The sequence below is a fragment of the Hyaena hyaena genome, unplaced genomic scaffold (assembly GCF_003009895.1).
Source record: "Hyaena hyaena isolate Hyena2069 unplaced genomic scaffold, ASM300989v1 scaffold_2354, whole genome shotgun sequence".
In the NCBI taxonomy this organism is placed as follows: Eukaryota; Metazoa; Chordata; class Mammalia; order Carnivora; family Hyaenidae; genus Hyaena; species Hyaena hyaena.
This window is the reverse complement of record NW_024082964.1, coordinates 2,261-58,828: the sequence shown is the minus strand read 5'-3', so window position 1 is coordinate 58,828 and position 56,568 is coordinate 2,261. Positions and strand designations below refer to the sequence as shown.

Below are 56,568 nucleotides of genomic sequence, written 5' to 3'. Positions count from 1 at the left end.
AGCCCGGCGTCAAGCTCTGTTCTGACAGCCAGCTCAGAGCCTGGAGCCTGCTTCAGATTCTGTGTCTCCCTCTCTCTCTGACCCTCTACTGCTCAGGCTGTCTCTCTCTCTCAGAAATAAATAAAACATTAAAAAAATCTTTTTTTAATGTTTGGATAGAGCTCAAAATAGACCAAATGTTCTAGGCCAAGCTTGTACATTATTTGCAGAGTAACCTGTAATAAGATATTTAACATGTCCAGTCTTCAGTTTCTTTCTTATGGAGTAAAATAATTATATTAATATATTGTATAATGTAAAAAATATTCTAAAAATCTATAATTTGATTTCTGAAAGATGTCTCAGCTATCTATTCCCTCTTTAACAAAATGGTAGAACTAAATAATACTTAAGATTTTGGTATTCTTAAAATATAATTATATGAATATTTTGAAGTTTGTATCCAATGATTAAGTCATATATTACTAGTTCTCCTCCTAATTTGAAAATAATGCAAATGATTCCAGTTTTTAACCTGATAAATCATTATTAACAAGGATTGGTCACAAGATCATATTTGTTATTCAATTTTATGCCAATGCCAAGCATAGAAATTTAGACTTTATCTTTTTATGATGATAAAATCAGAGTTAGTAATTTGACCTTCTCTGAGATTCCTCAGTGATAAGATGTTGAAGGAGGATAAAACAAACAAAATAAGAACAGGTGGTCAATAAAAAAAGAATGACAAAAAAGATAGAACTTGTATGTTAGGTAATAGTGAAACCTGGACCAAAATGATTACAGTGAAATGCATTTAAAGTGTTCTTTCACCAAGCTAGTATAAACATTGTGATAATATTAACGTCCTAATAGATTTATAATGAATCTGGGGCGCCTGGGTGGCTTAGTCGGTTAAGCGTCCGACTTTCGCTCAGGTCATGATCTCGCGGCTCGTGGGTTCGAGCCCCGCATCGGGCTCTGTGCTGACTGCCAGCTCAGAGCCTGGAGCCTGTTTCAGTTTGTTACACCCTCTCTCTCTGACCCTCCCCTGCTCATGCTCTCTCTCTCTCTCTCCTAGAAATAAATAAAAACATTAAAAAAAATAAAGATTTATAATGAATCTTTTTTTTTTCAAAAATTTTTAAGTTTATTTATTTTGAGAGAGAGAGAGAGAGAGACTGTGGGAGCAGGGTAGGGGCAGAGAGAGGGAGAGAGAGAATCCCAAGCAGACTGCACACTGCCAGCACAAAGCCCAACATGGGGCTTGAACTCATGATACCATTAGATCATGACCTGACCCAAAGCCAAGAGTCAAATGCCTAACTGACTGAGCCACCCAGGTACCTCTATAATGAATCTTTTGATATAAAATAACTATATAAATGCACAGCATGGCCAAAACATAGAGAATTTAATTATTTTTTTTAACATTACACATCTGATTGCTATTCTGATTAGTTCTATAAAAGTTTAATTATTATTTTCATTTTATTAGGTCAATACTAACATTATTTAATTTTTTCATGTTTTCTTTTTTTACAGATTATGAAATCCAACCAACTTATTTTGGCTTCTATAACAATTCTGGAAACATGGGGGATAAGAAAAAGAATAGTACAGTGAGTAAGACTTTGACAGTAACCTGTGATGGTTAAGCATCTTACTCTTGATTTCTGTTCAAGTCATGAACTCAGGGTTCGTGAGATAGAGCCCCATTTGGGCTCTGTGCTGAGAGTGTGGAACCTTCTTTGGATTCTCTCTCTCTCTCTCTCTCTCTCTCTCTCTCCCCCTCCCTCCCTCTCTCTCTCTCTCTCAAAGAAAATAAATGAATATTTGAAAATAAAATAAAATATATAATAAACAAAACTGGAACATATAGTATAGAAGCAGGCAGCATAGCAAAATTTTACCAAATTGAAAAGCAAGAAAAGCTGCAGAAGTTAAATTTCTTCTAGGTCTTGAAAAGTAAGTTTTATCCAGATTTTATGCATTGATAAAGTAAAGGTAACTTATAGAAATCAAATTTAAAAGTGTTGGATACCATTAGTGTTGTGAATTCACTACTACAGAAAGGCTCACTGAACTAGACTACAACCTGAAATGTGGTCTGGGACTATCAAACCTGATATACATATATTTTTATTGCTAAAACATGTCTTTTTCTTGTTCTTCTAAAGCACTTTAATTGACTTTTTTTGTGAATTACTGTTTATACATATCTGTTTTTGTGTTTACAAGTAAGGAATCTGGGTTAAAGGTGCTTTGGGAAATAGCTTCTGTTGCCAATAAGTAAGATGTCTTCAAGCAACACTAAGGGAGCCATTCTTCCAAAATTTATGTTCTAAATGTGAAAGGAGATTGCTGTTTGTCAAAAGTTAATATACCCACAGATTCCTCTAAAATATATAAAATATTAATATTACATATAAAATTTACAGTTTAAAGATAAAATTCAGGAAACAAAGTGCAATAGCCACTCATTTCCATATGCAGGTCATTATACATGCTTTATACTTAGACAATGAAACAGATGCTAAACCAGATTTCCTCTCACACAAACACACAATAATATTGATTCATTTAGCAACATTTTGTTAAATATTCCAGACAGAGTACTAGGTTTGCAGTTTATTGTTGAAAACATAATGGACAGGACTCTAATTTTCTCTTGCTTAGAATGTTGGCTGAGATGGATATGTGGCAAAGCAAAATCAAGTCAAGTCCATAAGTTAATAAACTCCTACACAGTTAGTTTGGATCTATGCTCACTAGGTGCCTGGGTGGCTCAGTTGGTAGAGCACGGGACCCTTAATTTTGGCTCAGGTCATGATCCCAGGGTTGTGGGATTGAGACCCCACATCGGGCTCTACAATCCTATTTAAGAGTCTCTCTCCTCTCTCTCTCTCTCTTTCTCCCCCTCTGCCATGTTCAACCACTCACGTGCCCTCTCTCTCTCAAAATTAAAAAAAAACGAAAAGAAAAGAAAGAAAAGAAAAGAAAAGAAAAGAAAAGAAAAGAAAAGAAAAGAAAAGAAAAGAAAAAACATTATAAAACACTGGATTGGTAAAGAGATAGTGATTGCCTAATTTCAAGAAAATATCTTTTGGGGCACTTGGATGGCTCAGTTGGTTAAGCATCTGACTTCAGGTCATGATCTCATGGGTTTGTGGATTTGAGCCCCATGTTGGGCTCTGTGATGACAGCCTGGAGCCTGCTTTGGATTCTGTGTCTCCCTCTCTCTCTGAAAAATAAACATTAAAAAATGTTTTAAAAAGTATGTTTTTAATCTTTCATCAGTATATAATGTTGAGTATTACCTTTTCAGATTTAAGGTTCTTTACCCTTAACACTTCCTGAGTTCCTTTCTTGGAATTCTTTAGAATTCCATTAATTTTGATTAAGGTGATCATTTGAAAATGAAACCTGCATTGATTTCGCATCATATATACAATAAAAAAAAAAAAGTATGAGGTATGTTAGTACTGATATTTGAGCTCCCTCTCCAAAACTATAGCATCCTGCCCCTATCCACATCCCATTTTACTGGAATTTTCCTTGATTATTTCTGGAGTAGAGAAATGGAAACAAAGGCTGATGCAGATAGATTATTTTTCAGGAAAGAGAAGGATAGAGAGGAACATAAGTAGTGTATGCACAGAATCTCTAAAGAAATCACAAATATCTTTCCTACTCCTCTTTGTTTCATAGGAGACAGAGCAGAGGGGGAAGTGGAGAGCCAGTATCCCCCTCAAAAAAAAAGAAAGAAATTCGGAGTGGAAAAGAAGCTTCCATCCTGCAGCAATAGCATACATTGTACCCATAGGTAACTTGGCTATTCTGATCTCTTAATATTTTGCTCCTTCTGCTACACTGCATTCCTGACTTTTTCCTTTCCTTTCCTTTCCTTCCCTTTCCTTCTCTCTTCCCTTCCTTTCACCTCTCTTCCCTTCTGTCCCCTTCCATTCCCTCCCCTTCCCTTTTTTTCTTTTCTTTTCTTTCTTGTCTTTTTATTTGAACTCCTAACTACAACAATCTAAGCATGTTCACATTTCAAAGAAGTTTATTCCTACCACTGAAATGTCTTTCTTAGGATTCCACGTCATTTGTGATTTTGTTTCTTTTAGGTCTCTTTTCAAATATCTTATCTGAGAATCCTTCCCAAACCACACTTTCTAAGGCAGATTATACCATCGTCACCATGTTTTAGTTAGTTCATGGCTATTATGAATACCTAGCATTTTGTTCTGAATTTAGGTTCTACTTTTCATCATTTGCTATACCTCAGCTGGAACTTAATTTCCTTAAGGACTTTGTTCAATGTTCTGTTTTCTTAGTGTCTAGTATAGTGTTTATTAAACTGTGGGTATCAGTATTTGTTAAATGAATAAAAGGAGTAAGTGATATTATTATGTCTAATGGGGGAATCAAAATGCTAGATGTAGTCTCCTTTGAAGCTCACATAGGTTTAAAATAACTGCAAATTGAAACATTTCTGAAAAGCTAAGTTTTGTATTGAGATTTCAGTTCTTTTTATTGTATCAAGAAAGTGAGTTAACCATCATGAGTCACCTAGAGATGGATAGTTTTTATTTACAAGTTGCTTATAATATTAAAAAGTTTGATCATATATAATAATTAAGTCATATTGGTAAGGTTTAAGTTTTGAAGTCAGATAGATTTGGGATAAAATCTTTGCTCAATCACACCTTCCAAGACCTTAGACAAATGGACCAATTTCTTTAATTCTCAGTTTTCAAACTCGTGAAATTAACCCTACCACACAGTCCTCAAAAGTATATACAAATATATCTATTGCTGCACCTACAATTAATAACCATTTGCTAGGGCCTCCCCACCAAATATTGTGAAATAAAAAAGGTAATATTGAGTCACAATTAATTTCTTATATATATTAAATTATTTATAATATGTGAAATGTGACATATGGCATAAAGTAAATAAAACAGGTATTACAAAATAACAATACAGAAAAAATATGCAAGCAGTCTAAAATATAAAGTTTATGTGTAATTATAAAGAAATATATCAATCAAAACTGTTGATTGATATAAAAGTGTTGTCATCCCCGAAGATGTAGAGTAGCTATAAATTCAAATGCCTTTAGGAGTTGGGCAGGTCACACATGTGAGTAAAGCTGGATATAGGATGACCATGGCAAACAGGAGACTCATACATTACCTAAAGCAGAGAACTAAGGCTCAACTCTGGTTAATTGTTGCTAGGAGCATAGCTACATCTGTATTACAGATTCACAGTTGTCGCTTTTTTGTTTTATTTTCAAAAGAATTCAAATATCCAGATATTTTTGTGAAATTTTTTATTTCTAAATATTGGCAACTCTGAAAACCAATCAACATCATCTCCTAATGGTTATTCTGTTTATTGAGATCTATAGTAGATCTTACACTTGCATGTGTAGGGACTAGAATGGAGTGCATGAAGGCTACTAGACTTTAAACTTATGAATGGTTTTGTTGAATTTATCAGACTGGTATTATTTGTTGGATCATATCTCTGTTGTTTCCAGCACCTGTTGGTGAGGGGCCATTATCTTAATCATTTTTATATTATAGTACCTGGCATAATGCAAGTCTATAGAATCATTCTTGCTAATGTGGTAACACTGAATAAATCTAGATTGAAAGCCTGAGCTTCTATATGATTGACTTGAAGTGATTAGGTATAACTACAACTCTCAGAAAGATTAGTGAAGACTTTGGCTAATACAACCAAGAGACAGAGCTCTTAATATAGGTGACAGGAGATGGACTTATTTAAAAGAGAATGTAGCATGCCATTTGTATTTTATAATGCTAGTAGATTTGCAAATAAGACAGTACTTTGTTGAAGATTCCTCCAACAATCCAAGATATTTAGCATCCTCAGTTCTGCCCACTAAATGCTTTTAGAATATCCTTATCATGGTAAGAATCCACAGTACATTCCACTTCCCCTGTTGAGAACAAGTGGAGAAAGACGGAGTAAATGAGAAGTCAATTACTAGCAGAAATCAATATGGAAACAACAACAATAACAACAAAAACTCCTTTCTCTTTGATATATGCCTTTTCAGCTGAGCTGTAGACCTAGGCTTTCTGAATTCTATTCACATTAAGTGGGGGTTTCCAGGGCAAAGACCTGGTGAAGCCCTCCATTGAGATGAAAACAATTCAAGATGTAGTATTTTAAATAAAGCAAAGTTAAAAATAAAATAAAATAAAATAAAAGCCTGAGCTGAATTGCTAAAAATGCCAGAGCAACCAAGATCACAGAGTCATGAGAAAAATAAGCTTGGAACAAAAGTAGGTAAGGAATAAATAATTTAGCAAATTGCCTAAGGATATCCACCTCCTGCCCTTATCTCTTTAAGTCATTTATGTTTAACAGAGTTAAAAAGCTAGAGGTAGAATGGCAGAGCCAAAGAAATTATTCCATTTCTGTGCCAGCCACACACCTAATTTCTGATCTCAAACCACTTGGATGTCTTAAGACATCACAAAATAAACTTTTAAAACCTGACTCCTAAAACTCTTTTTTTTTTTTTTCCATCAGGGAAGGAGCAGAGAGAGAGGGAGAGAGAATCTCACACAGGTTCTGCCTTCAGCTAAGGCAGGGCTCCATCACAACCCTGAGATCATGGCCTGAGCTGGAATCAAGAGTTGGTCACTCAAACATTCAAAGCCACCTAGGCACCCTTGTTCTTTCTCAAATCCTAAGTTGCTAATTCAAGTTGCTGATCTTAATTTCTGCCTATATTATTCACTCTGGTCTTTCTAGTATGTACCACAGCACCTGCCATATAGTAAAGAAAAAAATAAATACCGCCTGCATAAATGAGTGGATGACAAGATAGTCAAATCAATGTTTAAATCAGAAAGATGAATTCCTTTTTGGTTTCTCCCTTCCCCTCAGCCTGATTGTCCTCTGATGACACGCATTCCATGAGTAAACACCTAGGAGGAAGGGCATGTTACTTTTATATATTTTTTTTATTTGATGTATTTCAACACACTGATAATACAGTTTCCTTTCCTTTTGCTTTCTTCTTTTTCTTTTTTTCTCTTTCTCTTTCTCTTTTATTCTCTTCTTTTCCATCCTTTTCCTTGACTATGGTAAATATGATACAAATTTTGGAGAATAGAGGAATGCTAAGACAACAACCTTCTGTCTTCAAGTTGTTTATAAAAACTGTTAGCAAAGAGTGCCTGGATGGCTCAGTCAGTTAAACATCGGACTCTTGATTTTAGGCCTCTTTTCCCTGACAGCATGGAGCCTGCTTGGGATTCTCTCTCCTTCTTTCTCTGCCCCTCCACAATCTCTCAAAATAAATAAATAAACTTAAAAAACTAAAAACTATTAACAAAATCATATCAATCTTTCCAGTGGCTAATCTCATAAAAGTTGGTTTTTTTTAAGTTTTAATGGGCCATTACTTTCTTTTTCCTAGACAGCTATCTGAGTCTATTATAATACAAACAAGGGAGACTTTATGAGGACAGTGATAAGAAGGTCTTTAGGTAATGTTGTGAGATGGGTGAGAATTGGAGGGAATAGGCTGGAGGTACTAGGAAAATGGGCTCAAAGAAACTGTTGAGAGAAGCACTCTCAAAATGTTTTGGAATATTGTTGGATCAGACTTCACACATTGCTTGCATACAGAATTCCAGTCTATATGCTATCTAGACATCTGAAGCACTACCATGGAGCCCTGCTGATATTATATGCATCTAAATAGATCACAAAGGCAAAGACTTGAACCACTGCTATTGTGAGTCTTGGCAAAATGACTGGGATCAGTGTGTTCCAAAAAGAACACAAGAAGATGGGGGATTTGTAGAGAGCTGTTGTGAGGCCTTCTCCAACTCAACTCCGTTTCTCCCTTTGGAGCCTATCTCAGACAGTATTCTTGGCTTCCCCAAGTTCTGCTGTGGTAAGGGGTTTCTGGACTTATCTCATATTAGAGTTACAGAACACAGAATCATTTAGCTGCAGTCTAGAATTGGCTCCATAGCAACAGGGTATCCCACAATTTATGAAGTAGTCATTCAGCCCTTGTTGTTTTAGTATTGTCTTTTATAGTGCTTAGGACAGGGGTCCTAAGGAGCTAGAAACTTTTGCTTATTCTTCTCTTTGCTGTCTATACACATAATATATATATATATGTATATATATATATATATTTTTTTTTTTTTAATCTAAAATTGTCACCTTTATCTTTACCACCTGAGTTGGTCAGGCTTTGCCTTTCATGAATGAGCTTTATGCTATCTGATGATCATGCAAGGAGATAACTTTGAATCATCTGCACTAAGAATTCTTACCAGCAAATTATTCTGGATGCTCTACAGTCTGTCTGTGCCATGATTTCTTATTACATCCACTTTAGGAAAACCAGTAAAGCCTTTCCTCCACAGCAGCCCAAAGTAAACTATGAGACGTGGACATACAAAGCACCAGTGGAGAGGAGCAGCAATGCTTGCTGTTGAGCATGCTCTCAATTTAAAAGCATAAGGGGGCACCTGGGTGGCTCAGTTGGTTAAGCGTCTGACTTTGGCTCAGGTCATGATCTCACGGTTCATGGGTTCGAGCCCCACATTGGGCTCTGTGCTGACAGCTAGCTCAGAGCCTGAAGCCTGCTTCATATTCTGTGTCTCCCTCTCTCTCTGACCCTCCCCTGCTCACGCTGTCTCTCTCTCTCTCAGAAATAAATAAAACATTAAAAAAATTTTCTTTTTAAATAAAAGCATAAGTTAAGTTAGTGAAACATGTACCTAGTTTTATCAGTAAAATCTGTGTCTAAATGTGCCTTGATTTATTCTTATATCTACATACCCACCATCAATGAAGTGGACAACTTAGTACAAAGGTTCATTAACAAGCAGATACAAAAACAGGAATAGGCAGAAAATAATTCTGATGGCAGATAAGAACACTTTTTCATAGATTACGTCACTGGTTTTTATTCTCTCAATCTTGGAATTGGAGAAGACAGAGAACTGAGAGGACCATCAGGGCCCAGAATTCTAGGGCTAATATTGGGCCATCAGGAAGAAATATAAGAAAGTGCATCCATGGATTCTTGAGTACTATTTATCCTATATTTATATCTGAAAGTACATGGCAGTGATGAATCAATGAGACATGACTGAATGAGTAGCAAACGGGAGATAAATTTGCACAAGAAACAATGAATACAGATCTATAGTATTTAATACTATTTTGGGAAAATATAAATAAAAATTCTTCACCTATCAATCTGAAAATCCTTTAAAACACAAAGTTATCTTCAGAGGTGCCTGGCTGGCTCAGTCAGTTAAGCATCCAACTCTTTCTTGATTTTGGCCCAGGTCATGATCTCACAGTTTGTGAGTTTGAGCCTCTTGTCTGGTTCTGCACTGGCAGAGCCTAACTTGCTTAGGATTTTCTGTCCCTCCCCTGCTTGTTCTCTCTCTCTCTCTCAAAAATAAATAAATAAGTATTTAAATAAAAACCCACAAAGTCATCTTCAGTATACATTCCTTTCACTGAAAATAGAATGTTGATCTCAGAGGTGTATGTGGAATCTGTTAACTTTTCCAGCTTGCAGCCCTAAATGAAATGAGAAAGAAATGTTAATGCTTTAAAAAGTTTCAATTTACAAAACAGGATAATGAAATTTAAATAAAACAATTCAATTAAAAATGCTACATTTAGGTAGATCTCTGTGGGAAAGTAAAAAATATATATTAAATAATGCTTACAGGACAATTTTAAAATTTCTGTCAAATAACTCTCTTGTCTATTTTTAAGTGAATGACGGAGAGTATCAAATTATTGACATTTTTATTCTATTGGCTATATTTTTTAAAGTGGTTGAATTTGAATATACCAACAGTTTAAGTTTTAATTGCCATTATTTATAATACATAAAAAATTACTACATTATCAATACTTAAATTTCTGGCAAAATACCTAAACTGCAATTGTTTTTTAAAAGTTTTTTACTGTTTATTCATTTTTGTAAAAGAGAGACAGAGCATGAGCAGGGAAGGTGAAAAGAGAGAGGTAGACACAGAATCTGAAGCAGGCTCCAGGCTCTGAGCTGTCAGCATAGAACCCAACTTGGAGCTGCAGTACTTGAAGAGATCATGACCTGAGTGGAAGTTGGACATTTAACTATCTAAGCCACCAAGGCACCCACTGAAGTGTAATTTCTAAATAAGCAAAGCGGTATACTGACTTTCAAAAACCTCTTTAAAAGTTTTGGGGGAAAAATGATATTGAAAACAATTACTCCATTGTAGACTTAGCTAGCTTTACGTGAAGGACTAGGCAGTATCATTTCTGCAGTGTAGATTCCTGATTAGGGTCTTTATCATGTTAATTAGCCACTCCAGGAATGGGAATTACTGATTTAGGCACCATAGGAGTTAAACAGTAAACTGTTTTGTAATGTAACGTTAGCTTACACACACTGGCAACCCACCTTTTCAATATCAAAGTAAGTTCAAAGCATAGTACAGCCATTATTACAGTCTTCCACATTAGTCAAAATGATCATTTTGAAAAAAATAGATATAACTTTATCAATTTGTTGATCAAAACCAATGACTTTTCCTGGTCCTGAGAATGAAATGCAAATTCCTTAACAGAGTTTTTAAGGCATTCCAAGATTATTTCTTTTCATTACCTTTGCAATGTCATTTCAAGACCCTCTAGTGTACTACAAAACAAAACAAAACAAAACAAATAAACAAACAAAAAAAAACCCAGTTAACTTTCAATTCCTAAAGCACCCAAACCCTTATCCATTTTAGACCGTTGTGTTTGCTGTTCCCATTTTTCTATACATGGTTGACTTTTCTCATCCTCTGATTCACACATATTTCGTTTTTTAAAAAATATATGTTTTTTTCTCTTTGACCTGTCTACCTTGACTACTCTAAGGAGCCTTGCCATCTCTGATCCTATAAATCTTTACCTCAGCATTTTCCATTTTTAATCAGAGCACTTATAATACTTTTTAATGACATTAATTTTTGTTGATTTAAGTGCTTTTTACTTCTCTTTCCATCATGAGTACCATTTAACTAAATTTTATTAAGGGGACAGATTATGACTATTTCATTCAACAGTATATACCCACTATATAACATCATATCTAGCATACAATAAGTTCTTGAATGTGTCTATAAAGTAAACAAATCTGTGATATTTCATACTTTCCTGTGTCATCAGAAAATAATATATCTTCGCAGTTGGGTTGTAAAATCAACCTCTGCTTAGGAAAAGGTTCATCTTGAACTCATTGGGCATTTTATTAAAATAATATCCTGGTAGAATTTTTTCTCGACTCTCCTAAAGGATTAATTTCAAATAAAACCCCATTCAGATGTAACTAAGTTGGCGATGTGGACATATAACTTTTAATCACATATATCTAATCCTGTCTTGCCTTCTTAAGATCATTTTGCTTTAATTTAGCATCTATTCTTTCTGTTAATAAAGTGAATGTATTTCCAAAATGCTCATGATGTAACAAAACCTGTCACATGTAATTTTCCTCTATTATTTCATTAAATCTTTATGACAGTTCACTGGAAGAGGTATTATCATCCATGTTTTATTGAGGAGAACATAAAGAGACCATAGAAGAAAAATAACTTGCTAAAGAATGAAGAAGTGGATACTTGCAGAACCAGGATTTAAAAGCATATTGTATGCTAAATGGCTACTACTGAAACCTTGATAGAAATTTATTATACATTTAGTTTTATTTTCAACATTACAGACAATTTATATGTCACTTCAAAACACATAAGCATACTAAAATAAAGACTTGTCAACACTACAGAATTTTTAAAAACAGCCTCAACATATAGATACATTTTATTGCCAGAACATCATCCTTGTAAGAAAAGTGTGATTTTTTTTACAGTATAAAACTTTATATATTTTTAATAGCAGAAAAATATTATTAAAGTTACCACAAGAAAAATGAGAACTAAAGAAGATACAGAGCTGAAAAATAACTGAGAACAAGAGAATAAACATAAAGAGCAGAGAGAAAAAAATACCTCTTTTTGCAAAAATCTCTGAAAGTGTATGCTATCTGGAAAAAAAAAAGAAAAGGAATGTGCATGCCAAACTTCATTTTTCATTTTGCTTTGTTTCTCAGTTCAAGGTTAGGAATGTGAAATACAACAGACTACAAATTACAAACTATACAGCCTACATAACAAGCACAAAATGTTGCCTTAGTTCCTTCTTTTCTTTTTACTATTGTATCCTGCCTCTAAAACACGTATGTCTGATAACCGAATTATGGAAATGATTTGAAATCATTCTTACGACCTCATTTATAGAGCTTTTGATGCTTGCTGAATATGAGAGAGAGTAGAAAATATATTTAAACCAATTACGGTTTTCTCCATAATCGTGATTCTCTAGACTCCTCAATTTTATATACAAATCTATATAATTATAGGAAATGAAATGGAGTTGCATGATTTAACTTTAATATAAAATAAGAATCCTCTTCCTAACTTAACTAGTAGATAAAAGAGACAGCAGGTTTTGAAATTCATGTGAACAAATCTCATCAGCAGAAGGTAAAAGACATGACTATCTCAACGTGAAAGGTGAGAATATAAAAATATAACTGTTTTTAGTTAAATAAAATTATGCACATTTATGCTTTTGATTTTTTTTTTTTTGCAGCAGTCTACATTCTAATACACATAAAAATAATGTTGCTTGGGGAGCCTAAGTGGCTCAGTCGGTTGAGTGTCTGACTTTGACTCAGGTCATGATCTCACACTTCGTGGGTTCAAGCCTCGCATCGGGCTATGTGCTGACAGCTAGCCCAGAGCCTGGTGCCTGTTTCAGATTCTGTGTCTCTCTCTGTCTCTGACCCTTCCCTGCTCACAGTGTCTCTCTCTCTCTCTCTCAGAAATAAATTTTTTAAAAATCATTAAAAAATAAAAATAAATAATGTCACTAGTAAGGTAGAAAATTCATTAAAAAATTGTAGTGACAGCAGCAACTATCACAAAGAGCATACTTACCCATGTCATGGAGGCCCAAATCTAGATAACAGTTGTGCACACTGTCCATCTACAGGCTCAAGAACATACAAGTTATTTGTTAATTATTTGTTTTAGTCCATAGACTAAAAGACTTTAATGACCTTAATAAGCGTTTGCAGAGCCAGAAGACAACCTAAGAATAGTTACATTAATAGTTAATCTTCATTCCTTCTTTCCTAAATGTATCAACAGGTGAAATGTTCAGACTCAAATGATATTAGTCTTTATATCTCTTCTACTCTATACAGAAAAACCTAGTTATTTAACACATTATCAAATGCCATTATCACATTATAACTACAGCACAGAAAATTTTAAAGATTTGCATTTAATTTTCATAGGCTAGCAAATGAAACAGTAGTCTCTGTCTTGTGAAAAGAAAACATGTTTTAGATTATATACCTCATTATAATACGGAGGTTATATTCACATACATGAATTACATGTATCTCCAGTTCTTATTCTCCTTTTCTGCTCCCACTTAGAGCAAATTCCCATAGAATTCTTTTCATACTTGCTCCCTTCCTCTCCACCTTCTTTCTTGAATTTTAATAATGTTTAGCATGAAGATTATCACTGAAAAGTTACTAAGTCAGAGTCCAATGCATTAGCTAGGTTTTCTTTTCCATTTTCTTATATCAGTTGAGTAACATTACCACACGCATCATTTTCTCCTCCTTCTCCATTAAGTGGAACTTTAGGAGCCTTATACTCCCCAATTAACCTCCATTAACACTCCTCTTGTTCTCATACATCTACCAGCAAGAAGTCAATAAGAGGATCTAGGACAAAGCGTTGCAAGATACTCTTATTTCCTAATACCACAAAATTTATCAAAAGGAGTTGGGTCAATGTGGCTGAGAATTAGGGAGCCCCAAGTTCCCTCATCCCTCAAAACAACAGTATTGAGGCCAGAAGACTTGAAATTCCAGGAATCTGGGCTACAGAGTGAGAGAAACATCTCCAGGGGAACATGGGGACAGTGTGGCAAGCCATAGGTGCATGATTGCAAACTGGGAAAGATAAAAAATGGGTAGCATAGGCCCAGAGGGGAGGGATCCCTTTCTTTCTTTTTTTTAAAAATTTTAATGTTTTTTAATTTATTTTTGAAAGACAGAGATAGCACGAGCCATTGAGGGCCAAAGAGACACAGAATCCGAAGACAGTCTCCATGCTCAGAGACAGACACGGGCCTCAAACCCATGAACCATGAGATCATGACCTGAACGTAAGTAGGATGCTCAACCTACTGAGCCACCCAAGTGCCCCGGGAGGGATCCCTTTTTGTGGAGAGATAAACTGAAGAGAAAGAGAAGCTACAGGATTATATTTTGACAAGAGAAAAACCTATTTGGACCACAGACAGAGGAATGGAAAAAAAACTGAGAGAAGGCCAATTTCTAACTTGCAAATAGCCTTAGTTAGGAGTGATGATCCAGGATTGGGACACATTCTCTGGACTGGGGCCACCCTCTTCACACACCTTGCGGGGAGAGGGAACCACTCCCAGGCTCAGTAGCTGGCTCAGAGGCACCTTGGGAGAGGAGTCCCCTCCCTTGGGTGCTGAGTGCTATGGGAAGAAGGTATACAGCCATTTGAAGGGCAAAAGACCCTGCAGGTGCCTGCCAGCCATAGGCCCTGTGTTGGCTGGGAGGAGTGGTGCTACCCCAGAAACAGAGCTCGCTGAGCAGGATTCTTTAAGAACTGCTGGGAGCAGCGTGGCCTCTCTGGATGACAGTCACAGCAAGAAAATGGCAGTGTTTGCACAGCTCCTGCCATGAGAAGGGAAAACTGGTATCTCCTTCTGCTACTACTGGCTCATGTTGGAAATGAGGCTGCTGGCATTGACCAGGCCTCACAGTATTCCATATCAGACCAATATTTCCTGCACAGATTGCTCATAAGGAAAAGCATATCCCTGCCTTTTCCAAAGAGATTTCAGATAAAAACATTGTGGATAATTGTTAAAAGGCTCTTCCTAAGGGTCTTGCAGATCCAAGACTTAACACATAAAAGGGGCCCGAGTCTAGCCCTGAGACAAAGAGCCTAATTTACAGTTAAGGGCAGATATCCACCCTCACCCATTTGTTTCTGCTTGGAGCATTTTCTGGTCTTGTATATGCTGATTGCTCCCTGTGAAGGAACCTATTGAGGAACTACTTTTGTCATTATGGGAGCAAAGGTGTTTCCTGGAAGACCTGTTTTTCTTGATACTTCCACCTTAAAAGAAGTAACTTCACCCTTCTTATGCTAAAAACTTTGTCTAAAGATACCTTCTTCCCCATAGGATAAGCATCTCAATCACTATTGATAAAGGTTATGCAGGAGTCTTCTAGATTTCCAGGAAATTCTTACATATCAAAGAAGTTTGTTATCAGAAATCATTGTCTAAGGCAAATGCCAGTTCTGTGCCATCCCCCAAACACTTAATGATAAAATAAAGTTGAGCCCCAGTCAGAGCAGAGATGCCTACCTGGTGACCAGAAAGAATCTCGGGGGCTCTCTCACTCTCTCTCTTGCCGACACCATCCATCCTTCAAGGACCCCTGGACCTGCCATAGTCAGCCTCTGACACAAGCCCAGTGCTTGGGAGACATGGGAGACTGTGGAGCAGGACAAACTGCCCTGCTCGTATCTACAGGGCACTGTGAGGACTGCCTGTTCAGAGTGGTTTGGGACACCCAGTCTAGGGAGGAGAGACTGGAGCATCACCATTTTTCTTCCCATCACCAATAAGGTAGGACTTCAGGGAACAAGGTGGGGCTTCACAGTGGAGGTGGGACAAGCTTACACCAAATCCTGCCCACACCCTGAGTATCTACTGAAGTGAGATTGACACTGGCTGAACGAGACAGCCCCTCCTCCAGACCAGCACAGCCATGGGTTCCAAGGCACCATCATATATTGGTCCAGCAGTTTTGCATTTTCTGATTTGATTCTTGGTCAATTCTTACTATATATATATATATAGTGTGTGTGTGTGTGTGTGTGTGTGTGTGTCTGTGTGTGTGCATATAAATATATATTCCCTCTTATTTCTCCCCTCCTCTATTCTGGTTGGTTTGTTTTAGCAGACATTTATAATCTATTCTTTTTATACCTCTTCTATATCACCTCCTTTATTTTCTTCTCTCTTTCTCTGGATTAAGCCATATAGTTTCTCTAATTCTCTGCCTGGTCAATTTTTTGTTTGTTTTCTTTTTTCCCACCCCTGTCACTTCTCTGTATGGGATAAAGCTTCTTCCTCCACCACCCCTATTTTAATTTTTTTTCAGGAGTTATTTCACAAATAAATCAAAGCACACCTGATGGAAAGTCTGAACTATCATTAAGAGTAGGGAGTTAAAGCAACCAGAGTCACAACAACAGAGAGCATGCAACACACTAGAAAAACACTTCCTGAAGGACCAGGCATTAGACAGTGTATAATCCCTTTTTTGATATAGTAGTGATCACATGTTCAGGACACATGACAAGCTATTAAAACACATAAAGGATAGAAAACTAGCAAAAATGATGAAATGGAAGAATTCCCCTCAAAAGAAACTTCAGGAAGAAATGAGAGCCAGATAATTGCTCAAAACAAATATAAACAATATATCTAATCATGAATTTAGAATTATTGCCAGAAGTGTAGTATCTGGGCTTGAAAAAAGCATAGAAGACAACAGAGGATCTATTGCTGCAGATCAGGGAACTAACAAATAGTCACAACATGGGGTCCCTGGGTGGCTCAGTCGGTTAAGTGTCCAACTTCAGCTCAGGTCATGATCTCATAGTTTGTGGGTTCGAGGCCCAAGTCGGGCTCTGTGCTGATAGCCAGCTCAGAGCCTGGAGCCTGTTTCGGATTCTGTGTCTCCCTCTCTCTCTGACCCTCCCCTATTCATGCTCTCTCACTCTCTCTCTCTCTCTCTCTGAAATAAATTTAAAGAAATAATAAAAAAAGAAATAGTCACAACAAATTAAGAAATTCTGTAAATGAAATGCAAAATAAACTAGATGTGGTGACAGCAAGGATGCATGAGGCAGGGAGGAAAACTAAGTGAAATAGAAGATAAAATTATAGAAAATGATGAAGCCAAGAAACAGAGAGATAAAAAAAAATACTAGATCATGAGGGGAGAATTAGAGAGCTGTGATTCAATGAAATGTAGTATCTCTATCATAGGCATTCCAGAATAAAAGAGAGAGAAAGGGGCAGAAGGTTTATTTGAACAAATTATAGCTGAGAACTTCCTTAATCTGGGGAAAGAAGTATACATGCAAATCCAAGAGACACAGAGAGATCTGTTTCAAAATAAACAAGAATAGGTCATCACCATGGCATATCATAATGAAACTGGCAAAATACAAAGATAAAGAGAGACTACTGAAAGCAGCTAGGGACAAGCAGGCCTTAACCTACAATGGAAGACATATAGGGTAGTAGCAGACCTGTCCACTGAAACTTGGCAGGCCAGAAGGGAGTGGCACGAAATATTCAATGTGATGAATAGGAAAAATATGCAGCCAAGAATCGTTTATCCAGCAAGACTGTCATTCAGAATAGGAGGAGATATATTGGCATTTCCAGGCAAACAAAAACTGAAGCCGTTCATCACTATTAAAGGAGTCCTTCAAGAGATCCTAAGGGAGACTCTGTGAGTGGAATGTTGCAAAGACTACAAAGAACCAGAGACATCACCATTAGCATAAAACCTACAGATAACACAATGACACTAAATCCATGTCTTTCAATAATCAGTCTGACTGTAATAAGACAAATTACCCCAATCAAAAGCCATAGAGTATCAGAATGGATAAAAATCCAAGATCCATCTATTTGCTGTCTACAAGAGACTCATTTTAGACCTAAGGATACCTTCATATTCAAAGTGAGGGGAAGGAGAACCATCTATCATGATACAGGAAGTCAAAAAGATGGAGTAGCCATACTTATATCAGACAAACTAGATTTTATTTTTTTTATTTTTTTTATATTTTTATTTATTTCTAGGAGAGAGAGAGACAGCGTGAGCAGGGGAGGGTCAGAGAGAGAGGGAGATACAGACTCTGAAATAGGCTCCAGGCTCTGATCTGGCAGTCAGCACAGAGCCTGACGTGGGGCTTGAACCCACGAACCGCAAGATCATGACCTAAGCGAATGTCGGACGCTTAACCGACTAAGCCACCCAGGCACCCCATGACAAACTAGATTTTAAACTAAAGACTTTAACAAGAAATGAAGGTGGCATCATATCATAATTAAGGGGTCTATCCATCAAGGACTAACAATTGTAAAGTTTTATGTCCCCAACTTGAGAGAACCCAAATATATAAATCAATTAATCACAAACATAAGCAATCTTACTGATAATAATACAGTAATTGTAGGAGACTTTAATATTCCATCTACAATAATGGACAGATCATCTAGGCATAAAATCATAAACAATGGTCTTGAATGATACACTGGACCAGATGGACCTCATAGGTATATTCAGAACCTTTCATCCAAAAGCAGTAAAATATACATTCTTTTCTAGTACATATAGATCATTCTCTAAAATAGATCACATATTGGGTCACAAAACAATCCTCAATAAATATAAAAGAATTGAAATCATACCGTGCATATTTTCAGATGATAATACTATGAAACTTGAAATCAATCACAGAAAGCATTTTGAAGTCTCCTGATGCAGGGAGGTTAAAGAACATACTACTAAAAAATGAATGGGGTCGGGGGGATGCCTGGGTGGCTCAGTCCGTTAAGTGTCGGACTTTGGCTCAGGTCATGATCACATGGTTCATGGGTTTGAGCCCCGCGTCGGGCTCTGTGCTCATGGCTAGCTCAGAGCCTGGAACCTGCTTCAGATTCTGTATCTCCCTCTCTCTCTGATTCTCCCCTGCTCGCACTCACTCTCTCACTATCTCAGAAGTGAATAAATATTTTTAAAAAATGAATGAATGGGTCAACCAGGCAATTAAAGAAGAAATTAAAAATCGTATAGAATTTGGGCAACCTGGGTGGCTTAATCAGTTAACTGTCCAACTTTGGCTTAGGTCATAATCTCACAGTTTTTGAGTTCAGACCCCGTGTTGGGCTCTGTGCTGACAGCTCAGAACCTGTAGCCTGCTTCAGATTCTATGTCTCCCTCTCTTTCTGCCCCTCCCTTGCTCACACTCTTTCTCTCTCTCTCTTTCAAAAATAAATAAATATTTAAAAATGTATAGAAGCAAATGAAAATGAAAACATGACAGTCCATATCCTTTGGGATGCAGCAAAGGCAGTCTTAAGAGAAAAATGCATTACAATCCAAGCCTAAATGAAGAAACAAGAAAAATTCCAAATATAGAACCTAACTTCACACCTAAAGGAACCAGAAGCAGGGCAACAAAGAAATCCCAAAGCCAGGAGAAGAAGAGAAATAATAAATGTTAGAGCAGAGATAAACAATATAGAATTCAAAAAACAGTAGACTAGCTCAATGAATGTAAGAGCTGGGTTTTTGAAAGAACAAACACGATTGATAAACCCCTACCCAAACAGATAAAATAACGAATCAAAGAAGAGAGATCATAACCAACACTACAGAAATACAAAGTGTTATTGGAAAATTCTATAAAAAATTATATGCCAACAAGCTGGACAAAATGGATGAAATGGATAGACTCCTAGACGCCCACACACTACCAAAACAGGAAGAAACAGGAACAAATAGAAAAATTGAACAGACCCAAAAATAGTGAAGAAATTGAATCAGTTATTAAAAATCTCCCAACAAATAAGAGTCCTGGCCTAGATAGCTTCCCAGGGGTATTCTACCAGACATTTAAAGCAGAATTAATACCTATCCTTCTCAAGCTGTTGAGAGAGAGACAGAGAGAGAGAGAGAGAGAGAGAGAGAAATGGAAGGAAAGCTTCTAGGCTCTTCCTATGAAGCCAGAGATACTTACCAAACAAGACAGAGATTCCACTACAAAGGAGAATTACAGGCCAATATCCCTGATGAACATGGATACACAAATTCCCAACAAGATTCTAGCCAATCAAATTCAACAGTATATTAAAAGAATTAGTCACCATGATCAGGCGTGATGGATTCCTAAGCTGCAGGGCTGATTTGGTATTCACAAATGAATCAATGTGATACATCACACTAATAGAAAGGATAAGAACCATATGATCCTTTCAATAGATGCAGAAAAAAGCATTTGACAGAATACAGCATCCTTTCTTAATAAAAACCCTGAAGAAAGTTGGGAGAGATGGAACATACTTTAACATCATAAAAGGCATATATGAAAGGCCCATAGCTAATATCATCCTTAATGGGGAAAACTGAGAGCATTTCCCCCCGAGATTAGGATGTCCACTCTCACCACTTTTGTATAACATAGTGTTGAAAGTCCTAGCCTCAGCAATCAGACAACAAAATGAAATAAAAGGCATAAAAATTTGCAATGAAGAAGTCAAACTTTTACTTTAGCAGATAACATGATACTCTTCATGGAATACCTGAAAGACCCCAAAAAGCACTAGAACTGATTCAAGGATTCAACAAAGTTGTAGGATACAAAATCAATGTACAAAATTCAAGTACATTTCTATACACCAATAATGAAGCAATAGAAAGAGAAATCAAGAAATTGATCCCATTTACATTGTACCAAGAACTATAAAATACTTAGTAACAAACCTATCAAAAGATATTAAAAAATATATCTATATGCTGAAAACTATAGAAAAAATAAATTGAAGATACAAGGTACAGAAAAACATTTCATGCTGATGGCTTGGAAGTACAAATATTGTTAAAATGTCAATGTTACCCAGGGCAAGCTACACATTCAGTGTAATTCCAATCAAAATTATACTGGCATTCTTCTCAGAGCTAGAATAATCGAAAAATTTGTATGTAACTGCAAAAGACCCTGAAAAGCCAAAGTAATATTGAAAAAGAAAACCAAAGCTTAAGGCATCACAATCCCAGACTTCAGCTGCTACAACAAAGCTGTAATCAAGACAGTAAGGTATTGGCACAAAAACAGGCATATAGACCAATGGAATAGAACAAAACCCTGAATTGGACACACACATATTTGGCCAACTTATCTTTGAAAGCAGGAAAGAATATCCAGTGGAAAAAAGATAGTCTCTTTAGCAAATGCTGTAGGGAGAACTGGACAGCAAAATGCAGAAAAATGACATTGGACCACTTTCTTACACCATACACAAAAATAAGCTCAAAATGAATGAAAGACCTAAATGTGAGACAGAAAACCATCAAAGCCCTTGAGGAGAAAGCAAACAACAACCTCTTTGACCTCAACTGCAGCAACTTCTTAGTGGACATGTCTTCAAAGGCAAGGGAAATAAAAGCAAAATTGAACTATTGGGACTTCATCAAGATAAAAAAAATCTTCTGCACAGCAAAGGCAACCAACAGAATGGGAGAAGATATTTGCACATGTCATAGCAAATAAATGATTAGTATCCAAAATCTATAAAGAACTTACCAAACTCAACACCCAAAAAACAAATAATCCAGTGAAGAAATGGGCAGAAGACATGAATAGACACTTTTCCAAAGAAGACATCCAGATGACCAACAGACACATGAAAAGATGGTCAACATTTCTTATCATCAGGGAAATACTAATCAAAACCACACTGAGGTACTACCTCACACCAGTCAAATTGGCTAAAATTAACAACTCAGGAAACAACAGATGTTGGTGAGGATGTGGAGAAATGGGAACCTTCTCGCACTGTTGGTGGGATTGCAAACTGGTGCAGTCACTCCGAAAAACAGTATGGAGGTTTCTCAAAAAATTAAAAATAGAACTACCCTGTGACTCAGCAATAGCACCAACAGGAATTTATCCAAAGGATACCAAGAATGTTGATTAATAGGGGAACATGTACCCCAATGTTTATAACAGTGCTATCAACAATAGTCAAATTATGGAAGGGGCTCAAATGTCAAATGTCCACCAACTGATGAATGGATAAAGAAGATATGGTTTATATATACAATGGAATAGTACTGCAAATGAAATCTTGTCATTCACATCAACATGGATGGAGCTGGAGGGTAATATGCTAAGTGAAATAAGTCAGAGAAAGACATATGTTTTCACTCACATGTGGAATTTGAGAAAATTAACAGAAGACCATGAAGGAAGGGGAAAAGTAGTTTCAAACAGAAAGGGAGGTAACCCATAAAACAGTCTTAAATACAAAGAATAAACTGAGGATTGAAGGGAGGCAGGGAGAAGAGAATATGGGTGATAGGCATTGAAGAGGGCACTTGGGATGAGCACTGGGCGTTGTATGTAAGCAATGAATCCTGAGAATCTATGCCCCAAACCAAGAGCATACTGTATACACTGCATGTTAGCTACCTTTTCAATAAATTATATTTATAAAGAAAATATAAAATAAAATAAAATTTATCAAAAATTTCATCTCTACAAACACAAGACCTCATCACATTTTGTTCTTCATCACCCATTGTCAATCACCACAAGAAATCTAAGTCTCTCAGATTACCTCTCATCTAATGCACTCAAATCCCCATTTGGGTGCACCCTCCCACTTTATGACTCCATGTCTCTCCTCCTTAATCTTGAAATCTTTGCCTTATGCCTACTGAAGCTGACAATTGTCTGCAAAATTGGGTCTGGGTATATTCGCCCAAGATATCTTTGCATAGACATCTTTTCTGTAAGCACTTTTGCTGCAAACATTTTTGCCATACAATTAATTGCCTGTAAGACAATTTTATTATAAAATATTTAAAAAATACCTAGTTTACAGTGTGCTTTGAATTTGGTTTCATCAACTGGTTGATAGCTTGGTTTCTCTTCTCTATTGATGCAGTACCCCCTTTTTTATATTATATAAATCTTTGACATCATAATGTCCTATATATGACACAGAGTTTTGTAACCATATTCCCCATAGAACTTGGGAACATCTACCAACAGATATGTGACAATATGCCAAGAAAACAATAGTGTAAATGTCTTTCACAATGCCATACAAACTTCAGTTACAAATATACATCCTAGTATTTGGAAGCATATACCTCTCTTTCTATTTTTGTTTTATTATATTAAATTTTTATTTTAATTCCAATGCAGTTAACATACAGTGTTATATTAGTTTCATGTGTACAAAATAGTTATTCAATTACTCTTCTACACATTGCTCAGACTTATCATGATGAGTATACTCTTTAATCCCTATCACCTATTTCCTTTTTTTTAGTGTTTTTTTTTTTTTTTTTAATTTTTGAGAGAGAGTATGAGTGAGGAAGGAGCAGAGGGAGAGAGGGTGACAAAATCAGAAGCAGGCTCCAGGCTCCAAGCTGTCAGCACAGAGCCCGACACTGGGCTCGAACTCATGAACCATGAGATCATGACCTGAGCTGAAGTCAGACACTTAACTGACTGAGCCACCCAGGTGCTCTGATTCCATCACCTATTTCACTCATCCCCCACCCACCTCCCCTCTGGTAACCATCAGTTTTTTTTTTTCTTTTATTTATTGTTTATTTTTTAATATTTACTTATTTTTGAGAAACAGAGACAGAGCATGAGCAGGAGAAGGGCAGAAAGAGATGGAGACAGAGAATCCAAAGCAGGCTCCAGGCTTTGAGCTGTCAGCACAGAGCCTGATGAAGGGTTTGAACCCAGGAGCTGTGAGATCATGACCTTAGCCAAAGTCAGCTGCTTAGCCAACAGACCCACCCAGGCACCCCACTGTCAGTTTGTTTTCTGTTAATGTCTATTTCTTGGTTTCTTTCTCCTTTGTTTCTTAAATTCTACATATGAGTGAAATCATATACTATATGTCTTTCTCTGACTTAATTCACCTATCATTATATTCTGTAGCTCCATCTATGTTTTTGCAAATGGCTAGATTGATTTCATTATTTTTTATGGCTAAATAATAATCCATTGTGTATGTATATCACCCCTTCTTTAACCAATCATCTATTGATGGACACTTGGGCTCCTTCCATAATTTGGCTATTGCAAATAATGCTGCAATAAAAATAAGGATGCATATATCCTTTTCAATTAGTGTTTTTGTATTCTTTGGGTAATTATCCAGTAGTGTGATTACAGGATCATATGGTATTTCTATTATTAATTTTTGAGGAGTCTTCATACTGTTTTCCACAGTGACTACATCAGTTTGCATTCCCACCAATAATGCACCAGGGTTCCTTTTCCTCCACATCCTTTCACACGCTTGTTGTTTCTTGCTTTTTTTATTTTAGCCGTTCTAGCAAGCGTGAGGTAGTATCTCATTGCAATTTTGATTTTCATTTCCCAGATTATAAGTGATGTTGAGCATCTTTTTATGTATCCTTTATGACAATCTGTATGTCTTCTTGGGAGAAATGTATGTTCATATTTTCTGCCCATTTTAATCAGATTATTATTGTTTTTATTTTGGTGTTGTATTTGTTGTATAAGTTCTTCATATTTTTGCATACTAACCTTTTATTGGATATATAATATGCAAATATCTTCTTTCATTCAGCTGGTTGCCTTTTAATTTTGTTGATTTTTTCCTTCTCTGTGCAAAAGCTTTCTATCTTGATATAGTCTCAATAGTTTATTTTTGTTTTGTTTTCTTTGCCTCAGCAGACATATCTAGAAAAATGTTGCTATGACAAATGTCAAAGAGATTATTGCTTGTTCTCTATTCTAGGATTCTTAGGGTTTTAGATCTCACATTTAGGTCTTTAATCCACTTAGACTTTATTTTTTGTGTGTAGTGTAAGGAAGTAGTTCAGTTTTATTCTTTTGCATGTAGCTGTCCAGTTTTCCCAACACCATTTGTTGAGATTTTTTTTCCCATTGCATATTATTATATTTTTTGTTGAAGATTAATTGATCAGATAATTATGGTTTTTTTTTCTCAGCTTTTATCCTGTTCTATTGACCTATGTGTCTATTTTTATGCCAATACCTTACTGTTTTGATTACTGCAGCTTTGTAATAGAGCTTGAAATCTGAATTGTGATGTCTCTAGCTTTGTTTTTCTTTTTCAAGATTGTTTTGGCTATTTGGGGTCTTTTGTGATTCCATATAAAATTTAGGATTATTTGTTCTAGTTCTGTGAAAAATGTTGTTGGGATTTTGATAGAGATTGCATTAAATCTTCAGATTGCTTTTAAGTATCATGCACATTTAACAATATTTGTTCTTCCAAACCATGAGCATGGAATATCTTTCCATTTCTTTGGGTTGTCTTATATTACTTTCATCAGTGCTTTATAGTGTTCAGAGTATAGGTTTTCATCTCCTTGGTTAAGTTTTTTCTTGAGTATTGTATTCTTTTTGATGCAATTGTAAATGGGGTTGCTTTCATAATTGCTCTTTGTGCTGTTTCATTATTAGAGTATAGAAGTGCAACAGATTTCTGTACATTGCTTTTGTACCTTACAACCATAAAGGATTCATTTTTCAGTTCTAAGAGTTTTTGGTGGCATCTTTAGGGTTTTCTCTACCATAATGTCATTTGCAATAGTGAAAGTTTTACTTCTTTGCCATTCATTCCTTTTTCTTGTCTGATTGCTATGTATAGGAGGACTTCCTGTATTATAATCCATAAAAGTGGTGAGAGTGGATATCCTTGTCTTGTTCCTGATCTTAGGGGAAAGCCTGTCAGTTTTTCTTCATTGACTATGATATTAACTGTGGGTTTTTTGTATATGGCCTTTACTACGTGGAGGTATATTTCCTCTAAACTTACTTTGTTGAAGCTTTTTATCATGAATGGATGTTGTGCTTTGTCAAATGCTTTCTCTATACCTTTTGAAATAATTATATGCTTTTTATCCCTTATCTGATACCTCCGTTAATGAGGGAAGGTATGTCAGCTATAAAAGAAAAAAATCTGATAACAAATGAGGAGATAGATCAACAAAGAAAAAGAAAAAAATACAACATTACAAATGAAAGACTTCAAAGATAAGTGCATGGGTACAATCCACACAATAAAATTGGTGCAATATGGCTGTGAATACACACTATATATTTTGAATGTATTCAAATATTTTATATTTCCCAATAAAATCTTTTTAACTTTGCTATTTATTTTTCATGGTTCTTTATGTCCCTTTTTAATGAATGTCTCCTTTTATTTTTCATGATTTTTTCTTTTATACCAAAATCACCTTAAGGTGCTTAAGTTATGCAGCAACATTATTTGTGGCAAAAATGCTTGTAGCAAAGATCTTTATGGCCCAGATGCTTACAATGAGAATACCAGACACTAATTTTCACCTATTTTCTGAACTTCTGTTCTAAGTGCCTCCTTTGATCTCTTGATCTAACTGATTACTGGCTCTCCCCTGGAAACATGGCTTCTCCTTTTCTCAAAACTCTTAGTTACTTTCTCTGCACACTTATTTTATGATTGGACCAAAAATCAAAGTAAGTGTCCTCCTTGCTAGTTTCAAATAGTTTTTTTTTCTTTTTCCAGTAAACATTCTCAACATTGAGTCACATGTCAGCATACCATAGTACCCAATATTCCTGATTATTATTGTCACCTGTAGAATCCCCAAGTTAATTGCCCTCATTCAGTCAATATTTTAACTCCTAGATCTCTGTTTACTCTATAACACTACTATTATTTATGTATCTGAGTGATCTCAATATCCATTTATCTGTCCTTCCTTCTAATACTCTTAACTTCCCATTCCTTGACCTCATATCTTTCAATCTTCTATCTAACATTAGCCACCCATTGTCATAGTGGTAATATAGAATTGCAAATCACTTCAACTTATCCATTATTTCAGTATCAATATCTTTCTACTCTGATCCACAGAATAATGCAATTAAAATAATCCTTTGATTTCTCCTGACAACAATAACCTAAAATTCATTTATCTCACAACGTTTCACTAATTTTAACCATCTTCATTTCTACATTTTAATCTTTATCTAGCTTAAATTGTTTGTTAGAATGTTATAACCAGTTTTCTATATGTAGTTTCTAATCTAGTGTCTTCTATTTTCTTCCTAGTCTTTTGGGAAAACCCTAATGTTGATAAAAAGATTAATTAGTTTTACTTCAGATCTCTGGCCATTAATCTCAAGAGGGCCCTGGGGCACCTGGGTGGCTCAGTCACTTTAGCTTCTGACTTCGGCTCAGTTCATGATCTTTCAATTTTGAGTTAAAGCCCTGCATCGGGTTCTGTGCTGACAGCTCAGAGCCTGGAGCCTGCTTCAGATTCTGTCTCTCCCTGTCTCTCTCTTCCTCTCTCTTGTGCTCTCTCTCTCTCTCTCTCAAAAATAATAAACATTAATAAAAAAAAAAAAAGAGGTCCCTATAGGGTACCTGGGTGGCTCAGTTGGTTAAGGGTCCGACTTCGGCTCAGGTAATGATCACAGGGTTTGAGGGTTTGAGCCCCGCATCAGGTTCTGTGCTGAAAGCTCAGAGCCTGGAGCCTGTTCCAGATTCTGTATCTCCCTCTCTCCCTGGTCCTCCCTCACTCATGCTCTGTCTCTCTCTATCTCAAAAATAAATAAAACAAAAAAAAATTTTTAAAAGAGGGCCCTAAATGCTGCCCAGTAAGCATATTAGTGTTTCATAATCTCTTTAGTATCTTATTCTTCTAGAAGCGGTATACATTCTCCTCTCTCCCCAAGTTTGTTTAAGGACCTCCCACATTCTTCATTGTTTTGGGTAATCACTCTTTTACTTACTGGCATTCTTTTTTTTTTTTATTATTGAGGAAAAAATCCACTCCTCTGTAGCCAAGACTAGCCATATTCTCTTCCTTTCTTCCTATATCTACAGATAACCCATCTCTCCTCTTATTTAGGGCCATTCTGTATTCTTATTCATAGAACTATCTTCCCATGCATTTTTATTTCACTCTGGTAATTTAACCTCTAAATCTCCACATACACCCCTCAACTCTCTCTCTACGTTTTTCCCATTCAACTGTATCCTTTCCTTCAAACTTCAGATGGAGTTGTTTCATGTTAAAATACACACACATACACACACACACACACACACTTGGTTGACAATAACTTAAATGTTGCTTAACCCAAGGGTCAATTCTTAGTCCTCACTTTTCCTGATCACTTCATTACTGTTTTCTCTTCAAAATTTTCTTCATTTGACTTATATTTTTCAATTAAAACAATGTGGTTTTTATAACCCTTTTCTGTCCTGTGATGTCAGTGAAATATGTCAGAATAAACTCTTAATTCAAATAAACTACTTAATTCAAAATATGCCTCTTGGGGAAAATCTGTTCAATGTTTAGAAAAAGAAACTGAGAACTGAGGACAACATTCTTTCTAATACCAACATAAACAGAAAGAACAATATTTTAAAATAGGAAGGAAGAAGGGAAGGAAAGAAAGAAGGGAGAAGAGGGAGAAGGAAAGATATGATGGTGGAAGTAGAGAAGGAATACAAATAGAAATGATGGCTAAATATTAGGGTATTTTCTAATATGCTAATTCATTCTCCATCATAAATTATATGTTTACTTTTAGCATCGTCCAGCGGGTTTAGTGATGGAGAAAATGGGCTTTCATTTCACTTATTTGAAGTATACAACTTCAGTTTCTGAAACATTGATACCATGTATATGACATTGACATTTATATTACAGTATTCACAAGTCTTGGTGGCATATCTGTAAACAGCAGCACAAGCACATGGCAGAGAAGAGTTCAGCTAAAGCCAGGGATGAAGACCATGGCACATGAGTCATGCCACAAGAACTCTCAGGCCTAATGCATTAGGCTTTGTGTTGAAGTGTGTTTTCTCTAAGCTGTCCCAGAAAATTTTGGTAATTGTATGAATATTAATGCTCTCTGCTCTCTACCAGAAAGATAATGAGGCATGGTGAAATTAAATTAGAAACAGTAGAAGAGGTATTAAAACTAAAGATAAGAATGTTCTTTTCTTTGCTCAGAGTAGCTTTCACAATGTCCCATGAATTATGCTTGTAGGCAATTGTGAATAAGCAACCTGCAGTGTAGTTTGTTTAATTGCTGAACATTAATAACCATTATCTGGTATCATCTAAACACTGTGCAATGATCTTTAATGATTCCCATTTTAGTAAAAGGTGAAAGATTTATTCAATCTGAAGAGAAACCAGAGTATACCCATTTTGAATAAAGATGTATGTTAACTTATTAGCCTATTAGGTATATACGTTGTTTGACTTCAACAGTGGACCAATGAACTTCCATTTCTAAGGATTTTCAAAAATGTTATAATAAAAAGAGTTTATAGTTTTTAAATATAAAAATGAAGGTAGTTTTTTATCATGTGTATGGAATGGCATAATAATCATAATTATTTCCTTAATGTACTTTTACCATTGTAACAGCTTATTAGCCACCAAACATACACAGAATTGATTATTTTGTTCTATCTTCAGCAAGGATGGTGTATGAAAATCTAGACCATCCACAATACATTGTAAAATAATTGTAGCAGTACAGGGAGAGGGAAAAAGGCAAATAATTAGCTAAGGCAAGTAATAAGTAAATAAGTTATAGTTTCCTTAAGTTTTTCTGGGATCAATTTGTATTCTTAGCCAGCTGCTTTCTTACTTTTATTATCTTTTTCTTTTAAAAACATTTTTGGTTTTCTAAAAAAGTGGTATATATGTTTGGACTCATCTTTTTCAAATAAGAGTCACTCTTAAGTTCTAGTAAAAATAGTTTTTATCGTGTAGCGACTATTTTTATAAATGAGTTATGTTTTTTATTCTTATTTATTTATTTTTTAAAGTTTATCTATTTTGATAGAGACAGAGATAGCATGATTGGAGGAAGGGTAGAATGAGGTGGGTGCAGAGAATCCTAAGCAGGCTTTGTGCTGCCAGCACAGAGGCCAATGTGGGGCTCAAACCCAGGAAACCCTGAGATCATGACCTGAGCCAAAGCTAAGAGTCAGATGCTTAACCAATTGAGCCACCCAGGTACTCTGAGTTCTGTTCCTTTTATTAACTGCCCTCAGTTGAAATATTAAGGAAACTGAGGGGAAAGTGTTATTGTAGTTATACTCCGTAATACATTTCTCATTCAGACATGATCTTCCACAAACAACATAATCAAAAACAATATAAAAATCTCCTTGAAAAGCCAATTTATGTAAACAGAATTCTAGTAGGTTTTATGTGCCTCACATTTATGGAATTCTAAGGATACATGAAGTTTTCAGTATATAAAAATATCTTCAGAACACCTCAGATAACTGTCACTATCTTTTAGAATAAAGAACAATACATAATAAGTATCTCACTGGAAAATGAAGGATTAAGAAAGTTATAAAAATCAAGAAATGGGTATATTTCAGATATACAATACAAAATACATTCCTTATATTTTCTCATACATGTTGTAGAAACTTCTTAGATCTTAATGATGTTTAGGGTAAACTTGCTGAAATCACTTCTAAAACTTGCTAGAAAGACATTTTTTTGTTGATGCCTTGAAATTTAATCATTAAAAACCTAAAATATACTCAAATAGAATATTCCTACAATGCACTGTGAAAATTGTGGCATACCATGTTTTAGATCTTGTTAACTCTGATTCATAAGATGTGACATTTCTTATGCCATTTGCAAGGCAGTTAATTCATCCAGGAAATCTCATATTTTCTACACTTGAAAAGCTTTATTATTTAGTAATAAAAACTATTTTGAAGAGGTAGAAATAGCAAATGTATAATGTGATAAATATTAGATTATGTTATAAACTGTAAACTAACCTATTCTAGAATTCTGAAATATCAGTTTTTAGATCAGCAAGATGCAAAAAAACTACAATAAAATGTTAACTATCCACTAAACTTACTATATTTTAATGTAATTATAACAAAGTTTTAACAATGAAATCTAGCCTTTTCATTGTATGTACTTCGTTAATAGTGTTGTGGCAGAATTTTTGATATTAATATTAATAACACCTTGTGAGAAAGCTGTAAAGTATTTTCAATTATTACTCTTATTAGAGAAAAATTAAAATAAACTAAATATTCATTGGTGGAAACATCTAGTGTTATTTTTAAAAGATTAAATGTTATACCCTAAGCAGATCTGCATTGTAGGAAAACACATGATTCATATCTTTTTAGTACTTTTTGTGAAGTAAGCTTGTAGAAGATTCTAATGTAACTCATATTTGAGAAGAGTGAAAGATTTGTGTAGGATTCTGTAGAAAGCCAACAAATGTGAAAAAAAAAACTGTGAATGATAAAAATATAATTATATATTATCATATTTATAATTTTGTCAATACATTCAGAATTAGGCTATTCCCAAATTAAATCCATTTTATTTTTAATAATGTTTATTTATTTATTTTGAGAGAAAAGAGCATGCATGAGAAGGGGGGGGACAGAAAAGGGAGAGAGAATCCCAAGCAGGCTTTGCACTGTCAGCACAGAGCCTGATGTGAGGTTAGAACTCACAAACCAGGAGATTATAATTGGGCCTAAATAAAGAATCAGACGCTTAATCAACTGAGGCACCCAGGTAGCTCCAAATTCAAATCATCTTAAAAATTACTTTTGTCATTCTCCTTTCGAAATAATGATAATCTTGTAAACAAAACCATAGTATCATTAGATTTCACACTATTTTTAAGTGATTTAAATTTCTCCAGAAAATGGTATAAACATTTCAGAATCATTTCATTTCTCTGTAGACTAGAAACATTATAAGTGGTGACTGTTTATAAAATAGATATGAACAATAAAAATCCTACCAAGATGTTCTTCAGTAAGTGAATAGATAAACCTAATAAACTTCATTACATCAAGACAATGAAATATTGTTTAGCTCTAAAAAGAAATGAGCTATCAAGCCATGAAAAAGCACATGCAAAACTTGAATGCATATTGCCAAATGAAAGAAGCCAATCTGAAAAGGCTACCACTGTATCATTTTAACTATATGACATCCTAGAAAAGGTAGGAGACCATGACAAGTTTAGTAGTTGCTAGTGGTTGGGGCGATGGAAAAAAATAGAACACAGAGAATTTTTAGAGCAGCATCTAGATTGAACTCCAATTTAAATAGTGGTTTTGAATGATTATGAGGTGTTGTTGTAGGTTCACTGATTATAACAAATGTACTGCTCTGGTGGACGATGTTGATAATGGGAAGAGGCTATGCATTTCTGGGGAAAGGAAGTATATGGGAAATATCTGTAGCTTCCCCTTAATTTTGCTGTCAACTTTAAACTTAAAAAACTTAAAACTTAAGCTTTAAAACTTAAAAAATACTTAATTTTTGAAAATTCCTATAAATAATTATTGATGCAACTGACAGGAGGAATGAGTTATCCCAAATAAACAGTGCAATATTCTCATTCAACTATTAAAATCACCATGAAACATGTGTTGTAGATCCTCTATAACTCATATCATCTTCACATTTTTATAAATCATCTGCTAGTACTCCCAGACACTTCTTTGATGTACAGTATACTCTTAAATATTAAGGAGACTTATAAATTGGTTTATGGAGCAAAAAAATCTATGCAGCAAGCATGAAATAACGTTGCTGGCAGCTCAAAAAAAAATCAAAGAGAAGACTTTAGTGTTCTGTTTTAGTAAAACAGAATAGATGACTTAATCAATAAATTCCAGTAGGACTCTTCTCAAAAAGAAAACAAAAATGTTAGGAGAAAGACAATGATTTCCAAGTGAGCATGTGCTATAGTTAGGAGGGTTAGTTGGAAACAGTTTTAGCATTTGTGAGCAAAAGAGGGAGACACATGAGGAAGTAGAATAAAGAGGAGAGAGTAAGCGAGGGGTAACAGTGAGAAAGACAGAAAATTAAGGAGCAGATGAGACACTTTAGTGGCAGCAAAGTATAAATGGGCTTGAGGGGGATATATTTCAAGAGGAATTTAACAAATTTGATTACTTCGTGTTTTCTTTCCAAAGTCCCACTACTTTTTGCACTTAAAAAAATAAGCATCAGATTTATCTTTTTTTACTGTAATACTATCCTAGGAAAATCCCAATTTGCTGTAATACATTGTGAGAGTTGTTTGTTTGTTTGTTTGTTTTAGTTTAAAGTACAATAAATTCCTAGGGGTACACTTTGGATTGAATTGTTCCTTGAATTTGAGGAAATAATCTTCTCCCTCTCTGACTGCATTATTATTAGACTTCTGGCTTAAAGCCTTGTCATGAGTCATCCTAGGCTCTAAAACCATAGGAAGCCAGTAAGGTACAGTTGTGGTATGGAAGAGAGTCTGAGACGTAGTGCTACTATGAAAATTAAATCTTGGTATTTCTAGGAAAGGTGATGAAATTGATGACGTGGGATAAAAACCACCATGAACTCGCAACCACAAAATTAATTTTTATCCCATAAACATCTGTTGTATTAAGAAATTTAAGGTATTTTAGGGGCACCTGAGTGGCTGAGTCAGTTAAGCATCCAGCTCCAGCTCGGGTCATTATCTCAAGGCTCATGAATTCATCCCCACATCTAGCTCTGTGCTGACAGTGCAGAGCCTGGAAACTGCTTTAGGGTCTGTGTCTCCCTCTCTCTCTCTGCTCCTCCCCACTCTCACTCTTTTCCTCAAAAATAACCAAATATTTTAAAAATGAAATTTAAAGTACTTTTGAATATATGAAATCAAAATTATTCTAGGTTCCTGCTGTAGTAAACATGCTTCACTCCTCTGACGAATTAGATTTTACAGTGGGATTTAAATTTAACATACTTTAGAAATTCTGGTTTTGGCCATTTGTCATCAGAAATGGGGAAAACTAATGAGATACCTGGAGCACAATGCCAAGGATTAGGAGATGAAATATCTACACAAGGAAGCCCAAACATTTTGGCCAAGAGACACGAACTTGTGGAATACATACGATGGCAGGATAGCTAGACTAGATATGTCATAGTAAAATTTTTAATTCTCCTTGGACTCTGATGGGTGAAAGTTTATAAGGGTTCTTCTAGAAGTGTAGTCCTGACCACACCTCAATCAGATTTCTGGCCTCAAAACATATGAAAGAATAAATTCCTGCTTTTTAAGCCACCAAATCTGTGGTAATTTGATATGGCAGTACCTGACAAATGCTTAATAAGAATTCTAAAAGAAAGAACAGAAAAAACAATAATCATGAAAATTCTTTTTGAGAATTTTCCAGATTGATGAAAGACAAATTGAAGAAGTGTAATTTCTGATCAAGAAAAGCAAAAATTAATCCATGTCTAAATCCATGACAGAATAACTAGACATCACCACAAACAAACCAAATGTCCTAAGCACAATAACCACTGTGATTTCATAACACACTTCCAAGCAAATAGTAGGTCATAAGAAAATCCAGGGAGATATATAAAAACTATTTTAAAATGAATTATAAGTAAACTAAGACATCCAAATTGTGGAACACGGATAAAACCATTCTTTCTTACAGGGAAATCTCCAGTTTAAAAAAGCTTATATTAGAAAGGCAGAAAAATCTAGAAACAGTGGTGTAACTGTTCAATTTATGAAGCTAAGAAAAAAATAGCAAAATAAATCCCAGGCAAATAAAATTAAAATAGTAAAGGTTAAGATTGAAAAGTCGGTGATATAGAACAGACAGTGGAGAAAATGAAGCAATACAAAATCTGCCTCTAGAAAAGCTGAGCAACGTTGATAAATCTTACAGTAATCAGAAACACAGAGAGAGAACACACCTGCCCGCAGTAGGCATGAAAAATAAATTTTTCTGCAGATTTTATTCACATAGAAAGAAAATGTTACCAGAATGTTATAAAGGGAATTATGCCAATAAATTAGATAGTTTTCATCTTGAAAATTAGAATGGACAAAACTAACCTATAATTAATAAAAATACAAAGAATGTTTGTAAACTATATTGAATTTATTCCCAAAGTCTTCCCCTAAAGAAATTCAACACATCATTAATTTCATTAGTAAATTACAGTTGTAATCAATGTAAAGAAGAAATGACACCAATCTTACTTTTCCAACTAAAGGAAGCAAACATTCCTAAATGTTAAGACCAATGTAATCTTTATAAAACACGTAACAAAAACTTGTCAAAAAATATGAAATAACCTATAAATACAGAACAACAAAATATTAAATAGACCCTAGCAATACATAAAATGCACACTATATGATGGCCAATAGAAGTATATTCCAGACATTCAAGTATAGTTTAAAGAAAAAGAGTGCCAAAAAGACATAAGAAAATAGAAAAAAAGAAAAAAAGGTCTACATTTACCAATATACTTAATTAATGGTAGAATATTCAAATAGTGTAACCCTTGATTTGAAAATAACACCAGGATATCTGCTCTTCCTATTTCTGTTCAACACTCTATTGGATACATGAACCAGAGATTTAAGGAAGTATGGAAAGGAGTGAATAAAACTGTCTATATTCCTAGATGACATGATTTTTTTTTTACAGAAAAAATCCTAAGCTATCTATAAAACAAAAAACTAGAACAGAATGTTAATTTAGCAAAGCTATAAGATTCCATACAAAACTATTGCAATTTTTATATACACTTGGCAAGCAAATCAAATATGAAACTTATGAGAAGACTTTTATTTACAAAAAAGTTTTTTATGGTACCACCCGTCTTTCGCTGGGGTGACAACTTGGTGTAACATCTCTTCCTCTTTTTAAATTATGGGATGCGAAAACACACTGCATTAAAACATTTACAAGGCTTATACAGGTTTAGTTCTCATGTAGGGATTAGCAAAGCAAGATCATTTCCTGGAAGAGAGGCATGAGCCACCAGCAAAAGGGCTCTCTGACAGTGTCAGATGCAAGGGAATGGTTATAGCATTGGACTGCAATAAACATATGTGTAGTGTAAGAGTTCTACTGATCCCACCCAGTCAGTGCTGTTGACTTGACAAATGTTTAACAGTTTAGCCAAAAGTCATTATGCTGCCGGTGACTTAATTGTATTCTTCACAGCATCAAAAATATAAGAAAGAATTAACAGAGGATATATAATACTGATACACTGAAATGTATAAATTTTTGCTAAACAAAGTCTTGAAAGACCTACATAAGTGAGAAAAAAAACCATGGTTATGTAAACGGGGACTAAATTCTTAAGATGACAGTTTTCCAAAATAGTTCTACAGATTCGATGAAATGTTTTATAATTATGGTTGGCATTTTTTGGGAAAACTAATAAACAATATAAAATGTATATAAAAATGTAAATGACCTAGATTATCTAATGCAATCTTGAAAAAGAACAAAGTTAGAATCCCAGTATCTGATTATAAACTTAACAATAGTTAAGACAGAGGGAGTTTTTTGAATAAGGATTTAAAAAATAGGTAATTAGAATAGAACACAAAAGTAGACCCAGCCTTATACAATCATTTCAATAAGAATGATTAAAACAGGGGAGCCTGGGTGGCTTAGTCGGTTAAGCGTCCGACTTTCGCTTGGGTCATGATCTCGCGGTTCGTGGGTTCGGGCCCCGCGTCGGGCTCTGTGCTGACTGCCAGCTCAGAGTCTGGAGCCTGTTTCAGTCTGTGAGTCTCTCTCTCTCTGACCCTCCCCTGCTCACGCTGTCTCTCTCTCTCCTAGAAATAAATAAAACATAAAAAAACAAAACAAAACAAATAAAATTATCTTATGTTTTTTCAACTCCTTGGCAGCTTGATTTAACTTTCTTCTTATTTTATGCATTACAGTGATTTTTATCTCTAGCTAAAGTTAAAAAAAATCAGGAGTCTCTGAGTGGCTCAGTCAGTTAAACATTGGACTCTTGATTTCAGTTCAGATCATGATCTCATGGTTCATGAGTTCAAGTTCCACATGAGACTCTGCACTGACAGCACAGAACCTGCTTTGGATTCTCTCTAACCTTCTCCCTTTGCCTCTCCAACATGCGCGCTCTCTCTCCCTCTCTTAAAATAAATGAATAAACTTTTTTTAAAAAATCAGGGTTATACTTCAGGGTAGTGTCTGAAACTTTTTTAAAGTGATGACTCTTATAGTATTTGAAGGTAGATTTATTTATTGTAAGAAATTTTTGAATTATGTTGCTTATTAACTAAAGTTTTTTATTTTTCTTCCCTCCTCACCATCAGTCTTTGTGGCTTAAACTCCTTTTCCTACTTACACATGGCCCTCTCCTGCAGAGGCATTAGCCTGGTTCCTGAATAACAGCTCTATTATAAGGAAAAAATAATTATGATTTACACATATAGTAATTTCTGTACATTAGTTTCTTCAGTTTGATTTGATATTTCTGAAGTCCTACACTGCAGTCAAATCCCTAAGTTCTGTCAGAAGATCATAGAGGTGGCTGAATTTCAATAACCTGTATATATTTTTTTCACTTAAATTTCCTATGTCAATTCTAGCTAGAATTTCTGTTTCTGAGGCCTTGAATACCTTTCTTGCTCTTTTTTTTCATTGTTTTTAAAAATTGACCTATAGTTAACATACAGTGGTATGTTAATTTCAGGTGTACAATATAGTCATTCAACAATTCTATACATTACTCAGTGCTAATTACAATAAGAATACTCTTAATTCCCTTTATCTATTTCACCTATCCTTCTACTACCTCTCCTCTGGCAAACCCTCTTTTGTAGTCTGTATTTAAAAGTCTGTTCTCTTGTTTGTTTAATTTTTTGTTTGTTTATTTGTTTATTTCTTAAATTCCACTTATGAATGAAAACATATGACATTTATCTTTCTTTGTCTGACATATTTCATTTAGCATTATACCCTCTAGGTCTATCCATGTTGCAAATGGCAAGATCTCTTTTTTGGGTTACTTCCAAACCTGACAGTGTATGTATCTTTTCAAATCTGTCTTTTCATTTTCTTTGGGTAAATACACCGTAGATTACATTGCCAGATCACATATTTCTATATTTAATTTTTTGAGGAACCTCCATACTGTCAGTGGCTACATCTGTTTGCATTCCCACCAAGAGAGGATGAGGTTTCCTTTTTCTCCATATACTTGCCAATACTTGTTGTTTCTTATCTTTTTGGTTTTAGTCATTCTGATGGTGTCAGGTGATATCTCATTATATGTTGATTTGCATTTCCTTCATGATTAGTGAATGAACATTTTTTCATGCACCTGTTGGCCATCTGTATGTCTTCTTTGGAAAAATGTCTATTCATAGCGTCTGCCCATTTCTAAATCAGATTATTTAAATTTTTGGTGTTAATTTTTTTTTGTATATTTTGTAGATTAACCCTTGCAAATACATCATTTGCAAGTAATCTTTTTCCATTTAGTATGTTGTCTTGTTGGCTTTGGGTGTTATTTATTTTTTCTTTTTCTAGCTCTCTTTAGGTGTAAGTTTAGATTATTTTTCTTGTTTCTTGAGATAAGCTGTATTCCCATAAATTTCTCTCTTTGAACAGCTTTTGCTGTATCCCAAAGATTTTGGACGGTTCTATTCTTATTTTCATTTGTTTCCCCATGTATTTTCAAAATTTCCTTTTGATTTCTTGGTTGACCCATTTGGTTTTTAGTAGTATGTTATTTAGTTACTAAGTATTTGCATTCTTTCCAGATTTTTTTTCACATGATTGATTTCTAGTTTTATGCCATTGTCATTTGGAAAGAGGTGTGAGATGATATCAATTGTTGAATTTGTGGACATTTGTTTTGTGGTCAAGGATGTGATCTATACTGGAGAATATTCCATGTGCACTTGAAAAGAATGTATATTCCACTGTTGACAGAATGTTCTGTATATATATTTTGGTCCATCGGGTTTAATGTGTCACTCAGTGTCACTGTTTCCTTGTTGATTTTCTTTTTTTTTTTAAATGTTTTATTTATTTCTGAGAGAGAGAGAGAGACAGCGTGAGCAGAGGAGGGTCAGAGAGAGAGGGAGACACAGAATCTGAAACAGCTCCAGGCTCTGAGCTGGCTGTCAGCACAGAGCCCAATGTAGGGCTCGAACCCACAAACTGTGAGATCATGACCTGAGCCCAAGTCGGACTCTTAACCAACTGAGCCACCCAGGCGCCCCTCCTTGTTGATTTTCTGACTGGATGATCTATTCATTGATGTAAGAGAGGTGTTAAAGTTTCTTACTATTATTGTATTACTTTCAGTTTCTTTATGTCTGTTAACAGTTGCTTTTAGGTGCTCTGATATGCTAATAACAAGTTTATCTGTCCAACTCATCTGCAAATCTTTAGAAATGTCTTCCAATGATGCAAAAGAGCCACCACAACTAGAAACAGAACATTATAAAAAGCTAAGTACTTTACTTTTGGAAAGGGATTTTTAAAAATTATAACATCAGGGGAAAAACTAACAAAATTGAACATAGAGCACAAGATAAAAAGCACTAAGTATTTTATAAATAATTAGGAACAATTTTAAATGTCATTTGTATCCCAGATGCCTGGAGATGTGAGAGTCATCAAGACAAACAAAAAATATAAAAAAGATAATCAGACTTTATGCTTGCCACTACTTCGAAGAGTGATATTTTCTGTGATCTAATAAAAACCAAGTGATTGTAAAAACTAACATTAGTGTTATTATTTGTAACAAGAGCAAAATGAAACAGACTAGTTCTGTGCAGTTAGAATTTTGAAATTGCCATTTACTATGTTGAATACAATTTAAGCAGAATTTGATTGGACAAAGAGACATTGTATTAGGATTTGGACAGGCTTAAGTTGAGATGTTTATTAGATACCAAAATGCAAATCTAGTAGCACTTTGATCAATGTGTCTGGAATTCAAGGGAAAAGTTCAGTAAAAATACAGTCTAGAATTTTTAATTTATGGATAGTGTTTAAAGCCTTGAGATTGGATAAGATATACAAGAGGAGAGGGCCTAGAGTTGTGCTCTAAGACATTCTAACATTAAGAGGTCATGGATATGAGGAGAATCTAGGAAAGAAAATGGAAGAACTAACCAGTAGGGTAGGAAAAACATATAATATCCTGGAAACAAGGAAAAATGTACGGTTTCAGGAAGGAATGTGTGGCTACTTTATCAACTATTGTTTGTAGGTGAAATTATGTGAGGAGTGAGAATTATCCATTAGATGTAATAATTCCCAGGTGATTGTTTTCCTTGATAAAATTTCATTCAATCAACTTCTTTGTAAAAATGGCTCATTGGGGTGGTTCTAGAAAGGAGAAAAAAAGTAGAAGAAAAATAATTATGGACTTTCCTTTCAAAGATTTTATTGTGAAGAAATACAGAGGGATAGCTTATATGCTAAAAGAGACTTTGCAATTGATGTAGTTGGATTTTTGTTTTAAGGTAGATAAATTTAGCTTAATGATGATGTAGATAATGAAGCAAACTGCTGAAACAATGCCTGTGCAGTGTTTATCATAATTCCTGCTCATCTATTCACAAATCTTAGGAATTTGGTTATAGTATTGTTTTGTAAGTGTAAAGTTCTGGAAAGTTTAAAGATGGATAAAACTGGTCCTTTGAAAAATAAAAACTTCCCTAACATGATACAAAATGGAAAAATCATAGAGTTGAGAGAATAGAAAGAATGTGCCATTGGTTTAGAAAAATCAAAAAAAACAGGGTGCCTGGGGGGTTCAGTTAGTTAAGCGTGAGCTTTAGCTCAAGTCATGATCTCATGATTCTTGAGTTTAAGCTCTGTGTCAAGCTCTGTCTGTGCTGACAGCTTGGAGCCTAGAGCCTGCTTTGGATTCAGTGTCTCCCTCTCTCTCCACCACGCCTCCCCTCCCCTGACTTGTATTCTGTCTCTTTCTCAAAAACAAACAAACAAAACAAAACACTTAAAACTTTTTTTTAAGAAAGAAAGTCAAAAAAGATAGTTCTCTGTGTGTATGTGTATGTCTGTGCATGTGTGCATGCATGTGTGCGCTTGTGTGTGTGGGTGTAACAGAGACTAAAGCATGTGACCCGGTGTCATTAGTAATTAACATCAGAATGGTGACTATCAATAAATGTAGTCTGCACAATTAGATATACAGTTGAATATAACTGAAATTAACTCACTGCCTTGTATAATATTTTAAAAAAGAAAACTACTAGTAAAATTAAAATTTTCAGATGTTTAAAATTTTGCATAATTTAAAATGTAAATTTTTGCTTGGTACACAATTTCATTATATTATTTTTAATGCATATTTCCTTGACGCTTAGGGGAATTCTGTATCCTCTATGTTTTATAATTTTTGAGTTTCTTGAGACTTCTTTGTTGGCCATATCGATTGTAGCTGCGTTTTGTTTCCTATAATATATAGCTTGTCTTTTTACTTTATTTAAACTCTTGCAGATGTATTTATTTTAATGTGGCCAAATTAATTAATTTCACTATGTACTTTATACTTTTTGACTCTTGTTTAAGAAATCACATGCTGGTCTGCGTTGGTGTTATAGTGGTGAGCATAGCTGCCTTCTAAGAAATCACATGCTGTCAGAGCGCCTAGTTAGCTCAGTGGGTTAAGTGTCTGACTCTTGGTATCTGTTCAGGTCATGATTTCACTGTTCATGGGATTGAGCCCCACGTCAGTGTGGAGCTTGCTTGGGGTTCTCTCTCTCCCTCTCTCTCAGTCCCTTCCCTACTCACTCTCTTTCTCTCAAAATAAAAGTAAACTTTAAAGAAAGAAAACAAAAGAAAGAAAGAAAGAAAGAAAGAAAGAAAGAAAGAAAGAAAGAAAGAAAGAAAAAAATCACATGCTATATAACTTCCTGAAGGTATCTCAATCTATGTTTTTAATGTTTTATTTATTTCTGAGAGAGAGAGAGAGACAACGTGAGCAGGGGAGGGTCAGAGAGAGAGGGAGACACAGAATCTGAAACAGGCTCAAGGCTCTGGACGCTTAACCAACTGAGCCACCCTGGCACCCCTGATTTTACCTCTCTAATGGAAAGCTTTGACTACTACCTAATTTCAACCTTTAAATTAATTAATTCACTTTAATTATGTCTAAAAATTATGTGACTAAACATAGTCTAAACAGTGACTAAAAATGATGTCACTGACATCATTTGTGACATCATTGTTTAAACTTTTCAAATAAATGCAAATTTTATGAAAAAGAGCAGAATGTTGGAAACTGAATATTTTTGAAGGTAGCAAAGATGTAATCATAATAACAATGATTCTAACCATGATTTAAATTTGGAAGAAATATTTTAAATAATTGAGACTGAAGTAAAGACATTACATGTATGCATATGAAGTGAATTTGAAGAAGTCATTGCTCTTAGTGAAGATTAACTCTCATGTATTAAAGTTCCAAAGAATATCTGCAAAAAATTAAAATAATTATTTTTTTGTCTACCATGTCAGATTGTGATTCACAATTTAATCATCAGCACCATTTTATATTTTAATATTTATTTTTAATAGGTGTTACTCTAAGATTATTGCAATGTAATACTAGTTTGATAATCAAATGTATTAATCAAAATTATAAATATGGTAAATAAGGATAATATAGGTGTACAGCTGGCAGTTCATTTGATGGTTTTCAATAAGGTGACTACAGTTAAAAGCAATGAACCAATTTCAACATCTATAGGGCAGAGATTTTTTCTGATAAATGGGGGAGGGGTGTAAAACATAAGGTAAAACAGATATCCATTCTTGTGAGCTAATATTGAAGATAGTACCATCTTCTATTGCAATCATCCCAAATTCTAAAACGTGAATTTCTTTCTTACTATTTACTTTAATCTGAAAATCCAAGATTTTGTCCCAAAGTTTAGTAAGTCCTCAAACTAACTCCTTATTTTTTTGGCTCTTCAGTCCTTTAAAAATTTATATACATTTTGCTGACTGTATATATTTGGGATATTTATTTAGAATAATTTAATATACTTGGAATATTACAAAAATACTTACATTTAATATATTTGGAATGTTACAAAAATACTTACATATACATATGTCTAGATAATGTGTTCTTCTTGCCCACAGAACTATGACACTGTCATTTCTAACTATCTATATGTTTAGTTCTAGCTAAAATAATAGATGCCAGGGAAGACTATTTTTTGATTCATGGTCAGTGCTGAAGTTTGCAAAACCTGGCAATGTGACTGCCTATTAAGCCCCAGGTCAGCTCAAAGCCTGAGTTGAACAAAGCTACCTCCTCTGTTTGTTGCACAGCAGGCCAATCCATGTAATATCTTTGCTACTTACAGTTTAGTTGGTTTGTTGAAGTTCTGTCTGGAACAAGCTTTGAAAACTTGCCTTCACTTGCTGATTTATATCCTCACTTGGTTCAAAGAGGTGATTGGTGTCTATGGCATAGGCAGTACAAATTTATCCACAGAATCAGAATTGTCAATATGTTTGAGTGAAATATTTTGTTTGAACCAGTAAGAGCTTTAGAAGGTAGGTGTGTTGGTATATTGATTCATACATACATGCTGTCTGTTACAATGTATCTCTTGTATTCTCTGCCTACATTGTTCATTTGTTCTGTAAATAAGAGAGGTCAGAAATATGCATTCTTATTTCATTTATCAGAATTGAAATGAATTCCAGTAGCTGGAGACTTCAGCACTGCTGTCAATTGTTGGATCAGAAAGTTTCCTTTGTGATGTAGACAGATCATATAACCTCTTTACTCAGGTTCTCAATCTGCAAAATGGATGAAATATAATGTTAATATTAAAGAACAATATATTTTAAATGGCAGGCATAGAATTCTGATTCATTTTATCTCATGATTTCATCCACTTTCGTAGTTTCATAATCTGATTATAGCTATGTAGTAATAATATGTTTGAATGTACTCACTCCAAAAGTAAAAATTTGGAATTGCAAAAAGGACACTTAAAATGATTAATGGAAGGTGATTATTCACCTACAGGAGCTAGCTATACAATATTTGGAAATTATTTTTATTGGTGCTTTTAGGATATTAATTGGCTTACAAAATTAAATTTGTATAAAGTATGAAAATTTTTATTAAAATAGGTACAAACAGGGGCGCCTGGGTGGCTTAGTCGGTTAAGCATCCGACTTTCGCTTAGGTCATGATCTCGCGGTTCGTGGGTTCGAGCCCCGCGTTGGGCTCTGTGCTGACTAGCAGCTCAGAGCCTGGAGCCTGTTTCAGTCTGTTACTCCCTCTCTCTCTGACCCTCCCTTGCTCACGCTGTCTCTCTCTCTCTCCTAGAATAAATAAAACATTAAAAAAAATAGGTACAAACATCTTAACTTTTAGAAATAATGCACATATTATATTAATTTAATTTAGAAAATGCTGAGACAGTTTGTTGAAATATTAGCAAATATATATATTCCAGACATGTGACATATACATAAGGTAAAATTTAATTGCATAAAGTGTTGCAAAACTGTGCTGTAGCTGATTACCACAGCTTAAGTAACACAGCCTAAGTAACCCCATACAAAGTTTACATGAACAATATACAGGAAGTGTACTGTTTATAAACATTAAAATCTTTATTCTTGGTGTATGAATATTTTTTCTAATCAAAATAAATATTCCAGTCCATTTTATAAAGACCATTGCTATTTCAGTATTGTTACCCATAATATGGGGTGAAGAAAAGCTAGGATAATTCAAAATCATCAAATATGATCAAAACATGCATTATGTCATGTTGTCTGCTGCTCTGTGCTAAGCACTGCGCAGAAACAATAGAGCCAATACAGTCTGCATATTTTAGTTGACGCTTTTAGTGAACATATAGGAAACATATAGGTCAACATATAGGAAAATGTGAGAATGCAGTCATGTAATCAATATTTAACAAATACTGCTCTCTTTTGAATTTTTATTATTTTTTAAAAAAATTTCTAATATTTTATTTATTTCTGAGAGAGAGAGAGAGACAGAGTGAGCAGGGGAGGGTCAGAGAGAGAGGGAGACACAGAATCTGAATCAGGATCCAGGCTCTGAGCTAGCTGTCAGCACAGAGCCCCACGTGGGGCTCGAACTCCTGAACTGTGAAATCATGACCTGAGCTGAAGTAGGAGGCTCAACCGATTGAGCCACCCAGGCACCCCTCTTTTGAATTTTTAGATACAGCATTTGTAGGGCACTGATATCTTGAGTTATTTTAACTCAAGGGACTGATAGTATTGAGAATTATGCACATCTCAGATAGCTAAGTTTGCACACTTATTTCAAAAGGTATTATTTTCAAGGAAACCAGACTATTGGCATTGTTAGAATCTGTGCCCATGAAACAGACTTTCAATAACTAAAATATACTAAGGTGGAATTAGACATCTGACTGATGAGCAGGGATCGGATAGTATATCAAATGATTCACAAGTTACATATGCATTTATAGCCTCATATAATAATAATATACAATCTATTTCATTATCTCATGTCAGAGACTCTGGGTCTAAAATTCTTTCTTGTCTAGCAAGAAAGCAGGATACAGGATTAAATGTGAGAGATAGCTAATGTCTGGGAAATGATAAGAGCCCCAAATAAGGGTCCTCGCCACATTTTTATTAGGATTAGAAGGCTTACAAACACAGTGATCTATGTGCACAAAGAGACAATGAAACTGTGAATATTAACATAGGGATGTGAGCAAAAGGGGGTCTTAAAGATATTCGGGTTAGGGTTTGGGTTAATATAAACCAAAATCCTGGTGAGGGGCAGTCAGGCGGAAGTTTACAGTGGACATGAGGTACCACCTCTGTTTATCTTAGCTAGCCTAGGGGATGAGATAGGTAGGACAGGTGACCTAAGAGTTAACAAGGCACTGCTTCTTTTGTTAATCACCTCCACTCTGGGAAGCTTCATTCCCATCACAGTACAGTGGTCTATAGCCCTAATTTACCTATTTACCTAATTTGGTCCTTCCTTCCTGTGAAAGCAGTTTTCTGTTATAGTACTAAATTGGGGGGCATTTTTGCACTGAACATCTAATCCTGCTTACCTCATATACCTTTGTATTAGGGGCCTTTGCCGCCCTCCCTATTCTGGGTGGCCTTGCTCCCTACTCTATCCTGGGGGCCTTTGCCCCTCCCTGCTCTATCTTAATCTGTTTACCCAAGCTTGGGTGTAGGCATCCTATGGCTTTGTACCTCTTTATGCCTTGTTAACCCATTGGTGTAACCCTGCGTAATTCCTAAATTTATTCCCCACAATCTCATATTATGGGTAACAATACTGAAATTGCAATACATATATTAGATACAATATAATATACATTATATATATATTGCAACACACACACATACTTTTAGGAATGTTTATGTCAAAATCTAACAATATTTTCCGAACTTATAGAAAAGAGCAACAATGCCAATTGTTTCACAGTTCACTTCTTTCTTGGCTGCTCTAACTCTGCATTGCACCTTGTCAACATTTCCTGAATAGTTTAGTCTTTCTAAACTTATTGTCTGGGCCTGTTCTAGCTAGAAACGTAGAACATTGTAGTTAGAGAAAAACAGAGAATTCAAATGGAAACAGGCCTTACATAATACCAATGTGGCTGCAGTAATGTATAAATGAGAATTTGAAAGAGAAAACCTTAAAGTAACTTCTCAGAAACCATGTTGCTAGTTAGAAGGGGAGGAAAACCCAATTGTTTTTCACTTTAACTCATTACAAGCAAATGATACAGTGTTCTCATTCCCACTCTGCTCTTCTTCACTCTTGCTCTTAACACTGATTTCTTGTTGTAAAGTCTGTCTTTGCTAAAGTTTGTTATGTATTCCCATAGGTGGATGGTTTTGTTTCATCAAGTTTTTTAAGGCCTAAAATTTGTGTCTGGTATTTTATGTGTGTGTTCATTTTCCTGTGGCATACAGATAGATGTGATAAAATTGTCAAAAAATGAGGTAATAAGTCTAAATTTCGTAACATTTTCAGCAGAATGAAGCACACAGACATGTAACAAAAGATTAAATTATATATATATGTAGACAGAATGATTAATATAAAAATTGGCTGATTTTTAATAAGCATACATGGTAGGAGTATATATTTGGATTGTAACTGAAGATATATTTTTGTTACTTACTTAATTTTTATGATTGTAAAATCCCTAATACATTTTTTAAAATTAACCAGAGGTTCTGATACAATTGTTTAGCTTATCATGCAAGTTCCCACAACAGGTTGCTCTGTGGGAACTATTTATTTCCTGGGGCTACTGTAACAAATTAGCACAAATTGGAGGACTTAAAATAACAAAAATTTATTCTTTTCTAGTTCCAGAAGCCACAAGTCCAAAACTAGTTCCACTTGGCTGAAATCAAGGTGACAGCAGAGCTATGCCCCTCCCCCACCCCACAGATGCTCTAGAGAATCCATTCTTTGCCTCTTTCAACTTCTGGTGGCCATAACCCTTCTTTGGTTTGTGGCTGCATCACCACAAATTCTGCATTGGTGGCCAAATTATCCTCTCCTTTGTGTGTGCAAAAAATTTTTTTCTCTACCTCCCTTTTAGAGGATATATGTGATTGCATTTAGGGAATACTCATCTCAAGAATTTAACTTATATCTTTAATATCTTTTGCCAATAAAATGTAATATTCACAGATTTCTAGGATTCGGACACATATATATTGTGGGATGTCATGATTAAGCCTACTGCACTGGCTCTTCTTCACAAGTATTTACTTTCCCACTCAGCTACAGACAGCAAACCAATTAGTTTTTCAACACATCAACATTTCTCTCTTCATTGACTTTGCACTTCTTTTTCTGTCTTCAATGCTCTTCCTCATGGCTCTTGATTTCCTTAGTTGCTTCACACCCTTCAGTCTGATTCAGGTTAAAACAAACTAAAGAACAAAAACAAAACAACAATAAAAAATAATCCTTGCTAAGGCTACACTGGAACTGATCTTCAGCCCTTGTTTTCTGTGCATGTTTCTGTATTTTATAACTTTGTATTTTAAGTATTAATTTGTTCTTTTTCTTTCTGATGCACAAAGAATATATACTTTCATTTTTGTATCACATAGTAGGAGAGCAAAAGTGTTTATTGATTGCATCATTGTGTAAATAGAGATGACTTCATTAGTAGGGATGTAAATTTCCTTTAAAATAGTCTTTAAAATAGTGTTCCTTTAAAATAGAGTTCTTAAAATTTCCTTTAAAATAGTGTTCTTCATTAGGGAAATAAGCTGAATTGCAATGAGAAAAGTGAAATCATTAAGTTATCTATAAATAAGAATCGGATTTTCTGTTATTATTATGAGTATTACTAAAAGCTTTCCGAAATTAAAACCCATAGTGTAAAGTGAGTTTAAATATATTCCTTTTTGAGTCACAACATCTTCTAGCTTATAAAATGACATTAATTCCTTATTAGAAACCCGACTATTTAAAATGAGATGTGTAGGGGCGCCTGGGTGGCTTAGTCGGTTAAGCGTCCGACTTTCGCTTAGGTCATGATCTCGCGGTTCGTGGGTTCGAGCCCTGCTTTGTGCTTTTTGCTGTCTCAGAGCCTGGAGCCTGTTTCATTCTGTGACTCCCTCTCTCTCTGACACTCCCCTGCTCATGCTGTCTCTCTCTCTCTCTCTCCTAGAAATAAATAAAACATTAAAAAAAATTAAAAAAAATAAATAAAATGAGATGTGTATATCCTAAAGAGGTATATCTCTTTCATACATTTTCAGGAAAAAAGTTTTCTACACATTCCATAACATATGAAAAGCAAAAGCTTATAATGCCATTCAAGAGCACTTCATTCTAAAGCTGCAAAATACCAAATGTTTACTTAATTCAACTTATAACCAAAAAAAAAAAAAACAAAAAACAAAAAAAGTACTCTGAACTAAGTAGTAGGCTAGAAAGGGAGAACAGGACAGTGAGATGTGGCTCCTGTTCTCAAGCAAATTTTAATTTAAAAAGGGAGATAAATGAGTTAACAGTAAGTAAGAGAATTGGGTAAATGATATAGAAGTTAAAATATACAATAGGAACACAGACTAGAAATTGAAGGTGTATATGTGAGCACCTACATGCACACGGACACACACATGGATTGAAGAGTAAAGATTGGTGGGAAGCTGGAGAATGGCTGTAGCTTTTGGACCGTACCCAAGAGGAGCAATAGGAATCTACCAGGTAGTCTGAGTAACAAATGGATAATGTAATAAAAAGCACTAAAGAGCCAGACCAGTACAGAGATATACAAGTAGTCTAGATTATTCAGCACACAAATTCTCAAATTTGACTAATGTAAGAAACTGGAATAAACAGAAAAGAAATCTTACATAGTTCCCATTGATTTACTCTGAAGTGCCTTGTTACTTAATACCTATAAACATGAAACATCATTTTATTTTATTTTATTTTTTAAATGTTTATTTATTTTTGAGAAAGAGAGAGAGACACAGAGAGAGAGACAGAGAGAGAGAGAAGAGAGAGCTGGAGCACAATCAGAGGAAGGCAAAGAGAGAAGGAGATACAGAATCCAAAGCAGGCTCCAGGCTTTGAGCTGTCAGCACAGAACCTGATGTGGGGCTCAAACTCATGAACCAAGAGATCATGACCTGAGCTGAAGTGTGAAGTTCAACTGACTAAGCCACCCCGGCACCCCTGAAACATCATTTTAAAATATCTTATGCATAAATTAATATGAAGCTATAAAATTAATGCAAATTTATAAATTTTATTTAATGAAAACTATAAAATTAATAGGAGTAAAATTAACATTTAATGTGGTATCCTGCTAACATTCAGTTCTGTCTTAAATTTAAAATATAAATTTTAACTTTAATTTTACTAATATAAAAAGATCAGTTATCTAAATGTAGGAAACATGGGATAACTACAAATTTATTTTTGGGTAGATTAGGATAAGCAATCCTTCAATTTAATAAAAATTTCTGGTCAGTGAATATTACTTAAATGCCTATTTTAAATAGATGCTATATGAGGATAATATTTAAATTGCTGCAATATTTAACTTTAGCTGAAAGATAAGTCAATGTAATTATTGCTGAAATTGGAAAACATGGCATTATACCTTAGATTCATTGTTAGTAACCACTGGAAATCTCTGATTCACAGTATTTTGAAAATAACCAATTAATCACACCTTTCTCTCCTCAAATTTTAAGCCAAAGGAGAAACAGATAAACTAGTCAACAAGAGCTAAAAATACCCTCTTTATTACTAATAACAACAAAAAAATTGTTGGAAAAGATGTTTCAGATCTGAGTCCAAATTTGCTGCTTTACTAGTATTATATCTCCATAAGCATAGACACTGAAAAATATTTAAATAGTGTAGAGCTAACAATTCAAATCAGCCAGTATTAAAGCATATCTTGGTCTATAGCACAGTCCAACCAGCACAAAGTCAGAATGAAAAGTCACTCAACAATAGTAATTTAATAATCTATAGAACACAGCATAATAACAGAATAGAAGGCAAGATGCATGTGACCACCTCAACATACACAGAAAAAATAAAACCTATTTGGTAAAGTCCAATAATTTGTGATTAAAAAAACCACACTCAACAAATCAAGAATAAAATGGAATTCTCTCATACTGAAAAAGAGCATCTCATTACTTTTTTCAACATTTCTAGTAGAACTTCTATCCTGATAATTAGGCAAAAAGAAAAATTAAATGCATCCAGATTAGAAATAAAGAAGTAAAACTATCCTTATGTGTAGATGGCATGATCTGGTATATAGAAACCCTGAGGAATCTACAAAATAACTGCTACAACTTATAAAATGAGTTCAGTTATATTACAAGATAAAAGATTGATATGAAAATTGACATGTATTTCTATGTAATCACAGTGAATGATCCAAAAATAAAATTAAGGCAACAATCCTATTAAATATCAAAAACATCAAAAGAATAGAGTACTTAACAAGTTTCACAAAAGTGCAATGAATACAACAAAATATATTTGAGCAAAATTTCAAAAAAAACTAAATAAATAGGACATCTCAAGGTCATGGATTAAGAGATTTAATATTATCATAGTCACATAATGCTCAAATTGATCTATGGATCCAATGCATTCCTTATCATAAACCCAGGCAGCTCTTTTTTTTTTTAAGTTTATTTATTTATTTTGAGAGAGAGAGAGAGATAGCACATGTGCAGGGGAGAAGGGGCAGAGTGAGAGAGGGAAAGAGAGAATCCCAAGCAGGCTCCATGCTGTCAGTATAGAGCCTGATATAGGGCTCAAACTCACAAAATGTGAGATCATGCCCTAAGACTAAGTCAGAATCTGGGAGCCTAACTGACTGAGTCCCCCCTCCCCCCCAAGGAACCCCTCAGGTGGTTTTCTTGCAGAAATAGGTAAACAAATGCTGACGTTCCGATGGAAATGCAAAGGTCCCAGAAAGACAAAACAACATTGAAAAGAAGAACAAAGTTGGACTCCTCACATTCCCTGACTCCAAAACTTACTATAAAACAATAGTAAACAAGACAGTGTGGGACCAACATAAAGATTGGCATACGGATCAAAAGCTAGAATTGATAGTTCAGAAATAAACCTTTATGTTTATTGTCACTTGATTTCTGGCAACAATGCCAAGTCTATTAAAAGAAGAAATGATATTTTTTCCCCCAACATAATGATGATGAGACAATGGGATATCCACACAAAGAATGAAGTTGGGGACTTCTTCATGGGGGGCACCTGGCTGGCTCAGTCAGTTAAGTGTCTGACTCATGATCTTGGCTCAAGTCATAATCTCTCGGTTTGTGAGTTCAAGCCCCACAATGAGTCCCACAGCAGACTTGGTGTTTGTAGCATGGAGTCTGTTTACGATTCTCTCTCTCTCTTTCTCTGTCCCTCTCTGTCTCTCTCTCTCCGATCAAATAAATTAATAAAAAAAAATTCATACAATATGAAGTTGCTCCCCAACCGTCTTTAACATACTGAAAAAAAAGTGAATCACCGACCTAAATATAATAGCTAAAACTAGAAAATTTTTACATGAAAGCATAGAAGTATGCTGTATCAGACAATGAATCCTTATATAAGACATCAAAACACAAATGACAATAAAAATAAAAAGACTTGAGATACCTAAGCAAAGAAGATAAATAAAATAAGCACATGAAAAGATGTTCCATACCATATGTTATCATGAGAATGTTAATAAAGGGAAATGCTAATAAAAACAGTGACAAAAACATACCACTGCACAAATATTAGAATTATCAAAATCCAGAACACTAATGACACCAAATACTGGTGAAGATGTATGGAGTAACAAGAACTCTCACTTATTTCTGGTGGGAACTATAGAAAATAGTATAGCCCCTTTGGTGGTTTATTACAAAGCTAAACATACTCTCTAATTGTTTGATTAATGTTTATCAGATTTCGTGTCAAAACTTGGGAACAACCAAAATGTTCTTTAGTAGGTAAATGAATAAATAAATTGTGATACATCCAGACAATGGAATATTATTTATTGCTAAAAATAAATGAGCTATCAAGCCATGAAATGACATGAAAGAAATTTTAATGCATGTTAGTAAAGAAGCCAATCTGAAAGGCTATATACAATGTATGATTCCAGCTACATGACATTCTGAAAAAGGAAAACTATGGAAACAGTAAAAAGATCAGCAGTTGCCAGGGTTAAGGAGGTGGGAATGAGAAATAGGCAGTGAAAGAAGATATTTTAGGGCAATGAAAATACTCTATATGATACTATAATGACGAATACGTGTCACTATGTTTGCCCAAACTTACAGAGTGTACAAGACCCAGAGTGAACCCTTATATAAACTATGGACTTTGGATAATTATAACATCAATTGTAACAAAATCCCATTCTGGTGGGAGATATTGATAATAGGAAGAAGCTATGGGATGTGTGGGGTCAGGGAGTGAATGGGGAATCTCAGTACTTTCCTCTCAATTTTGCTGTAAATGTTAAGACTTATAAAAAGAAATTTCAGGGGCACCTGGTTGTCTCAGTTGGTTAAACATCCAACTTTGGCTCAGATACTGATCTCACAGTCCATGAGTTTGAGCCCTGTGTTGGGCTCTGTGCTGACAGGTCAGAGCCTGGAGCCTGTTTCAGATTCTGTCTGTCTGTTTCTCTCTGCCCCTCCCCAAATAGTGCTCTTGCTCTCTCTCCCTCTCTCTGTCTGTCTCTCTCTCAAAAATAAATAAACATTAAAATGAAATCTTAGAAAAATCTTAACTCTGTATCTCATTTAATACTTTAAATAAAAAGTAGATAAATTCTAAAAAAAAATCTTAGGATAAATACCTTTTTCTATTTATTTTTAATGTTTTTAGAGCAAGAGAGAGAGAGAGAGGGCAAGGGAGAGAGGCAGAGAGAGGGAGAGAAAGAATCCCAAGGAGCCTCCATGCTTAGCACAGTCCCAACACAGGGCTTGATCTCATGACCTGAGCCAAAATCAAGCGTCGGACACTCAACCGATTAAGCCACCCGGGTGCCCCAAACATAATAAACATTTTAAAATAATGCATTTTGGGGAAGGGAATGGCAACAGTAGCTTCTTCCTAGCGAGGAGGAGACAAGTAGAGAAGTGAAAAAACAGAAACAGGTTGAGAAAATATGTCTATATATATTGAAAAAGCCTCATATGCAGAAGTCTATTATTTTATGTCCATGGAAAACAAGCAGAATCTGAGGCATGATACTAGGTTTAAAAATTTTCTTTAATATTGGTAAAGGCTATTTCAATAAAATGTATAATAAATTCATATTTTGAAGAGCTTCATAATTTTAGAGAAGAGATATATTCACACATACATATGACCAGTATGAATAAATCTGAGGGGAAGAAACAAGTTTTAAATAACAGAATCATGAAGCAAAGTTTTTTTTAAAAATAAATGCAGTTTAACTTCATCCTGTCTTATTTGGTAAATAAGATGTAACTAAGTAGAAGTCTTACTAGAATTAATAGAGACAAAGGAATATTTGTACTTAAAATGCTATTTCTTCATTTAAAATAAAGATCTCCAAATACTGCTTTATTTCAAATTAGATGCCATATGAAATGCTATTTATACAATTAATGTGCTTGGGAAGCATTTATGTAATGAAACATATGTCTCATTACATTATCATGAATTATGCATTTGTGGCTCTAATTATATATGTTTTTACTATACTAAGTAGAAGATTGAGGCGATATATTAAGGACATCTTAAAATCAGATTTTGTAAGGAAACATTAATACTGTAGGTTCAGAAATATTTTCAGGATGTAACATTTTACTATAATAATGTGAAAAAGAAAAGTTAATAAATTTCAGTAGGACTAATTATTATTCTTGTTAGCATAGAGTATTTCTTAATTTAAATTTTACTGATTTTGTTAGCCGGTTCATTAAATGCAAATTTTCACTTGTAACAACCAAAATGAATTAGTGACTTGCTCATTTGGTTATACTGTGAATTCACATAAATTCTCTGCAAAAAAGTCTGCCTGCCTGCTCAGTGCCTTCGGCACTGGTATGTCTCACCCCAAACTCAGAATATGCTTTGAGTTTCCACTGGGAAAACAAACATCTCATATTTCAACAATTTCTATCCAATGTTTTGAGTCCTTATGTTAACAACACGTTTAAGCCTGATAAGCATTTGACTAATGTATTTCAGTGTGAGATGTATAAAATTTTTAATATGCTTCTACTGTATTATAACTGAAGTTGATATGTTTTCTCCAAACCCTGAAAAGATACAAATCTGTTTTTCCTTTAGAGTTTAAATACAGCAGAAGTTGAATTAGATATGATAAAAGCCAAGGCACAAACTCACATTTGGCTATCCTCAAACAGCACAAGTTTTTCTTGTTTACTTTTTTTGTCAGACAGTGTTCATTTCACTTTAAAATTCTCCAAGCTATGGATCAGCTCTCTGCTCTTTGGGGAAACTATTCCACCATCTTATACAGTTCACTAGCTATGTCAAAGTCCAGCGTTACTGGCTGGAAATCGAGTAGAGTGGAATTTCCTTCTAACAGAAGGGCCATTTGACTCATTTTATTATTTTTATTATTGAGCACCATAGTGAACTAGACAGTTGACTGTGCATTCAAAGACATGGGCCTGCCCTAAGGACTCACATCTCAGCAAATGATCCCTTTCCTCTGCCTGACTTGCACCGCAAAGGACAGAGAACGCAATCATCTTGATCAATGAACCCGAGTAAAAGCAGAGCAGGCAGGACACTAATCAAATAAGTGGATCTGCTGAGGCTAATCCTTCAACCCCAAACTTTGTTTCTTGAGGGCCCACAGGAGATAAGCAGAGAAGAGAAAGCTAGATGACATGCTGTGCTTGCATGCCTCAAAAGGGCCCTCTGCACTTACATTTCCATTTAGTCACCTTGAGAATACGATGTAGTGTCACAGACTAAAAATGCATATTATGCTTCAGATGCAGTTCCATATATAATTTTGCTATTGTCTGAAGCCTTTAGGTTATGAAATATCATGCCTATAATTAAGAGCATCATCACTGAGAGAGAAATAAGTAGACAATCAATTTGAAAATAGTCTGTATAAGATTACTCTTATATTAGTCTTCATAGATTATTACAATTAAGTGCAAAGAATTACTCAGAATTACTCCTTGAAGGAGAAAGGAAAGATGTATTTTAGAGTCAAACTCTCCACCCATCAACTGGAAATACTGAGCATGTATGAGATGATCGAGGCCTTCATCTCAGGTATAAAATTTAAGATTGGGGTTCATAAAACTTAATAATCAACATATGTTAGTGTGCTTTTCAATCTACATTAATACAAAAAACATGATGAAGAAAATAAGATAATTTTAAATGAAGACCCATTCAGTTAGAGCCCCAGATTCAGGACCATGATGTTGGGATGGGGACTGAATGCCTACAGACCTACCAAAGGTATTTGAGCACATGTAATTCTCATTCATATACTTTTAAAAATATTTAATACTAATAAGTACATATTAAAAACATTCTGTCAGAGGAAAATACATTATGCTAAACAAGGTTTACTTTAATTTCATACAATCCAATGGTCCACTGGGCATTTGGACAAAGAGAGAGTTAAGCAGGGAAGACCTGGTGTCTTACTTTTAGAAGCTTTATTTCTGTAGTTGATCCACAAGACTTCCTTCATTCTCACAAATTAAGTTTGCTTTTTGTTCCCTTCTACCTTGTTATTTGTCATTTTTATTATCAGCATGATGCTGTTTCAGAGGCTATCGTAAACATTTTTAAAAGAAATCATTCTTCCTTTTGCTCATTTAATACTCAGACATAATTATATTTTATTCATTTAATAACAGCATTGGAAGGCAGCTATTTCAATAGCTTTTTCCTACATACTTCAACCCAGCTGATATCTGTTGAGATTTATTGGCTTAATTAATTATAGCTTGGACATCTTGAAATTCTTTGGAGTTATAAGAAAGCTTGATTTTCGGGGTGCCTGGGTGGCTTAGTCGGTTAAGCGTCCGACTTTCGCTTAGGTCATGATCTCGCGGTTTGTGGGTTGGAGCCCCGCGTCGGGCTCTGAGCTGACTGCCAGCTCAGAGCCTGGAGCCTGTTTCAGTCTGTGACTC

The 56,568-nt window shown here is 34.8% G+C and overlaps 1 long non-coding RNA gene across 2 annotated transcripts; it reads right to left on the bottom strand.

Moving 5' to 3' along the window:
- Positions 1-9,507: 9,507 nt before the first annotated feature.
- Positions 9,508-43,675, bottom strand: LOC120227438. Of its 2 annotated transcripts, none has more exons than XR_005527257.1 (3): positions 43,237-43,675; positions 13,050-13,105; positions 9,508-9,591 (listed from the first exon to the last, which is right to left on the bottom strand). It is a non-coding gene; the product is annotated as an uncharacterized LOC120227438 (long non-coding RNA). The 2 variants fall into 2 exon arrangements; XR_005527256.1 differs by having other exon boundaries at positions 13,050-13,098.
- Between the last annotated feature and the right edge of the window lie 12,893 nt (positions 43,676-56,568).